The 72,089-nt window shown below is 37.8% G+C and overlaps 1 protein-coding gene across 1 annotated transcript; it reads right to left on the bottom strand.

Moving 5' to 3' along the window:
• Nucleotides 1-39,513: 39,513 nt before the first annotated feature.
• NR6A1 (nuclear receptor subfamily 6 group A member 1) lies at nt 39,514-60,673 on the bottom strand. The gene is made up of 9 exons (XM_053473501.1): nt 60,658-60,673; nt 51,380-51,610; nt 47,219-47,274; nt 45,624-45,781; nt 45,092-45,319; nt 43,437-43,691; nt 41,096-41,217; nt 39,938-40,090; nt 39,514-39,711 (listed from the first exon to the last, which is right to left on the bottom strand). The coding sequence occupies exons 1-9, from the start codon at nt 60,671-60,673 to the stop codon at nt 39,623-39,625; spliced, it is 1,308 nt and encodes a 435-aa protein (XP_053329476.1). The 3' UTR covers nt 39,514-39,622.
• Between the last annotated feature and the right edge of the window lie 11,416 nt (nt 60,674-72,089).

The following is a 72,089-nucleotide window of genomic DNA, read 5'->3' as shown; positions in this document are numbered from 1 at the left end:
AGTTGCTAGGCTGGCCCACCGGAAATCTCCCGGTAGGCCAGTCTTACATTAAGTCACATAGAATCAAGATAAAGATTTAAGAGGCTTTTTTCACTTTCTATGACAGGAAGTTGTCATTTACTAATTTTTTGAGTCACATGACAATTACATGTATGCGTCAATTATTTTTTGGGAGAGGGTGGGGTATTTTACAGTACTAGGAATAATGTTACTAAGGGTTAATTTAGTTTATAATGTTGAATTTAACACTATAAATATATTTGTACTTAAATTTGCCCTCTAGGTCAGCTCATTGCAATTTATTGTCTTTACCGATATACATTAGAATATCATTAATGGGTGTGCAAGTTTATAATGGTATTCATATGTATTTTGTTCCCATTTATCCTCCACGTTTTGCATATATCATAGGTGCATACATTTTGACATCATGTTTCTTTACTTTATTATTTCGCTCCTTTTGTTAAATGACTGCTTCTCTGTGATTAGAAGCTAATTTGTTCTGGCAGCCTTTGTAAGGTTGGAGGGTGAGGATGAGAGATAAAATCAGGATGGGATATGAATGGGAATATTAATTCCATCTTTTGTCATAACTCCTCTCGGATAAAAATACTCTCTTTAAAATAACTACACTAAAAATGTGTTTAGTTATGCTATAAATTCTGAATTTGACAGTTCCTTTCTGCAGCCGAGTTATTCACTAAACAAGCAACAATTTTTCTAATGAAATCTCATCTTATCACACCAACTTTCTCTTTAAGAAAATGCAGTTATGGTATTGTCATCTCTCTTTAAAAGGAGACATAATTCCAAAAAGCAATGCACATTTTATTTGGGTCAGTGCTGGATTATTAATCATAAATCCCTCTAAACTTATATACATATATGCATACACACAGCTACTTTTACATCATACACTTACATTTACATACACACACCACTCCAACACTTACACGTACATTCACACACACACCACTCCAACACTTACACGTACATTCACACACACATCTCCACTCCAACACTTACACATACATTCACACACACATCTCCACTCTAACGCCTTACAGTATAGAATAACATTTTCCATATTTATTGATTCTGCATAGTTTTTTAATAATTTGTTTAGACTTAACAAAGTTGAGTTTAATGATGTGTGGGTCAGCAGCCTTCTGTCTTAGCTCCTCCTTTTAAGTTTGCCAGTCCCAATCAATTGTTTTATACAGTAAAATCCATTACATGTTATCATTAGACATGCTCAACTATAAAATCTAGGATTTGGAAAAGCTCTACTTTAATCTATAAATAGGTTTGTTTCTAGCTGTTTTAGCTTTATTTCGTTGCTTGTTATTTCATGAAATATGATTTCCTTTTTTGAAAAGCTACTGCAATCTCTATGCGGGGTTGAATGAGTTCCAGTCGCAGCAGTTGCCTAAAACACATTTCTATGCTTCATTCCAATTCCTTAGAAAAAGCCCCACATAACACTCCAGGGGAAACGAGCAGCAGAACTGCAGAAAAGAGCAGTCAGAATGAGGGGAGAAGGTTGAGGATGGCAGAGAGGACATGATGGTATTACAAAGAGTAAAATGGGTAACTTAACTGGGTACAGAACTCAGCGATGGAAAGGAAGAAAGTGAAGGGCTGAAGAGCAAGAGAGTTATTGGGTTGATGTTCCACTCATGCTTGCCCTTTTTTGAGTTGATTCCAAAAAATATTTGTCTTTTCCAAGGAAATGACCATTGAACTACAATAGTTTGACTTGTCCCCGTAAACAATAAAGTATACCGAGCACTAACGCCTACACCTCATATTTCTGCTAGGGACTCAAGTCTTTCTCATCGTTGTTTTCTACCTCCAAATGTTTGTTGCTGTGTTACCAGCTTATTCCTTTACCCAAGGTTGGGTAGGCCCGGGCAGGACATGGAATTTTAATTTCCACCCAAGATGTTACTCTTAGACAATGGAGGACTAGTCTGTTATAAAATGCCATTTTATTTTTAATTAACCAAGAAATAAAGGCCTACACTTTCATCCTTCGGGGTTTGTAAGAGCCATAGAAATCCACCCCTGCATAAGGTCACTGAATCAGAAGGAAACATCTGTTAAGTAAGATATATGGCACACAGAGGATTGTCCTCAATAGCTGTCAGAGATGTAGCCCATGCACAAAATAAATATTTTTCTTATATCAATTGAACACAGTCACAACACACGCATAAGCAATTTGAAGCCAGGATTGATTGTGGCTGACTCCATGGCAGGTTTCATCACTTCTTCCACATACATGGGAGATTTATTTTATTTGCATTCAAGCATCGCTCCATTTTAGAATGAGTGCAATTACTTTTCAGCTTTTAACAGTGATCAAGACACCGGCAGCACTTTAATTAAAACGAAGAAGTTAAAAAGAATGAAAAAACTTTGTAGTAGAGCGAGACATAAAATAGGAAAGGCATAAGGGGAAAGTGTGCAGAGTTTGGTGAAAAATGTACATAGCATAAGTGGCAGTGTGTAGGATAAAATAAGCCTGTCTATACCAGCTGCTGCTATGAAATCCATTTTTAATAGATCATAAAAAGGGTTAAATAAATATGTATGCAGTTTATCAGATTTCAAGGCCCCAATACTCCCAGGTACCCCAGAATAGCACATTGTCAACATCTTTTGGATGAGCAGTGTTGGTGATTCTTGATGTCTGAAGTTAGAAAACAAAGGAGGTTCACTGCCGTTAATGGCTATCAATCCATTTCAAAGCAAGGGACGTTAAAAGATACAAAAGAGGCAAGTAAAATATCACCAATTAATAATATTTCAGGGAAACAAATGCCCCATATATTTTGTTTTTATTAGTATATTATTTATCTAGAACAATAAAAACATTCTAAAAAAAAAAGGCGTTGTGGGAATTCTACAAGGAATTTCACAATGAAGCAACATAGGCCTGTGTTGTTGTTGAGGCCTAAAATCCTAACACTGTCACAGGTAATCTACGATTATTATGATCATACAGTGTTCATCAAAATGCCATTGGTGAATTTGCGACTAAAGTAAAGCTGACCCCCCACATTCCTCATATGCATTAAACTATTACTCAACTTTAATCATTAAGGGAGATATCCCAAAATGTTTTTATTAATGGTGTCATATTAAAAATATTTTTTCTTTTTTTTTAAAACAGTTCTGGTTTTTGCATAATATAACGTTTTCATGCATGTTAGCACATGCATATGTGATTCAGCTCTGTTATACTAGCCCAATCTACTAGACAAACGCTTTTGGAAAACAATAGAATAGTTTGGTTTTATTCACCAAGATGGGTACTCTGACTAATGGAAGTCTATGGATTAACGGATTTATTCTTGCTATAAAGAATCAGCTCAGTGGGGTCTTTGAGCAGATAAAGTCATCCAAAATATCACATGATTGACAACAATTGTAGCCTTCAGGTCTCCACATAAAGGAAGTTTATTCTAAAAATAAAACTTGCTTATAGCACTGTATATAGCACTGGTTAAAAACAAAGACTCTAATGGTATCCAAGTATAAGGATAGAACTTGGAGCTATGGTAACATCTTGTGTTATGGCGATGGGCGAGCGTATACCTTTTGAGTTGGTCAAACATAGCCAATTGTTAAATTTACAAATAGAATGGAATTCTAATTAAAGTTAGCATTTTTGAGCCACATACAATAAACAAAGTTTGCTTTTCGGTTATTCTCTCATTAGTTAGTTACTCTACTGTAAATAATTTTCCTCTTTCTTTTTTCACCCTCTATTCTTATTAATAATACACTGTTTCATCAATAAATCACTAAATGTCTATTGGTAACTCCTTCACATTTTCTCGCCTTTAAGCATCCACTCAAATAAAGCGCAATGCTATTCCAGCTCAGTTGTTAATTAATAAAGAATAATTATCCCCTTTATTTCTAGTCACCTTTCCAGGAACTCAACTTCAGTCTGCACAAACCGCCACTACTTGTCTCCTTCACATCTATTCTCCACCATTCAGAACTGCATGTATGGATATACTGTAGATGACCCTGGGATGTTCTTCTCTCTTATTACTTGTGCCACATACTACATCTATAATCACACCTGTGTTTTATAAAAACACTTGAAAACCTACCCAATCAACTTCAAATATCAGGTTGTGGCCTGTGTCTGACCATCTTTACTGTTCTCTGTTGCCTCTTGGGTCAAATCATTTTCTTCATATAAAGCTGGCAGATCTTTTTTGGAAAGTAGCTCTGTCTATCTCTAAAATTTGGGAATACATTCCTATATTCCATCTGCTAGCAATACTGCTAGCAATATATGCAATATGAACAGAAGATGTAAGTGTGTAGTTATCTAAAGATCACGTTTTCTCTATCTTACTTCTATAAGTACAATAGGTATAAGAAAAGCCCCAAGGACATTTGATAAACTCTTGACTAGTTATCCAACATCACTTACCTGGTGTGGACAGTAGGGCTAGCCTCTGACATTGATCATACAGGAATCGGGACATCAGGTGTATGGTAGGTTGTAATTATCTCATTGGCCACCTACAAGCACAATAGTAGATACCATCTTACTATAACATTTATATATTACAGGCTTGTCAAAAGTTAGTCACCTGATTATTAGTTCAATTATTAAGGGCCTAACCCAGCTTATATCAGGGGTTTAAGAGTTAAAAATCTCCCCTAAATATACCTCCAATATTCACCCTTCAACTACTGCGTACTGTTATGTATATAGGTATACATATATGTGTGTACATATACATATTTATATATTGTTTTATTACATCTCTTTCATTTAGTGTGTGTATATATATATAAAAACCTTACAGGAAACTTGTGTTGCGTTTCCGACGCTCGCAGTGCAGAACATGAAGAATACATAGAAATTTGCTCACCCTATGGACAATAAATGTATCTCAATCTCCGATGATGTATACAGAGATAATTGAGGACAGATACATAGATGATAAACGGACATGTCAAAGAGAAAAACAATAGAATTCCCAATTATTATGCATATCATGTTCAAGTGTTGTATTTGTTAATTTTTTTGACAGACACTTGTAATAAGATGTATTCATATATAATAACAGAAAATATCACACACTTTATGCAAGCATGCATGACCATAACCTTGCTATCAAGCTGGACTTCTTTTCAACAAGAAGAAAAGCATGCAATTTGCATTGATCTGGGATGAACTGAAACCATCAGCAACAGTTAAGACTATCCTTGACTTGTGTTGTATATTTAAAAATGTACTTGCAGTTGTAAAGAAGGGGAACTGTTAAGCTTTAGTGGGCAATGACAGACTAAAACTGGAATGAGTATTCTGCTCCTGACATCATGTACCCGATTTTTCTAATTTATTTTGACCATGACTCTACCGTGTGATGCGATCACCTTTGATGATCCTGAACAAGCTATTAAAACACTCAGGTACCTGCAATTTTTTTGGTCTTGCTTTGTGCTGTTTTTTTCCCAGATCCTAGTTATGGAGAGTGCAGCACCTACTTCAATATTGGCAAAATAAATACAAATCAAAAGGTGAAACACTGGCAATCCATGAGGAGAGAGAAGGCAGACAATGCGTGACTAATAGTTAACAATTCCTTTACTTATTCTATAATTAAAAATTCAAAAAAATATAGAACAAAAAAGAAGATAAGTAGTACAAAAGAAGTCATACCAGCTACCAGAACCGAAGTCTGCTTTTTTCTTATTTTGTACTATTTATCTTCTTTTTTTGTTATATATTTTGGAATTTTAAAATACGTGATCAAAAATCCAAAGAAAGGAGTTATTAATGACCGTATTAGTCACGCGTCGTCTGACTTCTTTATCCTCGTGGAGTGCCAATGTTTTACCTTTTGATTTGCTTTATAGTTGGAGTGGATGCTCCACTCGAGCTTGAGCACCCGTGAGAGATTGTTTCATCCGCCATACAGCTAACTAACATATGGTCTGAGCTGAGGTTCAGCTTCTTCTATCCAAAGTAAACGAGTCCAAAACGAGACCTACTATAATCAGAACACCGCCGTATAACAAAAATGGAGCAATTAAAAATAAGTTGTATTTCAATAATGTTTTTTCCCAATTGTTAAACAGCTAGTACTGTATTTTACAGTTCAATTAAGCCTCAAAGTGGTATCTTTGGTGAAAATTGGTCTAAAGCAGAACATTTCTCTCCATTTATACCAAACATGCATTATGTCTTGCTCAATACTAGAATAAATCAAAAATATGTTGATTTTATAGTGGTTTTTTAGATGGCATCCATTCTTACTTTTATGTGCATTGATAAATGTGTTGCTTTTAAATATATGAATATATATATATATATATATATATATATATATATATATATATATATATATATATATATATATAATAAAAACATGCCGTATTGATAGCTGTATAGTATTAGTAAAACTTTCTTCAGTGCTACTCAACCTACCGTTAAAGAGTGTTTACTTATTCACTAAAGAAACAGTCTGAATGTGAGTTGAATGGTTCAGCTCCCCCATAACCATGCATCATTAAAGTTCTGCTTTAGTGAGCATCTCTTGCGTGAAGGACAGAACTGGCCTAGTATAATGCATAATACAGAGAGTGGTCTCAATAATTTAATTACGCATTATGCAGGGCTAGTTTAGACCTACCCTACAAATTTAGCCAAATTATGCTTAAATGCAAAGATATATAATCTCTTTGTGCCCGCGAGAAGAAGCCTCCCCCGTGTCTCTGCCCTTATTTTTCTTTCTCTCTTTTTTTGTTTGTATTTGCGTCTTTCCCAAGCTTTCTGAGCTCTGATGGTTTCATTTTTAACTCTCTCCTATAACATATGTAAGCCTCATTGTTTTATATATAGTATCATAGTAATTTATAGTATCATAGTAATATGATCAAATGAATTAATCAAATAAACAATTAATTATTATATTTATTTTGGGAAAAGTACTAAAACGAATGTTTATGAATCTATTATAATACATATGTGTGTGTGTGTGTGTATATATATGTATATATATATGTGTGTGTGTATGTGTATATGTATATGTGTATATATATATATATATATATATATATATATACATATGTATATATATATATATTTCAGAGATTTAGGGCTTTTTATTAATATATACTTGAATATTTATCAGCATTTTTTCCCTCAGAAAAACAGTCCTAAACAGAATGCTTTTTAAATAATTTCGAAACAAGACAGACATTACAATTTGTTATTTATATTGCAAAATGAAAAACAATATTAAGATGAAATATTGGTTATTGATAATTATTAAGGTTTTGCCCTTGTTACTCAGTTATTCCTATACTACCCAAAACTAAAAGATACTAATTGTATAAAAGTCTGACATGTACTGAGACAGCATTTACAATAGAAAGGCTACAGTTACAAATGTAAGATTTCTCTTAACTTATACTTTCAGAGTAAGCGCAAGTTGATTTTTTTTTTTTCTTTTAGGTGCAAAGTAAAATAAAGGAAAATTGAAATATATGTTAGATAAGCACATTTACTCACTCAGATGTGGCTCTCTTTGGGTAGGAGTTTAAAGTATTTCCAGCCAGAAGACGTTTGTTATCACTATTAAAATGAAACTCCCAAGCGTTGAACCTTGAAAATAATATTTTACTGCGATCGTCCCACCCTGCGGAAAAAAAATAAAATAAAAAAAATACTAAAATAAAAAAGCAAAAAAAGAGATTTTGGGACACACCTTATTTTTAATATATGTAACTTGCCTTAAGCTGCAGTCAATTGTAATAACAAAAGAGGGAAACTATTTAAATTACTAGTCTCATTGGCCTTTAGGAACACGTGATCACAAAATGTTAGTATTTAAATTATCTTACATGCAGGAAAAGACTCCCAATGTACCTCCCTCAACCAAATTAACCATCCCCACAGCTCATGCACACAGGACTCTATAAAGATTTCTTGAGGAAACGAGAACAACGAGAAGCCATTTTCATTCAATTACTAATTACTTCAAGTGAATGAAATAATATCATGTACAGTTCTGCACAGAATTCTGCACCGCACATCTTGAAATCTTTCTAAGAAAGGTGTAATAGCTACACAATTATTGAAATACATACATATATACAGTATCTCACAAAAGTGAGTACACCCCTCACATTTTTGTAAATATTTTATTATATCTTTTCATGTGACAACACTGAAGAACTCACACTCTGCTACAATGTAAAGTAGTGAGTGTACAGCCCGTGTAAGTGTAAATTTACTGTCCCCTCGAAATAACTCATAGCCACACAGCTATTAAAGTCTAAACCTTGGCAACAAAAGCGAGTATACCCCTAAGTGGAAATGTCCAAATTGGGCCCAAAGTATCAATATTTTGTGTGGCCACCATTATTTTCCAGCACTGCCTTAACCCTCTTGGGCATGGAGTTCACCAGAGCTTCACAGGTTGCCACTGGAGTCCTCTTCCACTCCTCCATGACAACATCACAGAGCTGGTGGATGTAAGAGAACTTGCGCTCCCCCACCTTCCGTTTGAGGATGTCCCACAGATGCTCAATAGGGTTTAGGTCTGGAGACATTCTTGGCCAGTACATCACCTTTAGGCTTAGCTTCTTTAGCAAGGCAGTAGTCGTCTTGGAGGTGTGTTTGGGGCCGTTATCATGTTAGAATCCTGCCCTGCGGCCCAGTCTTCGAAGGGAGGGGATCATGATCTGCTTCAGTATGTCACAGTACATGTTGCATTCATGGTTCCCTCAATGAACTGTAGCTCTCCAGTGCCGGCCGCACTCATGCAGGCCCAGACCGTGACACTCCCAACACCATGCTTGACTGTAGGCAAGACACACTTGTCTTTGTACTTCTCACCTGGTTGCCGCCACACACCCTTGACACCATCTGAACCAAATAAGTTTATCTTGGTCTCATCGGACCCCAGGACATGGTTCCAGTAATTTATGTCCTTAGTCTGCTTGTCTTCAGCAAACTGTTTGTGGGCTTTCTTGTGCATCATCTTTAGAAGAGGCTTCCTCCTGGGATGCCATGCAATTTGATGCAGTGTGCGTCGTATGGTCTCAGCACTGGCAGGCTGACCCCCCCATCCCTTCAACCTCTGCAGTAATGCTGGCAGCACTCATACGTCTATTTCCCTATTTCCACACAACCTCTGGATATGACGCTGAGCATGTGCGCTCAACTTCTTTGGTCGACCATGGCGAGGTCTGTTCATGAGGTGCCTTGTTGAACTTCCAGTGACCAGTATGAGAGAGTGTGAGAGCGATAACACCAAATTTAACACAACTGCTCCCCATTCACATCTGAAACCTTGTAACAATAACGCATGACATGACACCGAGGAGGGAAAATGGCTAATTGGGCCCAATTTGGACATTTCCACTTAGGGGTGTACTCCCTTTTGTTGCTAAGAAGTTCTTTTTATGTTTAAGTATATTCTCATCCAGATGCAGGGATGAAAGTTAAAATAAGTCTTTGTTATAGGTGTCATCACAATCTTGGATCCCATATGCATTCATCTAATTATTTTTGGTTGTTGCTGGCACAGATCTCCATACAGTAAGCTCCATTGTGGTGTCTCTTGGTCAACAGAATTTGATTACCATGTATTAGCTGGCTTTTCCTTGTTTACTTGTGGCTCAGTAACCAAGGCCCAGGGCCTGGCTTGGCCCTATCTTAGGTTGTGTCATTATTTTGCTCCGCTCATTCACCTCTAGTACTTTTAAGAAATGCCATTACAAGCCCTGCAGAGGACATAAAGTAGTTCATTGTACACATCTTTCTGTCAGATGTGGCATAGATCACAGCTCTTCCACTTGACCACCAGGCAACCCACCCAGTCATAAAAAAAATATAGAGGCTTGGATAAAGGAAGATTTATTCAAAATCATTATTATTATTATTGGTGATTGTATCTGGCTCTGTGACTTCATTATGTATGTATTTATTTTTGACATTTAGTCTACAAGATATAAATGACCACATTGTCTTTATTTTTCAGCCTATAATTGAAAAGTGGAAGCCATGTTGATTAAGATGAAAAATATTCATATTCAGCACGAACATTGGACTGAATTTTAGTAATTGTTCTGAATCTACCAGTTTACCCTTTCCCGCTTTACCTTCACATATCTGGCCTCAGGTATGCTTTTTTGTGTATTTGATAGCATCATAGCATGTGCTTAGGAACATGTTCTTTTTACATGTCCTCAGTATAGAGCCCTGCCCCTTTGAAATGTAATGGAGCTGCACTAACACGAATATATAGAACGTTTTTTTCTCTGCTACTGTAGATAGGTTTGCATACAGGGTTTTCTTTTCCTTGAAAATGCAAAAACTGGCAATTGAGTTTGGAAGATTCTAACAGGCTGGGTGGCCAGCAGGAAGTTAGGCCAAGGTGTGACGCAGCTGTGGTCAATCAAACTTTTAAAATCTTATTTGTGGAAGACATCTGTACTGGCTTTACAGAAATACAGCTACTTTTAGGAACAGAAGTTTCAAGTAAATAAAGTGGATACAGATAGAAAATGAAATATGGAGAGGTGTATGGTCACCATACCAACCATATGTTAGCTGTATAAGCATGATTTCTTAACCAAGTTTATACATGCTAGGGCACAATTTATATGTGGTGCTCAGCAACATGGAACAGTTAAATGTGCCCTGGAAAAAAATGCTGATATGGCAATGCTAAGACAGTGGGGAAGTGTATTGTCAGTACACCAGCAGCTGCAATATTGTATTTGAAGGGACCTGTGTTCAAATGTAAAGTTACATGTTTAACATGAAATGCTATTGTTAGCATTGGTTTTCAAATAATTATTTTTTTTTTTTGCATTAAATAAAATGTTGGAAAGAGTAACGTGTATCACTGAAGAAAAAAGCACCGTGTTTTATATTGTTGCATTTTATCTGCAGATCTAGAGGCTGCCATTGTTCGAATGTGTTCTTTTGATAACATTCCCCAATCAAAATCCACACGGTCCCTTTGCCCTTAGACTTCTAATAGTCAGAGGGTCTCTCTGGGTGAGCAAGTCAAGTGAGTGTACTGTTCTGTACTACAAGGCAATATGGTTACGGCACAGGCGGGGTTATGTATAAAAAAATATTCTGGTGCATTGGCAAAAAAATTTTCTTATCTCTATTGCAACCAAGGGAATGGTCCAATAATCAAGAAGATTTTTTTATTGGTTGCTCTAGTGATAATCCTCAAAGTGTTTGTTGAGTAGATCAGGCTAACCGAGTTAAAATCTAAAATAACAATCTAACATAAATACTTAAAACCTATTATCCTATTAGTAATAATAGTAACAAAAACCGTGGTGAAAACCATTCCCTTGCTTGCAAATGTCGTATATATGCGTGATGGGGAGGCATTTTCACGGCTGGTGATGTGATGTAAGTCGTGGGGAGAAAACTACATTTTAGGGCCGTTTTCATGAGAAAGCGAGGTATCTGAACAACAGCAACCTTCCACTTTTATCCCTAGGGTGATGGTGGCAACTTTCAGGAGGACCAGCCAAATAACCCAGTAATACAGTTTCCCAAAACACTTTAAAAGGGAAATATGTGAATCTATATGTAAAACACACAACATGTTTATGGTTTCTTGCTTCAGAAACTAGGAGCAGCCAAGGGGAAAATATTCTGTGAAATATGCTACAGTAATGCATTGTGGCTTTGTCAGAATACAGCCAGTTGACTCCATTAAAGAGTGGAAGTATTATCCTTAATGTCTAAAAGAAACATTGTGCCATTCGAATAAAATAAAGCATTGAAATTAGACATTGAAAGCACACAAGAGGGTGACTTTTGTAATATAATTTTTGACATTGATATTTGTGCTGATACATTTGTTTCCTTTTTTGCTGCTACAATGGAGGGAAGGATTGTGACACAATGTACCCGTTTCTAAATAAATATTAAAGCCCAGGCATTAGAATAACCTATCAATTCTTAGGATTATTGCAGTTGCATTCTCATTTGGAATGGTTATTTATTGTTGTTCTCAAGATTGATTTATTGAGAGGGGGTTGAAATAGCTATTAGTTAGACATGTTATTTAGGCCATTATTTGACCACTTGCAAGAAATGTCTTGGTCATGTTTCCAGTACATGAAAAAAAGCAGAATGTCACACGTAGTTCTAGCCACAAAGTAACCGTGATTAGGTGGCACATGTCATGTCTCCACGGGAGATGATTGGTGCAGCAGAAAGCTTATTGTGACTTTTGGTTTCTATGGAAACAAACAGTAGAATATTGTATGAAAGGTCCTCTCAGTGTTAGTGAGAAGAGCCTTGAAAAAATTCTCAGGTTACAGAAAGAAAGAAAAAAAGGGCAGCACAGACATCAGAACAGGGATGTATCTTCCTGCGGAACAGGCTCCAGCAACCAAATCTCACCCCAGTGGGTAAATCAATTGCAATCCCACTCTTCAGTCTGGGTACAGGAAAATTTTGGTGATGAGATTATAAAGCGCAAAACAGTGAGCTTAATAGGTAAATAGTTACGCACGGTAGTAGTACTGTGGTGTTTTCCACTGTACTGTCTCAACCCAATGATTTATCACTATCCCAGTAAAGAAGGTACAGACACCTTTGCAGCAACTGTCTTGAAAGCTGGAGGAGGTCAAAATAAAAAAAGCAATATGTGTACTTTTTGAGTGCCCAGGGGACAAAATGTTCCCCCTAACTAAGTGGTCATTAATTACATAAGTGGTCATTTTTTGGGGGTAATACTAAAGCTGAAATGTTGTTAGGGTTTGGGTCAGCAATGGCATGCCAAATTAATTTTATTCTACTATATTAGCAGCACTGGGTGGAGATGATAGATCTTTACATTTGTGACATACATTGATCAGCCATAACATTATGACCACCTGCCTAATTTTATGTAGGTCCCTCATTTGCCACCAAAACAGCCCTGACCCAACAAGGCAGGGACTTCACTGGACCTCTGAAGGTGTGCTGTGGTATCTGGCACCAAAACGTTAGTCCCGTCAGTTGTGAGGTGGGGCCTTCATGGATGCATCCTGGTGCCATGTGTTCTCCAGGTAAGTGACGTACACGCACCCGGCCTTCCACGTTGTGTCAAAGAAAACATGATACATCAGACCAGGCAACCTTCTTCCATTGCTCTGTATTTCAGTTCTTATGTTCACGTGCCCATTGTAGGCACTTTTGGCAGTGGACAGGGGTCAGCATGGTCACCCTGCCTGGTCTACGGTTAAGCAGCCCCGTATGTAACAAACTGTAATGCACTGTGCATTCCGACACCTTTCTATCAGAACCAACATTAAATGTTTCAACAATTTGAGCTACAGTAACTCATCTGTTGTATTTGATCACATGGGCCAGCCTTCACCCTGTGATGGACCCTGTAGAGACAGATGGTATCTGCTGGCAATAGTTCCGGCGATCTCCTATGGTCCCCTCGGTATACTCCAGACTTCCAGTAACCAAGTAGTTACACTCCACGATGAAGTGTCCCTTGTCCCAAAATCACAGACACGGCCTTAGGCTTGAACAAGTAAGAATCTGCTTTATTGTACACTAAACACCAACTTTATACATGAGACCATCTTGATAAGAACAGGGTGAACAATACATAAATACATTAGCTTAAACACTTTAACTGGCGACCAATCACAGTGCAGGGGGTGTGGTCATGGGCAGCCCACGTCCCTGTACCTTGTGACACACCCCATAGTTGCATATGAGCCTTGGCCGCCGGTTTATCTCTTTCCTTCTGTGGACCACTTTTGATAGGTACTGACCATTGCAAACTGGGAACACTCCAGAAGGACTGCAGTTTTGGAGATGCTCTGACCCAATTGTCTAGCCATCACAATTTGACTCTTGTTACTGAAATCCTTAAAGCTGTCCATTTTTCCTGCTTCTAACACATCAGCTTTTAGGAGAAATGTTATATAGTTAGGCTGAAAAAAGACATGCATAACAAAATCAAATAAGTGTAAAGTAAAGTGTAAAGGGACACTCTAAAGGTTACCCCAGGACCCAGTAGAAACCGGAGGTTGTGCCGGAAGTGACGTACCGGAAACCGGACGTGCTCTACCGGAAACCGGAATTGTCCTACCGGACAATTGTTAGGCACATTATAAATATGTAACCAGAGGATAAGGACAATACACTTGAAAAAGACATAAAGTCGAAACGCGTTGTGTTTTTCAATATACTTTTTCTATTTGGGGAAATATAGGTTTTTATACCTAGTTTTCCTTATTTTAATAATAAAAGAATCCAGAAGGAAAAGAACTGTGTGGATCCTTTTACTACCTGGAGTGGGTTCAGAAGGAAGGCATCCTTTCGTTTACACCCCAAGTGGGAGCTGTTTATATAGAGCCTGTTCACGGCTCTCTCTCATGGCTAAAAGAGAGGTCTAAACCACATTTTATGCAAGTATATATACAGTTTTACTCTAAGGTTGTGTATTGGGGCATGTGTGCTTACACCTTTATGTTTATTTTTATTTGAAAAAAGACATGCGTCTATCAAGTTCAGCCTTTCCCATCTGTTAATCTGTTAATTTTTTTGCTGTTGATCCAAAAGAAGGCAATAAAACCCAGTTGTGGATCTTTCCAATTTTGTACAAACTAGGGAAAACATTTCTTGTTGACCCCAGATCTCTCCTTGGATCAATAAGCTGTTTCCCCATAATTTAAAAATTATATCCCTGAATATTATGTTTTTGCAAGTATTCATCCAACTGTTGTTTAAATGTCTGTACAGACTCTGATAAAACTACCTCTGCAGGCAGAACATTCTACATTCCAATTCCACAAATATTCACTTGGTGCCTTATATATCTCATGCATTGACAGGTGCCATGATAACAAGATTATCAGTGTAATTCACTTCACCTGTCAGTGGTCATAATGTCATGGCTGATCGGTGTATATCCATAATATTTAAGCAATGTATTGTTTTGTATTTTTTAAGAAGATAAGATATGACACATATATGGATTGATTCACTGAACATATTTAAACATCTCACTTGAGATGGGACCCCAAAAAATCATAAAAGGAATGATCTCAACTCGTGCAAAGAAAAAGGATGGGAGATGGTATATGAAGAAAATAAAATACAGTTAGAGCATGGCTAACTGAAAACTACAAAAACTTTCCTCTATTATAAGACGACCTTGATTATAAGACAACCCCTCAAAATTTTAATATTAATTTAAGCTAAAAAAGAAAAAGCCTGAATATAAGACGACCCTATTAGGAAAAGTTTTACTAGTAAATATTAATTCATATGTAAACTATTTTTCATATTTAATAAATATGATTGAAAAATGCATATCTTGTTTTTATTTGCCAACCTGCCCCCCAGTTATGCACATTTGCCCTCAGACTTGCCACTCTGCCCCCCCTAGATATGCTTTATACCCCCCTAGACTTACCAATGCATCCCCATACTCATACTTGCTCATACTTGCCCCATTCTTGTCTGTGCGATGTGTGTAGACAACTGCTGGCGGGCACCTCTGCTTTGGCTTCTATGAAGTCGGAAGGTCATGTCACGCCAGCGCTCTGTTATAGAAGCCCGGTCAGAAGTGCTGGGTAGCAGCGGAGGTTGTCTGCGCACATTGCGCAGATGTCCACTGGCTGTCAGAGAGGAGAGTCCAAGTCCCCTGCAGCGCTGCAGAGGATCTGGATCTTAGTCTTATAGTCAGACCTCTATTTGAGGTCGGATTATAAGACGACCTCAAATATAAGACAAGGGGTATTTTTCAGAGCATTTCCTCTGGAAAAAACCTTGTGTATATGTATATGTCAGTCCTGCTCTTAGCTTCAGCTATATTTGTCTCAGTCTGCAGTCTCAACATATGTCCTTCTCTGTTCTGCGTATAGATTTAATGTTTAGTTTTAGTTTATTAGTAGTTCAGTGGGTTAGGACCCACCGAATATTGGAGTACTTTGGTGTAGTGGTGGGCTAAGCATTATATAGCCATAAGATGTGACTTAATCCTAGTTCTGCATTTATGTGTGTCTATCTTCTATGTGCCTTTTCCCTCTTTTCCCTGAATCATCCCTGAATCACAATCCCTTGTGTTCCTTGTTCCCTGTCCTTTGTGTCCTGTGCCTTGCATGTCTTGTCTGGCTATGTTTCTTGCTCGGTCTCCTTGTTCCTTGCTCTGTTCTCCTTAATCGCTCTGTCCACCTTGCTCGCTATGTTTCTGCTGTTACTCTGCTTAGCTTCCCTACTCTCAGCCTACAGCATCCTACTCATTTCTCTGTAGAGCTATGTCTCACGTAAAAAAGTAAACAGCCTGGTTCTTAAGGAGTTAATTAAATTCAGACCACAGTTGCCACAGTTGTAGAAACTCAAGCACCTAGCCATGTATTTATTATTATTTTTTGTTTTATATAGTGCCATCAAATTCCGTAGCGCTGTACAATGGGTAGACAGGACATAACAAGAAGTATATAACATAACAATTTCACTTACTGAAACAGGTGAGGGAGGGCCCTGCTCAAACAAGCTTACAATCTATAGGGAGTTAGGGTGTATTATACAATAAGTAAAAGTATCATTGTTAGGGATGGACCAGCCATACTAATATATGACTTGCAGGAGAGGGACTAGGAAAGCAAATCCAGTAGAGAGGAAGATGTTGAAGATGTGGGCTAGAGTAGGGACAAGAGTAGATGAAAGAGACTGGGTAAGATGGGAATGGTGCATGTCAAGGGGAAATGTGTTGGACAAAATGAAAGAAGAAGAGCATGTACAGGACATGTTCAGTGACAGCATGAATTGCTCAAATTCCCACAGACACATTTCAAACTCTTGTGGAAAGCCTTCCAATAATAATGGAGGTATTATAGCCACAAAATGGGGTGTCCACTCCATATTAATGCCTATGGTTTTGGAATAAGATTTCCAACAAGCTCATAAAGGTGTGATGGTAAGGTGCCCACATATTTATCCCATCCCATATTACTTCTTTGGGAAAACAAGCAGGAGGAACCCTTAAAATTTGAGGCAGCTTCCATTGTTGCCATATTGACCCACAACGCTCCTGGTTAAAGACCTCATCATGTCCTATTCTAAAAATTGAAAGTGTTTTCATGGATTTACTTGAAACAACATTGGCAGGGAAAGAACAGGTTGATTTGATGCTGATTTTGTTTGGTCATTTGACTTCCATGAAAGATCATTGTTTCCGTCAAAGGTCCTCTTGTCTTCTAGTAGAGGGAAATGATCCAATACCGTCCCTTTATGGGAATGTCACATTTTGTTTCTGTTGCAATTCCTGATACTTTTTGGCCTTGCCTTGTGCTGTAGAAATAAGGTGAAACAATACATTATCAAACGTTGTAGAATTAAAAGTTTTTTAACTTAAAGGAGAACTGTCATAAGTTTTCAGAATCAGTAAATTATTTTATTGAGTACCTATATGATTTTGTCAGTGCACTTGTTTAAGAGGTTTTTTTTTTAATGAAACCTTTCAATTATTAAGCAAACCTCTTCACGTATAAAAGTATATAACAACAAAAAATAACAAAACAAGAACAAGCCCATATCTGCTTATACAGGAGGGGTGGTATATATCTGTTCTGTAGGAATACTTATTATAGGCTAGTTTCTAAACATTCTCTTTAACCCATCATCGTATAGTTCAAATTCTTCCATTCTTATGAAACCTTATGATCAACAATACACTGTATCTATTCCATTTATTCCAACTTTCTTTAATTTTATATTCCATCTCTTTTCCATTTCCAATTGAAATGTAATTTGACTTTTAAAGATATTCCAAGTGAAGATGTGCTGATTTTTTCCAGGACATTTCCAGGTATTAATGAGTCATCGGATGTCTATTAATATTATCTAATTGACGCCATCCTAGGTTTAAAAGGCCGATCATGGGAGATATAGCCATTGTATTCATACATATCTCATTCAGAACAGAGGGGACCATTCCCCACATAATACAATCTGCTGCAATCCCACCAGAAATGTAAAAATGTTGCAATTTAGGAACTGCATCTTCAACTAATTCTGGTAGGGACTATTTATGTTGAAATTTAAACAATCCTTTTTTCATTTCTCAAAATATAAGGTCTTTCTCCTATTTTTAGTAGCTCTATTGGAAACCTCCTAATCTACTTTACTTGAGTCTGTAAACTGCTTACTTTTGTGGATTTTAGATTTTTTATTGAGAACTACATCTAATTCAACATTCCCTGTAGTATCATCTCTGATTAAAATCTCTTAAAGGTAGCTTTTTATCCTAAGATATTGAAATATTTTCTGGGATGGTAATAAGTATTCTAGGGAGATTTGTGTCTTTATTTTATCTTCAATCATGATATCAAGTATATTTTTAATGTTCTTTATGTCATCAGATCTAAAACAATACCTATATTCCACATGCGTCAATAATATCTCCTTATATTAGGAAACAATCCCTTTTCCAACTTCAGCTTTAACTAATATTCTATTATTCAGGTTTCTTCTCTTCTTAAATATATTTTGAAAAACACTTTTGTATTTCATTAAACGAGATTGTGGAAATTTTAGGGGGATTAGTCCAAACAAATAGTTCCACTTTGGCAATATATATACTCATTAATGATGTTAATACAGCCCTACCATGATACTTCTATATCAGACCATTCTTTGATCATTTTAGAAGTTTGAAAAAGTTTACAGCTACTAGTCTTTGTGGAGTGAAGGTTAACAACATACCTCAAGTATTCTATATTATCTTTCATAAAGAAAAAACTAAAATCCATTTAAAATTTTTCTTGATATTTATGATCTATATGTATCCCTAAGGTGTTAGACTTAGATATATTAGATAAGTCTGTAGTGTGTCCCTTTTTCTATTAATTATGTGGATTTGGTAGTGTATTTTAACCAAAGCACAAAGTATCACCTCCCATATTAAGCATCCAAAATTTGGTATAAAAACAGGACTATCATCAAGCAAGAAATCTTATCCAGTTGAGTATGAAGGGTATGTTTTATATTCTTGACCTGGTTAATTCTGAAAATAGAGGAAGCTTGAATGGAAAAAGAGTTTGTTGGGCTCATAATGTCTATACGTGCCAGTACACCTTTTTGTAGCCAGATAAAACTTTAAGCTCTACAAGGACAGGATCTCATTTTCTAATACATTCATACCTATTGTATCTGTAGAGTACTGTGCTTACTGTATGTCTGCACTTTGTATGCCTTTTTTTGTGCAAAAAAACAACTGCTGCCATCTTCCTAACAGCTGTCTTTAAAAGTCTGGTTATGAGTTTTTCCAGAAGAATACCCTTTATATAATTATATTTCTTTACCATCCAAATATTGCTAGCACTTAACAGATACTGAAGTGCTTCAACAGACTGAGACTAGCCAACTAGCATCACATGGAGAGCACGTAATTCAGAATAAGAAACTACAAAAAGAAACACTACAGAGCAATGTCATTCTTAAATGACAAAATGATGCAAGGTCACGATCAGATTTATTTTTTCTTACGTATGTTGAACACAGTTTTTGCTGTGAGATGTGACGGCTCTCGACAAAAGTAATGTAATGCTCAATTTCCTGCTATGCTAAAGGGGACAAACCAAGACATTTTGGACAATGCTGTGCTGTTTGGGGATGTCCCTATTCTATTCCAACATCTCCAATCTCCTTAACTTGCTCATTGACATGATGTTGGTTTGGGCCAAGTAAAACAAAATTTGCAAATCAGAGTAGCCCAGGGCTCCCATGACCTTTCAGGTGCCTTCAAAATATAGCTATGTTTCTCAGATGCCATTGGAATTCAGATTAAATTCTAAATCAATATTCATATTTAGCTTTCTTTCCGAGGTATGACTTAAGGCTCAGCAAAACATGAGATAAAATGCACAAGAGTGGAAACTATTATATGATTCCTGCCATTCAGTTTGATCCTCCCCACTGTGAAAATATTAAATAACAACAATATTATTCTTTTTGCCCATGATCTACAGGTCATGTTTCTGAATTACACATTGTGCTAACGTAACTGTGCTGAACACATTTTAACCCCTTAATGACAAAGCCTGTACATGTATGGGCTCAAAATGCTTTGTTTTCAATGGGTTTAGGGACCGCCCATTGTCCTTAAGGGGTTAAATATATTAACATTTAAAAGATCTATGGAGACAACTAGACATGACAAAATGTTTTTGATAATTTTAAATTTCATGGGAAGCATATCTGTTACTATATACGTGTATGAATAATCCTAACAAACACTCTAATATGTGATAAGTGTGGTCTACACCTTTGTTAGACCATAATGTCTTTAGATGATTGTGACACTTTTTAGAGGATCGACATTGAGAGAAGAATATGTTTACTAAAGCAAAGTTTGCAGAAGACTTACATTTTCAATTCACCAACTCCACAAGGCATCATGAAGAACCAATACCACTAAATCTCCCCTGTTTTGTTTTTTTTTTGTGTTAACTTTTTTGTCAAGTGGGGACACTGTTAGTAAAGGAGATTTGGTTACAAAATTATGTTTCATACCAAGGTCTCAAGGTGAAAGGTTAGTGTTTGAGCCTGAGGAATTGAATTTATTTTTCCTGGAGATGTAATTTATACCCCTTGCACTTTAAGGATCTGAAGTGACTTCTCCACATTGATCAGGACAGTGTCACCCGGCTCCTTGGTACATAACGCTTTGCTTGTTTGTTTAGGTTTAAATCAATACTGGCCACACAAAGAGGGTGGCTGCATAGACATGAATAATTACTGTATATTTGGGGAATAATCAGCCAATCTGTCTTTAGTGTTTTGAATGTAAATAGATTGCTTTGGTTCCATATTCAGAGAAATTAGCAAGCATGAGGTATGGCTTTGGTAAGCATAGGACCATTGCACAGAGCAACTCTGCCCTTTTTTGACCTTGAAAAGTGTATACATCTAAGCTTTCATGCACATCACATGGCAAGGTGCAAAACTAATTTTTGATTTGCCATTGTTTTAATGACTCCGTTCAGATATTATCACCCTTTATATCAGGAAACATCAATGTTTTATCCGAGCTTGGAAAAAAGCAACATTTCTATGTAAATAGATTTTTAATGATGTTGAAAAATTGGAAAGGTAAAAAAAAACGCATCAAGGTTGTATCCAGAAAGATTTTGAAGGTGTAACACATCCACCGTCTCGAGAGTTACCTATAGCCATTTCACTCATCCGAAATCTTACCCTATTTTTCCTATACTATTAAAACATATATTGCATAACAAGCATTGTTCTTCTAGTGTTTATAACTGAAATTACTGGTTTTAGCTGATAAATCAGCTCATGTTTTCTTTATTTAATTTTACAATGTTACCATTTTTATTGTATGTTTATATTTTTCATTAAGTACCGTGTAAATCTTATGCTTTTGCAAGATTTGCATTGTATTAATTGAAGGCTTTTTGAAATAAAGTATAAAAAGATTGAAGCCACAAACCAGGCTTAATCACCTTTTGTAATATTGTTCAAAATAACTTTACATATCATCACAGCTTTTCATAATGATGTATGTAACTGTTAAATAAAGGAATACAGGTGACGGCTGGTACCCTCGGGTCCATCCCCACCCCGACAAATGCACTGGCATGAATACTGTATATATACACACTTACTCAAACTCACACACTAAGACAAACATACACTAACATACAGGTACGCCTACTTAACATACACGTACATAGACATATTCATGCTCACATACACACAAACACACATACACCTTTGTGCTCACATACATGCGTATACACAAAAATCACATTGTGATTATAAGATACACTAAATGTGCTAAATGTTTAGGTGTATTTGAGCAGTTAGTACATGTTCATGTATCGAGAACAGACACAGAGACACAACATAGGCACCTTCTAATGATGCAACCAGGTAGAAATATATATATATATTTGGATATAAAACCCAACTAGGCTGAGTTTACTTGCTAGGTTAGTTGCTAGGCTTCTTCCATGGTTTCTTGGTGCTAATTCTGGATTATTGATTATTAATGTTTGACCTGGCTTGCCACTAGTACAGGAGTGTCCAACTTGCGGCCCTCCAGCTCCTGCAGGACTACATCTCCCATACTCCTCAACCAGCCCCTTAGCTGAGAGCATTATGGGAGATGTAGTCCTGCAGCAGCTGGAGGGCCGTGGGTTAGACACCCCTGCACTAGTATATAAACCCTTGCTTCCTGCCCTGATCCCAAAATTATCTGACTAAAAGTTTAGTTGTTCCCTTTTATTACATTGCCTTAGGAACTTTCCTGATATTTGTGCCTCAGACCCTCTGAATTTCGCCTGGTGCTCCATCAGTCCTGACCCTGGGATGCTTATGTTTCTGAGCCGTTACTAAGAGTATTATTTTAGTATTATTTTTGTATGCGATTAGTATGCGATTTTCATTTTAGGTAGAAGGCTGGATTTTAGAAAATTGAATTGAGCCATTTTGTTGAGTTAAGCAATGAAACATCTTGTAGTATGATAATGTAAGGTATTATCCAAGAATTCCAAAAAAGGGGGAATTTTTTCTTCTTCTGCCGGAAGCAATGCATCTAAGCTCTTATCTAGAACTCTCCAGATGTTTAGCACTGATGTCAACACAGCACACTTAACATTCAAGGATTCTGGCAGCGTTTAGTGTGTCTTTAACCTATTATATGACATTATAAAACTGTTAACTTAGGAGGTTTATCCCAAGTTGTTGTGTTTATTGTATTACAAGTGCTCATTTCCCTTGCTTTCTAAAATATATCTTCTGAACATCCTTACTTGCTCACCATCCTAATGTACTATTTTTGTCCAAAATGGTTTCTGATTTTAGAGGCCTTGAGCACTTTTTATGGAAGGGGCTTTTCCAGTTGCAACGGAAGATTGAAATTCCTGTTTTATTTGGGTTTCCCTTTTCTAAGCGGAAAAATATCTTCTAGAGTTCATGGCAATGCCACTGAACAAAATATATAGCTATAGATGTATAACCCTTTGAATGCCAACCACGTATGTAGTTGGAAGATAGTAAGTAAGTAGTAAGATGGTTTATAGTGCCAACCACACCACCAACCTCATGAAGGGATTTAAACATGCATGGGATAGGCATATGGCTATGTTGAATAAAAGGAAAGACCAACAACAGATTGAAGATTGAGTCAACAGGAACAATAGGCAGACTTGATGGGTTGAAATGTTCTGTCATCAAGCGTTGTGTTATGTATCTCATATGTGGTGGCACATCATGGTGATTCTGCGGCATAATTGAGACTACCAACCAGGGAAATCGTACTCTCTCTTTAGGTGGGACCTTCATACGTTTCACAGCTTATACTTTATGCAGACCTTTTGTACGTGCGCATAAATTGCAATACACTAAGTAACTTTATGAGATTGTGGATACTGCGCCATTGGTTTTATTTACCGGTATATTTTAGATAATAAAGAGGATTTTCTACTTATGATTGATTGTCACCTGTGTGTATGCTACACCGAATAAGGCGTTTCTTACCAATCAGACTGAAATTAATGTCCACAAAAAGGCCTGATTAATATCCATGTTTGTGAGTGGAATTCATTCTATATACACCACATTTTGCTCCATACTGTATTACACTATCTTTGTTTTTTTTTGTTTTTCCCCTTACGTATTTGCACCCCATGTGGAGGAGTACAGTATCTATGAATAGCTTAATTGAAAAAATACCGGTATATGATTTTTCCTAGATAAGGCGTAAGCTATTTATCAGATGGTCACCTAAACTATAACTAACTCAAATCTCTGAAAGATTTGCTAGCCTTCCAAAGTGGAAATTTGCCCAAAGTTAAGTCTACTTGTTAATATAAAAGAAGAGTGACTGAACAGTCAAGGAAAAAAAGTTATGCAAGATTTGTTGACTGATCACAGCATCAATCCTTCCATTTTGCCTATATATATATATATAGGCAAAATTCTTGTAGCATTTGAGTTCCTAGTCCTTGGCAGGGGCGTAACCAGAAACCACCGGGCCCTGATGCAAAAATTCACCCTGGGGCCCCAACTTCAACAGCTAGTCTGTACCTTCTTTTGCCCCTTGCCCCCCACTTCCAACATAACACATATGTAAATGCACAAATTACACACTTACTCATACTCGCTAACACACACTCCATCTCACCCCACTTACACATCCATGCTTACACACATACACACACACACACACAAAAGTACACATTCCATGCTCACACACACAAGTACACATCCACGCTCACAAACACACATAAGTACACATCTATGCTTGTGTGTGTATATATATATACACATAACACATATACATAGATCCCACCTCCTGCCCCCGCTCACCGCTCCTGCAGCTTTCCCTCTGGCTGTTCGTGCACACTGATGTGCTAATGCAGACCTCCGATCCTGCTCCCTTGCGATGTGCGCGGCAACTGATGCTGTGCTTCAGGTTTTGATGTCATATCCCGGTGCACAACACTGAAGCCACGCCCACCGCCTACCGCACTCACTGCACCGGAAGGACAGGACACAGAAGAAGAAGAGCCAAGAGGAAGACTGAAGAGGAGGAGGAAAAGTGACAGTGACAGAGGAAAGGTAGGAAAACATTCAGTGAGAGTGGATTAGTAAGTGTGTGAGAGTAATGGGTGTCATACTGTAGTTTATGCTAAATGTTTGTGAATGAGTGTGTGTGTGATAGCATGGATGTGTAAGTGTGTGTGTGGGGGGGGTAGCATGGCATAGGGGGGGCTGTAATCACATTCCTATCATGCCCAGGTTCCAGCATCTACTGGCTGCCTGGGCATGATAGGAGTGTGATTGCTGTTAGCAATATTGTTGATTCTTTTTTTGTCCAATTTTGGTGTGTTAACCCCACTTTTATTAAAAGTAAGTAACACACCAAAATCGGACAAAAAATTAAATAACAATATTAATATTTATATATAATTGCTAACAGCAATCATGCTCCTATCATGCCCAGGCAACCAGTACATGCTAGTACCTGGGCATGATAGGAGTGTGATTGCCGATATTGCCAGACACTGAAGTGGAAGGCCTACAGCACAACAGTTATGCTGTACCACCGTGAATGTTTGCCTCAGTATATAATAACAGTTATGCTGTACCACCGTGAATGTTTACCTCAGTATATAATGATAGCAGTTATGCTGTACCGCCGTCAATGTTTGCCTCAGTTTATATTGATAACAGTTATGCTGTACCACCTTCAATGTTTGCCTCAGTATATCATAACAGTTATGCTGTACCTCTGTTATGTTTGCCTAACAATAGAAGCTATGCAGTTTTAAAGTGTGTGTGGGGGGTGCCACATACAGGATCCGCCCCAGGTGCCATACTCTAGGTACGCCCCTGGTCCAAGAGCTGGCACAGTGAGTTTTAAAGCGGCCGTAAGACCACCTCTGCCAGCAACTTACCGTATTTGCTCGATTATAAGACGAGGTTTTTTCCAGAGCAAATGCTCTGAAAAATACCCCTCGTCTTATAATCGGGGTCGTCTTCTAATCAGACCCAAAAAAAATGGCTGGGGCCATGCTGCTTACCGGTCGCGAGCAGCGTCTCTTCCGTTAGAAGCAGGAGGACAGGAAGCTTGTAGCTTCCTCACAGAACTCTATCTCCCCCTCCCTCCTCTGGGGGCGGGGCCAGAGAAGTTGCTGGTACAGCCGGTCCCCTGCAGAAGTCTTCGAGTGAGAGATCTGCAGTTCAGGTAAGGGGGTGGGGGAGGGTTTTTGGGTAAGTATGTGTGATTAATGTGTGAAGTATGTGTGATTAATGGAATGAATGAGTATTTAAATGTTTGTGAATGTGTGTTTGTGTGTGATAGCATGGGTGTGTAAGGGGGGTGGGGGTTGTAGCATGGCATAGGGAGGCTGTAATCCCACTACTATCATCCCCAGGTTCCAGCATGTACTGGCTGCCTTGGCTTGATAGGAGTGTGATTGCTGTTAGCAGCAATCACACTCCTATCAAGCCAAGGCAGCCAGTACATGCTGGGTTAAAAGGCATATCATGGGGCTGAGTGGCATATAGGGGGTTAAAATGCATTTCTGGACCTCCAGAAATGCATTTTAACCCCCTATATGCCACTCAGCCCCATGATATGCATATATACCTCCAGAAATGCATTTTAACCCCCTATATGCCACTCAGCCCCATGATATGCCTTTTAACCCCCTATATGCCAGAGTGGCATATAGGGGTATAAGGCATATCATGGGGCAGAGTGGCAAATAGGGGGGTATAAAGCATTTCTGGGGGCAGAGTGGCATAACTGGGGGGGGCAGGTTGGCAAATAAAAGGAAATTTAAAAAATATATTTACATGAATTAATATTTACTGGTAAAACTTTTTTTCCTATAGGGTCGTCTTATATTCAGGCTTTTTGTTTTTTTCCTAAATTAATATTTTGATTTTGGGGGGTCGTCTTATAATCGGGGTCGTCTTATAATCGAGCAAATACGGTAATTTTTTGAAAGCGGCCAGCGCGCCTATTCCATGCCGGACTGGCCCACCTGGATACTGGGAAATTTTCTGGTGGACCAGCTGCTCCGTGGGCTAGGCAGCCGGCAGACCAACATTCAAAGCCGCCCCCGGCGCCTAATGAAATTAAAGCGGCCGGCATGCACGCACAGCGCCATCCAATGGCCGTGCCTCAGCTCTTTGCCCCACCCATTTTTAGAAGAGATATATATATATAAATATATACACCATATATAGGTTTTTTCAGTGGTATGATTTAATGGTGGAGATTATTAATGCCCCCCCAGTTTTGACTGTGGCATCTAATGTGCCCCCCCATATATTGTTTCTAGAGTCGCCACTGGTAACAATCCATAAAAAATAAAGCATATAGATATATAGTGTATTATTTACATGTATGATGTAAGGAATGTGATAGGATGCTGTCAGGATTCTTCAGCCAATCACATATATTTATGTTCATAGAGCTCTCTCTACAATCAATAATGTGGATCTTCTTTGAATTGTAGTGATACATACTACTACTACTACATACAAAGTGTTAATGTAGGTATTACATGTAAATCAGTAGCTTTGGGGCTGCCCTAGCCCTGACCTAGGGCAGCACCCCCAGTCCCCTCTACCTCAATAGTCTTCCTCTCTGTTACAATAATTTAAGAAATGGAGCGCCGACATGTGACATCATATCCATACCTGGATACTTTTGGGCTCCGGCTACCTGGAGCCTACCCTTGTGGGATGTGGCCTGGACTTCCTGCTGTAACTAGCCCATCATAGGCCGGCACACCGTAACTTGGTCCTCCCCGAGGACGATCTGCCTGCAGTTGCCGCCCTAGGCCTGGGCCTAGTCAGGCCAGGCTGGGATATGTCACTGGTGTGTGTGTATATATATATATATTTATATATAATATGTGTATACAAGAGAGCTGAGCTAGGATTTATGTCGTAAATAAAAAATAAATTTTTTTAACATAGAGGTAAAATTCTTGGCCTGGGTCTCTCCGTGATGGCACAGACAGGTGCCTGCAGGGTTCAATCAAGGAAAACATAGAAACCTAGAACCTGCCAGCAGATAAGGCCCATTCGGCCAATTATTCCTGCTGTAAACACTCAGACCTTAATCAGTAAGTGGGACCAATCAGAGCTGACACAATGCAATGATGTCCGCACACTGGGATGCAGTCTAGTCTTGTAACTGCGCAGTTTCAAAACTGGACTAAAGAGGCAGCAGCAGGATGAGGTCTGTGATCAGTTTGTCTCTGTCTGTCTCTCTGAAGTAATGAACCTGATTCCTGAACAAAGCATGAAACAGTCAGCCGGGTGAGGAGCGAGTTACTAATAAAACAAAATGTAAGGATTCTGTATGATCTGGTACAAGAGGAGCTCTATGGGGGTGACACCATGAATTACCGCACTGGGCGACACCAACCCTAGTGACGCCACTGTGCATACACTTTGGCTTTTAAAACAGCAGAGCATAGTTTATCTATAGTGAAATTGTAGTTTATCTACTCTAATGTTTATCTCTGTATTGACAGCTAAGAATACATAACCATCTGACATAGTCTCCCTAAATAAACATTCATCCACATATCCAAAGGGCAATAATTACGTGCGTGGTAGTTTGATTTATTACAACAATACAACTTGTGTGATAGAGCATGTAACCCCATGATCTCCTAACACAGATAACCACATCTTTGGCACATTAAGTGAGTTTCTGAAATTTGTTTTCCAGCAGCCTTGAGACGAAGCAAACTGCTCTCACATATCTAGTTCCACCAAGTTTATCTAACAAGGGTCCAGTCTCATAATTCTGGCACGTTCTTGGCGTGTGCCTGAACGGAGTGTGGTCCCTCTTTTTTGCTCATAACACTAGTTATCTGTCCATCTGCTGTCATTTATCCACAAGTCCCTGACCTCAGAGACCCTCCCTGATAAGACCATGAAACACAATAAAGTTAATAGTATATTAAGTGATCATAGCCTTGATGCTTGCGACTCTTTGCGTGTTGAATTTGTTCTTCCAAATCGTCCAGCTGTACTTTTCATTCCCTTAAATTCAAAATATATTTTCAAGGAAACAAATAGGTCCATTTTACCACCTAGGAGTTTTGACATAATAGTGGTACTGAAATTTTATAGACCGGCCGCTCTGTGAGTGTGAAACACATTTCCTCTAAGAAGTGATTAAGTTTTTTGTTTCTGTAATATGAAGAAATAAGATGATGGTTGTATCTCAATTATTTAATATATTTACACATGACTGCAACAGAAATAACAGAAGTAATCACCTAAAAACATAATCCCACATCATCATAAACCTCATCCAACATCATCATAAAATCCAAAAATAATAACAAGCTTTTAGCGAGACCTGTTGGAATCTGCGAGTGAACCCAGCAATACCGCTTTACCTGAAAAGGGTCTCTCTCTCTCAGGAAGGGTTGACAATATTTGGCTTGGAGGGTATGTCTCATTAAGTGGCATAACACACTTAAGACACAATACACTCACCTGGACCTGTCTAGCACAAAAATCCCAAAGAAGAAGGTCATAGAAAACCTGTGAAGGATCCGAGTAGGACAGTGGGAAGTCCAGGAGACCATACCAACCCCCTATTCCTCCCTGCCAGGCCTCCTTTGCGCTCGCTTTGCTCAAAATGCGAGCGCTTCCTATATTTCTGCAGGAAAAAAACCTCATAAATGGACCTCCTTACCACCACAATATGAATACCATCTCTCACATCTTTATTGCCCCCCTCAAAAAGAGTATACTGCTTTTTAGGCATTGACTGAGACAGTATTGTTACAATATGTTTCAACGAGATGGTGACACACACACCCACTTTAAGCATCACCTCTACCTCAACCGTGTCCAATTCTATACCATAATATACCAACAGAGTTCCTGCAAAGGAACGTGTTCTTGTGGAACAAGCTACTCACCACCTAGTAGATACATAACTATACCATTTGGATGCCATCAACTTTATTATTTCTTTGGAACAAGGGAGGGAAATAATGTTATGTATTGCACAATGGACGCACATTTCTAGTTTATAAGTTAACTTTTTATTTGTAACTAAATAACTAATATTTACAAAGGGGGAAAACATCAGCCAGAAGGAGTGTGCATGTAACACAATAAGCAGTTATTGCACCAGAACAGTAATCGATAAATAATGTTTATTTGGCCACCTGCTCGATACAAGTTGCCACACGTCATCTGTATTCTTCTGGTAGCTAAACACTAAAGGAAAGGATATGTTGCACAACCAGCAAAAAAGTATGTGGAAGATGCCATCGCCCCATATCTTCGATGCAATCCATAATATAATCCGTTTACAAATAACTAAAATTAGATGCCAGGATCTCATATCCAAGTCATAGAAAATAGGATTGCTGAAAACTATGCTGAAATAAAATACAAATGAGGATCCTTAATAGTTTTGCTCTATAAGCCTTATTTTGCCCACTCCTGCTCTAAAGAATCTGTTCTTTATTGGCACTGCTGCTGTGCATATAATCCTTTCACTTATGTGAGATGTATATATGTTTACATACCCATTGTTTATATAATGTGTACGTAGAGAGAGCCTTGTGTGTATATGAGACAGAAAAAGGGGAACCAATAAATACAAAATCCAATGCGTTACCTTTTTGTATAGAGACCTATAAGAATAATACATTGAAGTTCGACTTACTAGAATATACCCTACATCCCAACATTTTAGGTGGTCAGATAGGGAAATATTTTTGCTTTAGGTGGTGGGTCTATGGTCGGGGCTGATTGTATTGTAAATGCTCTAATTAGAACAGAGTGCAAACATGAATGTGAGAAATGACCTACCTTTATTTAAAGTCTTTTATTTAAAATGTGGGCACCGGGCAAATAATTCTCTTAAAATTAAAAATTGGACCCAAATTTCTTTCAAACCAAATGGACAGGGAACAAAGTTTGTTGCACGAAAATGGAAACGGGCCAAAAACGAACTGAAAAAGTTGTCCGAATTGTTTTTGGCCCGATTGCACATGTCTACTAAATACTATTGTTCTCACTTTGCACTGTATCTTATTCTACTAATTACCTATTCTAGTTATCTGTTATCAAGTGGAAAATTGTCCTATTTTAAAGTGAATCAACATTCTAAAGCGGAATAGACTATAAAACTACCTAAAACAACAGTGACAAATAACTAGAAATAGGAGACAAAAAAAAATTAAGGGGCAAATACTTAGTATACTGTTTTTCTTAGGATAAGATCCTTCCACTAACCCCCTTGCGCACGCTCTGCCTCTCAATTCATATGTCGGCAGGTAGAAGCATGTCGGATTTTTAGCATGTGTGTTCAGTGGTGTATTTTGCTCTACAAATATACTAGAAAATGTGAAAAAGGATATAAATTCAGATTTTTAGGGCGTTATCTTTCCTGTATTTTCTATGCATAATGGCAGGTTTTGACTAGATCTTAGGGTTGAGCACCCCACCTACCACGTGGATGCTTCATTAATGGTGTTCATCGAGGGCTTTGAATTGCAGAAGAGTCTCAGCGGGTCAAAAGGCAGTGGAGTCCCACTGATTCAGCTTCATGGTCAATACAACCATGTTAGGATTAGACAAGCTCACCCAAATTGGAGTACTTTCACGTAGTGGCGGGCTAAGCAATATATGGCCATATAGTGTGATGGAATCCCCAACATTAATGCCTCGGGTGTTTTTGCTGAGTGTGCGCTGATTCCTTTCTTTGTTGTGTATATTCAGGTCTAGGCAACATATCTGTGGTTGTGCCAGATGCTACTATAGCAATATTTATGGTACCAAAAGATAGTGTTTGGTGGGTCCTGGTGAGAGTGGCGAGGTCGGGGGTCTTGATTATTTTACACTGCACTTGGCTCCCTAGGATAAAAGAAGTAATAGATGTGTTCTATTGTTTCATATCCCTTGCATTTATGGCCAGATGGAAGTCTTTATTATATAAGGATGGAGACATTGGCAGATTTGGGCAAATTTTGTAAATAAATGCTTTAGTTATGTATATCTAGGTGGCCAGGCAAACCATTTGGGGCGATTTTTGTTTCAGACCTATAATTAATACACACAGTTTAAAACTGAAAGAGGTAGAAGTAGACGTTACATCTTCACATTGTTATTGCTACATTTCCCGAGCATAAAAGGCAACATGAAGGACACCCTCCAAACACCGCAAATCATCACAGTACCAGAGGCATGATTGGGCCAAATATCCCCTATTTCATGTACAACCCCCTTATAACAAAAACAGGCTCTTAAGAATGTATTTTTAACCTAACAAAGCAATGTCGCCCGTGACCACTTAAATCATGCTAGCATATTCACGGCCAGCTGACAAATGGAAGGTAGGTTCAGAGGTTGAATTGTGGATTGAGTACAACCTACAAATGAAAGGAAAAAAACACAATAGTATTCAGGACTTGAAACTGTATAAATGTTTTATGCAGATACCATTCTACTTTTCAGTAAAATGTTAACAAACAGCCACAAATAATTTTGCATTCTTAAACTATTTAAAACTGAGAATAATGAAACAATTCGGGGTGTGAGCTTATTTGAGCTGATAGGATAATGGAGATCTGTCACTCTCCATGGATCCTGCGGTACATTTACAGTTCTCTGCAACAAATAAACACAATCAAAAATGAGGGGAGTGCACTTAAAACAATCAGAAAATCAGAAAAAAAGTCTAATCAAAATTTGCAGTCAGTAGACATATTTGTGAGGCTATAATAAATTGAAATACGAGCTAACTGTATTTAAGCAGATTGGTTTAGTGTAAAGTTCTGTACTGATCTAAAAACCAGCGTACTGTATATAGGATTATTTCAGTCTGACAAACTATGTCCCTTTTCACCTGCAATGTCCCTCTTGCAGGACATACATTTATTCGGGAAACATAAGGCATTTTTGGTACTATCTTTATATGTTTGGTTCATCATTTAGAATGAAAAAATACTTTGGGGGTGAAATATTTTACAGCATTAACTGTTCTAAATTGGCACATCTAGTGCAAATGAGAAATAACAGAAACCCCTAGTAGTATCTTGTGATTTTTTTTGGGGGGGCCATACATTTTAGCCCCAATTTTAGCCCCAGATGGCAAAGGGAAGGCCAGGCCTCTTTAACAGCCTGATCTTCTGTGCATGGTCAGGGATTTAGCCGATGGTTACAGTGCCAGGACGTTGTTCTACACCTTCTCACATTAAGGGGTTAAAATGCTTGCTTTGATGATATCATCTTTCACCACATTACAGAAATTGCTATTCATGCATTCTGCAAATTGTGTTAATTCTTGATTGTCGAAAGCTTAAATTTTAGCCAAAAACGACATAGCTTTGTGTATCATGTAAGCCATATTTAATATTACCGCGTCCAGCATAGTTGGCTTTATGTCTACCATTGGCAAAGTGCATGAATAACTGAATTGTAAAAGAAAATGTCTCCCAAAAAAGATATTGCCTTTGTGAATGAACCGCTAAGTAAACAGTTTAGTACTAGTACCCAGGTACATTTCTTTCATTTGAGGTTGTTTTTTCTTCAGGTGATTCTTGGAAGACTCGATGCGGAAGGGCACTTTATGCACAATGCATGCGACATTCCGGGTAGAAAATGTCAAAACACTTTCTAACGTGTGAAAATAGAAATAACGAAGCAAGGATGCTACAGAGTAGAACAATTCACATTTATTGATTTAAATCTCTAACACATACTAGACATGCTCTTAAAGACATTGGTCACATTTCCAAAGGTAGCGGAATTACAGAGATACATAAAGCTGAAGTGGAATTTGTGCCGAGTGAAGACAGAAAAGGGAAGGATATATAAGACAGTCACCGTGTTTTAACCCTTGCAATGCTTAGATGAGTGGTCGTCAAACTGCATTGAACCCTAGTGGAGGGATCAAGGCTATCCGCTGAACACTTATCTAGCACCTAGAGGTTTAAAGGGTAGGGTCCAATAATACATGAATTAAGACATTCATACAAATTTAGACAAAACATTATTTTTAATGACAAAGGCAGTAGTGGTGAAATCTAGAACAATTGGAAAAGAAATGAGTAATTTGATTTGCTGTGCGTATAATGTCTAACACAATGCTTCTAAAGACAATATACTATCTCTTTACTATTGGTTCAGAGTCCTTGTAGGTCACAAACGTGGCACATATGCCATTGTCAGAGATAGACGGTGTTAGCTGTTTGTTACCATGGCAATTAAAGAAAATCTGAAAAATCTGCTTTACTGCTCTCTGATTATAGGTGGGCACCCATAGTTTATGGTTATAAAATGAGGTAGTTACTAGTTATCCGCACCTTACACCTACTTGTAACAAGCCCATAGGCCCTTTTGAGGTAGTTTGTAATATTCTTATACTCACAATATGCAGCTTAGAGTTAAAGCCTCAGCAGAGAAAACTTACATCAACTTAATATATGCAATTATATATTAATGGATTTTTTTTCTTAATAACTTATTCTGGTTATTAATACATAGCATGTAACATTTCTACAGTGTCCTGATGGAACTTTACATGCAGTGACATCATCAACAAATGTGGCAAAAAAAAAAACTAATGTGACCTACAGCTGAGGAAAAAAATATCTTTATGATTAGGTAGTTGTTATTTTTCCCCTCTTTTAATATTACAGGGGCCAGATCTGCAGGATGCCCCCTAGAGGCGAAATAGTGAAAAAGGTTGCAGAAGCACACAAGTTTAGGCACAATAACAAGACATTAGGTTTCAGAGGACATCACCCGGCACAAGGTTATTTTCAACTGTCCTAAATGGAAATATTTCGCTTACAGACATAACCGATCAGCGTACCCGTATTGTTATTAAATTTTTGTTTTTAATAAAAATGCAAAATCGGCCAGTCTGTTGGCGAGGTGTAGGGGGGGGGGGTGAGGATCAGGAACACCATAGACTCTGAGAGCTGAATTGTGCAGTAGCTGGAGGCCAGCCAGGAATTCTCAGAGTTAAATACTGATTTGGTATGGCATTGATGGTGTTAAATGACACGATGACATGATATAGACATTATTAAAAACATATAAAAAAAAACGTACAATTATTATAAAAATTCAGTGGATTTAATGCAGGCTGAACTGCTAAATCTGTTGAATGATAAGACATTGGGGTTATGTACAGAGTAACTCGGGTGCAAGGGGTAACACTGAGCGAAGAGTAGGAACACCGCATTGGTTGCTATGGTAACTGTATGACAATTTCTACCCAAACTAGCTTCACATGCATTACCCCGTGTGTCGATGCTTGATTTTAAAACTGCCAAACCCTGTATACTGTCATATTCCACTGTGTGTTATTGTTTACGGTCAGAAATGGGGTTAACAAAGTCACCAAAAAACCCTCGGTGCCACCGTTTAAATTTCACATTAATACAAATAATGAAAATGATTGATCTGTTAAGTGTATTGAATCTATTTAGGTTTGCCTTTTTTTTTTGCCTTTAACTGGAGCATCCCTATTAAAACAAATTATAATTTGAAATACAAAAACACTCTCCCTACAACAAAGCAATCATATAATATTTTAAACAATTCACAACAGATCCGAAAGCAAAATATAAAAGCAATTTTCAAGTTTAAAATTAAAAAAAAAAATTTTTAGTGTTTAACGACAGACAAAAATCAGGACGCACCACATATTAAGAGTCTAAAATGTCATTTTAGGATGTTGAACCAAGGCAAGTGGAAATGGAGTATAGGCTCCTATGCCTGTTAACCGTGAGCATTAGTTTGCACGAATGGTTCATATTTGGAATGAACGAGCAAAAAAAAGATTCTACTTCTTGTTTTACTGCCAGAAGGGTCTGCAACAAATTTATCAGCTAGTGATTTTTTAACAATACATGTCTTTATATTCTGTATTAACAAATAGCAATGCATTAAACAATGGTCACACTGATAAAAAAAAAAAAATCTAAGTAGTTTGATGCAACGTCCATGTGCTTCAATAACAATTAATCCTGTTAACATAATAACCTACAAACATACTGAAAATATTCCACTAGGCCAACTAAGTAGGCAGTTAAAGAACCACATTCATTCACAGTTCATAAGCATTCTAAATATGTATGCAAAGAAGCTTACACTCCGGACCATAAATCTCCCTCTTTATTTGGTCCTACGTAAAACTACACATTTATAGATTTCTCTCAATTCTCCAAAGCCACAATAGACAGGAACACTTTCAAAAGAAGTGAATTAGTGAGCTTTAACCACATAGCTGTGAATAGGGAATCCCTCTACGGTGGGCAATGCGGCTACTCCAAAATAGTACATTTTTACAACATAATCAGAGAAAATAATAGATATTGACCTAAACTCGCTAATCTAAACCTACATTATGACATAATCATCATACCTGAGTTTGCAATCAAAACATATTCTCTTTTACCCTGTTTAGAAAGTCTCAAGGACTTGTGCAGAATAGGAGGTGAGGTGAAGTCAAGTTAAACCGCGTCTGCTGCGTGGTACGCATGAGACGTGGCACGGCCAGCCACATCAACGCTCTTTTGCACATTTTACATTTGTATAAGCAGTAAGAAGCCTTAATGATGCCTAATGATGTAGGCATTGGCAAGGTACAGACCGTTGTGATCCCAATTAACCCCTTAATGACAAAGCCTGTACATGTACGGGCTCAAAATGCATTGTTTTCAATGGGTTTTGGGACCGCCCATCGTCCTTAAGGGGATAATTGGTGGATTTCAAAGAATATCAATAGGACAGGATGAGCTGCTTCAAATGGGTAAACACTTGGGCGTCCCAGAGCTGGGAAACTGGAAGTCAAAACGGAGCATATTTAATAAAAGCCTATGTTTTGAAAAATAACGTTTTCACCCAGCTTATGGTAGGAACGCTTAAACATTACAGGAACGCTGTAACATTCAAACTACCCCTTTGACACTATCCTTTTTCATAAACCTAAACCCAAAAGATGGAGTAAGTACGTTTTTGTAATGAATCACCTGCAGTATGCAAGGTTGGCAGTTCATCAGAATAGCAGGTTGCGCTGATACACATCGGCATCAACCTGATACCCCGTAACCTGGCTGCATCATTTGTCCTTACAGATGAATAGCAGGAATTACAAAGGCAATCTATCAAGAAAGGACAGGGCAGATTTCCCTGGACCTATTTAATATTCTTAGCCAGCATCCATTGCAACGGTTACGGCGTGTCATATCTCATGAATACCTTGGTTGGTGCAACCAGACTGCATTTACTTGTGACGGAGGAGTTTATTCACTAAAGTGGGGAGTTTGCTGGGGGAATTCACTATGCCTTATGAAAAGTAAACCCAATGAGCTACCCCTGCTTAAAAGGCCAGGTTGGCTCTGCATTTAAACAGAGTTCGATCACTCCCGGCCCCTGCTGGATACTCTGCCTAGAAATTACAGTTTTGATAACATTTGTTATAGGGCTAATCAAGCAAACTCCTTATTTAGTGAATAAACCCCACAGCCCTGCAGGATTCTGCACTGTAGCTCCAAGGCAGTCGTCGCTTGCATCGGCGGGCTTTAAGTTGCAACAGAGGATAAAAATGCTGAGAAAACGGCCAATTAACTCCAAATCGGTTTTCTGCTAAGAATTTAAATAATAAAAAAAAAATCTCAGGCTATGTATTAAATATACAACAGTATTTGGCTTTGGAAAGTCTAGACTGATGCAAATGATATTTAAAACAAAATTTAGCAATTTATTTACCAAACAAAATCCCTACAAAAATATTACACAAAACCAGTGTTTGTTATTTACAGCGTGAAGGTGAAAACATTCTAATAATAGCAATTGTAACGCAGGAATAGGAAGGAAGAAAAAAAAATCCCTAAAAACATTAAGAGCTATAAAGTAACAAAACTACACATATGTGTATAATATATATCCACTGAAAAGGTTTTGTATTTAAGGATAATATGTTCGTCTGACTTTGTGTTGAAACAAACTGCATTTAAAAAGTGGTCAAAATAAGGTCGGAGATGAACCTTTTATTTTTAAAACTTCCGCTTTCTTTTCACAGAATTCAGCTTGGATTCTGTATGCTCCGTGACACGAGGTCAACGAAGATGCAGCGCATATTAAATAGTTACTGCGAGCCTCTGATCGGTGTGTGATGTCATAGGGATTAACAGGATGCTGCTGTCGGACAGGAAACATCAGCTTCCTGTTTGAGGTCCGAGAAGACAGCTGCTTAATATAAACGGTTTTAAAAATACAGCTTTACCTTGATGATCTCTCAAAGCGAGATTGGTAATGCTTCTTTTAATGGGAATAAAATACTTCTGCATGCAGGGCTAAGGAGCGAAAAAACTATGAAAGCGTTTTTGTTGTCCTTTCTGAAAATATTACTGTTTATGCTGGATTATTTCCCAGTGAGGCATGCGTCAGGCTCTCTAAATTCAAATTCCTGCACATGCTGTTAAAAGTGATTTTAAGTGTCAATCTATCTAGTGCTTACATACAGTATTCAAGGTTAGGCGATGTCCCTGAGTGTTTATCAGAACATCAAGGTTATAAGTGACAGGCCATCTGTCTCTTGATAATCAGAACTGACATAGCAGAGGTGTATCAAATTAAACCCGGTTTTAAGGGAAAAGAGTAGGGTTTATAACAAAACATGCAATATCTGTATTTTTTTTTTTTTAAAGTCATTTTAATTGCTTGAGAGGCAATTACACACAGACTTCTCAATGAGATGCTTAATATAGAACTACAACAACAACAAAAAAAACATATAGTACATTTTTTAATTGGATTCCAGAAAAACGTTTCCTACCACAGCACTGCTTTTTGGCAAAGGTTTCTCAAACATTTCATTTCCGCAGCGATGTGCTTTTTTTTTTATACTTACAGTACTAACGATACTGATGATTCTGGAGAACAGCAGCGGACTATTACACGGAACATAGGCTAGAGCAGGGGTTCTCAAACTGCGGCCCTCCAGCTGCTGCAGGACTACATCTCCCATAATGCTCCTTCAGCTAAGGAGCTGGCTGAGGAGTATGGGAGATGTAGTCCTGCAGCAGCTGGAGGGCCGCAGTTTGAGAACCCCTGGGCTAGAGGGTAACCACGGTTTTTAACTTTTTACTCACAGGTAGAAAGTTAATCATTATTAGGGTCCCCATCAAGTCATGAAAGCTACGGTATAGTAAATTTAAAAAAAAGTACAATGGTTAAAAATGGTAGTACTTTTTAGTTCAGTAAACATCTTATATGAAGGGAATTTGATGCTAGCGTTAACCCTTTGGGTGTGATCCATAAGGATACTCCAAGGCCTGGTCATAAACGTAAGCAATGATGTGATAAGGGTATGATTCGTTTTGTAAATAACGATGAAAACATCCAATGCTTCCTTTTCCTGCGTTACAACTTTTTTTCCTTCAATAACACACTCTTTGAAAATAAAATTATTTAATTTTGACAACGTATTGTAAAGAAGCCACTAAAACAACGGTGGCACTACGCCTCCGATGCTTCCAAAGCCAGACACTGAAAAGTCCTTCATTACGATAACACAAAATAATCAATAGCAGCATCACAACGGTTAATCTCAGCATTTTTTTTGTATTGTTGTTTACAGTCCAAAACATAAAAATATCTATAACAAAATATAAAATGAGGTAGTTTTATTTCCCCCCCAACACTAAATCTCAGCCCAATCCCAAACCAAATAATACTAGATCTACAAAAAAAAATACAAAAATGGCAACACTGCAATATTCCACCCCTCCCATAAAAAAAAGACTTAAAAGGTCTGTAAACAGCAACAAAATGCAAGAACTGCATTTACGTTTGTGCACCCGTGTTGAAGATAATACATTCAACTCTGTCAGGAAATAAATAGATAAGAAAAAGAGGTTTTTTTGTTTAGTTTTTTACAAAAATCTTATTATTTTTTTTTCTTTCTTTCGTCTGATCCCATCACGGGTTTCACATTGTCTCTCTTTTTTTTTTTTTTTTTGCTTTTCAGCTGACCCAGAAGCAGTCTTTCCCTTCTGTGGTTACCAGTCAACGTGACCTTGCTTTAAAGCTTCACTCTTTGCTCAGGCTTGTTTTGCACGAGTGTAGAAAGGCTTTGAAAAGCAGGGGTAGTTGTTCAAGGGGCACATTCACCAGCTTCCCTGAAAGAGGAAAAAAAAACGTCAACCTTTTGCTTGTGGTTTGGAATATGGCAGGGTAATATTAAAAAATGTTCAGCTACCGTATATCAGGACAATACCTGTTAAGGAGCCATGTTTGAAACCAGGAAGCCCCACCTGTTAACCCCAATAATATAGACTTGGGCGGAAGGTAGTTCAATAGCCAGAATAAAATTCCATGTAGAATATTTCGGATTGTGAGCCTTACCAGCGATGTAGCGAACCTCCGGCAGACACATCATCAAGTCCGGGAATCTGTTGGGCTGGTGCGGGTACCGATACTCTGTGAAGTCTTGGCACACATACCAGTACCGCTTGTTCAGCTGCTCCAGTTGGGAAACACTGCTTAGACCCTGGATATCTGGTGGACGATATTGACATCATTAAAGTCAATTTATCAGAACGATATGAGCATCGGTAAAAGAAAGAAAACCGTGAAAAAGGGAAGCATTTTATATAATCACTAATGGGAATTTTGGGTAAATCAGGAGTTAGTTTGAGAGTCTTTGGTTGAGCATTCCTCCTTCCAGACTTCATTTATCGTTATAAAGGGCCAACACCACAAGGTTCCCCTGTTTAAAGGACTGAGTTGGCCCGCAGAATGCATATTTAAACTGGGGAGATTTTTCAAGATCTCTTGCCTCCTAACCTGCTTGGACGTTTAATGTGGTTGACCCTTCACAACGCAGTGACTTCAAGGAGTTGAAATGTGCAGTATAATGATTACACCCCAAAACACAGCATATTGATTGTGTGCAGATGGCAAACTAAGGTAGAGGGCAGACAGTGTTTTTTTTGTATGTTTCTTTAAATACAAATTCAGTTTTGCACATAACGTGTTTTTATGTGTTCTATTATACAAAAAAGACACTTCCCTTTGTTGGCATTACATTTCTTTATAAATCTTAGCAATATAGGGGTGAAAATACATTTTTGGTAAGGTAACTTGCAAAATGCCTTAATAAAAACAGATTATAGGTGAAATATATATATTTATTTATATATATTTATAAATGTCGTACACTGGATGGCCGCTGCATTTATCTACGGGCGTCAACAGCCGTAGATAAAGTGGGAACAGCTGGTGATCCGTCACAAAATCCTTATCTGGATAGGAATAATCTATCACTGTGGCTCTAACCTGCTGTATTTGTTAGATGGCCTGTGTTCTGGCCTTGGTGTCTGTATTTAAAAGCTATTAAAATTAATTTAATAAATGTTAGCCCATTCTATCCTCGCTTTGTATTTTTTTTCCAATCCAATATAAGCTTAATTTAAATGAAATGTAATTCTAAATATATATTTTTTGATGCTCTCCTGTTTTGATATTGTGAAAGCTGTAGTGTTATAACAATGTTTAAAGCACCTTGATTCAGGAAGTTGATGGCTTTCATGCAAACGTATTCTTCATTGCTGACTTTCAGTTGACTAAACTTGCGGTAAAGGTATATAAGCCGCTCCATTACTTCCATGCCTTCCTCGCTGAACCTGGAACAACAACACATTTTATTAGTTGGGAGCTCTACCTAGTAGAACAATGTACCGTCCAAAACTACATTTTATGCCAAAAAAGCTCCGCCGTAGGTTTTGAAAACAAAAGTTTGACAAAAGAAGTTAAACTGAGGAATGAGAAATGAATTTTAATAAAATTAGTCAACAGATTTTGTCAATCTGATGTAAGACCAACAAAGTAGATTTTACATCCTTAGCACCATTAGCCACCAATATCACAGGCCATATATGCCCCGAAAAAAATAACTACTATACTTTTTCCCCCGAAAAAGGCCAAAAAGTCACAATGTGTGTATAAAACCAAAAATGCGTTCCACGTAAGACTCCACTAGGGTATGTTAAGCAAGTAAGCCTTAGTAGATCTGTCATTTCGCTATTCACTCTTAAGGTGAAGATGTTTTTTGTTCACTTTCTATGGCTGGCAACAAGTTATGGATGCCGGTATCACATGACAATTAAGTGTTCCCAGCTGAAAACACAAATTAGACAGGTTTATTTTAAGGAATTATTTCTGGAAAAGGTTTGGTCATTCAACAGTACTAGGAATGACGTCTCTAATGCTGCCTTTAGTTATTAAAGTGTTACATTAAGCGTCTTTGAGTTGCTCACCTGCTTAGCTTTCTCCCTGAAAGTTGCTAAAGGTAGTAAACCCCTCTTCCAGCACAATAATATAAGGTGTGCTGAATGTATTTTACATTTGTAAGCAAGATATGGCAGGTGCAGCAGATCCAGAACATGCACGTGCCACACAGCCTATGCCAAGGCTGGACTTTATCCAAGACAGTTGCCAGAATTCTGGATCTAATCAGAACACCAGGCTTCCCATTCCGCTACTTTTCATGAAAAATCCTCTCCCGTAAGGAGTGAAAGTTATAGTAAGAAGATATTCAGCCCTTTTCTCTTGGTTCGTTCGAAACATAGAGGAGAACAGGTACGCAAGAGTGGGAACGAGCCAGATCCTTCGCATTAAAAGAGTCATTGAACCCCTATAGCAACACACTCTTCACCAGTCAATAACACTGACTTTGAGTTTACAAACTCTTGCCGTTGGTTGATGTATGGTTTGGTGTTGCCAAATCCATGCCAAATCATGTACATGATTGTGTCTTTTGAATATGTGAATGAGTACCATGAAAATGTAATGAATCTTTACAAAAAAAAAAAAAAGAACAATCAGTTCTTGGACTATTTGAATAGCGAGCCGGGACATTCAGTTTTTGCAACAAATAATGTTGTGTTGGTTGCAAATGGAATAAATCCTGTTTGAGATGTAGGAGTCGGCGGATCCACAGCTAACGAGGCTCAGACGACTTGTGGGTGTAGAAGCTCGTTAGCGGACTGGCCCGAGTTGGAGAAAGGCTGGTGCAGCTGTGCATGAACACACAGCCAGTTCTAAATCACACTGCAGACCAACATCCGATAAAGGAACACAATTCATAAATCACCTTTCACATTACAGCAGATAAGGGACAGGCCGGTATTTCTATCAAAGGCCCCGGCTCTTGCCTGTTAATTAATGGTTAAGTTGTCAGGGATCATTGTTGCAAAATTATTTTACAGTAATGTGACACTTGAACTTTAGCGGTGCGGTAGGGGTAAGAGGGAGGGTAACATGGCACGGCTGTTCTCAGAGCGTTTGCCATTTAACTCCCCGATTTCTGAGTAGATTTAACACGTGGCAAAAGGATATTCCACTTTTAGATATAGGAATTTCTAAAAAAAACACAGCAATAAAAAAAAAGAAAAACAAAAAAATGCAGGGCTTCATAACACTGTTTTGGCGGGGGGTATTAACCCTTTTTATGTTTCATCCCTCCTAAGGTAGTCCTTATCGATTGAGGACACTTGGGGGGATTCAATGGAAAGAAAACTCTATGGATTCCCCCAGTGTCAGAAGAGATACTGATGTTTGGAAAAGTAGGAAGAAGGTGAGGCAACTTTTCAAATATGTATCTCAACTTACCGACCCAGAGCTTGGCTTCTGGCATAGGACACAAGTGGGCATGGTTTGATCAGCCCAGCAGATGTCTTCCATAATTTACCATGATATCCTCTCACCGACTTTTGGGGAGACACTGGGGACATGGTATATGCTGCTGGATTCTATACGGTTATTGCACTATATATATCATGATGGTTCCATTGTATTGTTATATATATATATATATATATATATAATCTTAATCCCAACTAACCTGTGCAACTCGTCCTCCGAAGGAGAGTATTTGGAGGTAACGTCAGCCAAGTCCCCGAAGATCTGCTTGCTATACGTAGTGAGTGAAGATAACAGTATGAGCTCCTGCCAAGTAGTGCTGAGCAGGCAAGTATAATCCTTTATGGACAGATCGCAGAAAAATGGCAGCTTTTTCACCCATGTGATCTGCCGAAACAGCAGCTCATCTGCAAGTCGGCACAGCAGGGCAAACAGTTCAGACTGGGTCACTTTGTACCTGTAAGGAAAATACATTAACATGTCAAAAAATGCCAATATTTAAGATTAAAAAAAACTTTCATAAAAAGAAATGTATTCTTGTACATTTTTGTACTGTATCCGACAGCATCTTACAGAAAAACAATCTTAAACTCCCTAATACTACATGCACTTCGTATCCGTTATTTATGACCTATAGCTAACAACATCATGTGTAGCAAATTTTAACAAAAACATTCTCTTGGCCCATGTACTTCTAGTGGACATTGTGGAATAATGTCTAATATTTTAAAGATAACTGACTGCAGTGACACCATGTGGAGAAGGTTTCAGCTAAATCGTGTTTTTTTTCACCAGTTATTTAAATCATAAAAATATAGAGTTGTTTTAGTGTTTGGTGTGGTTCCTTTAAAACCAAAAAAACATCTTCGGGGTGTTCCTTTACAAAATTTAAAGTTTAGACATTTAACTTTTTGGGGTATTATGCCTATTAAGATAAATGTATATTTTGTATTGTTAACCTGATCTTAAGCAGTGATTTTTTTTTCATTCTTTTACATTTTTGTTTTTATTAATCAAATAGTGTTTTTCCCATTCCGATTCTCTTCTTCATATACCGTTATTAGACTTACGCATTCGGATTAGTAAGATATTTAAAATAAGACTTTCACAAAACGAGGAGGGACCCCCAACAAAAAAAAAAAATTTCAACCAGATAGCTACCAATTTTTGCTATCTGCATTTCTGTTGCTTTCGCTACCTTCACGCTCTCACTCTCTCATTCACTCTCTCAAGCTCGGTGTCAATGTCTCCCTACCTTCGCAGACTGCTTCAGTGTCCCATCTCCTTTTCCAATCGGAGGAATGGGAGAGAGGCTGTCCCTGTGGTGCGCACGATGGCTCTGCCCTTTTGCCAAAGTAATTCAGGGGGCCGGAATACCGCAAACGGATTCACGGAGAAAGAGAAGTGTTTCTGCACCTCTTTTTCCCCGTGAATCCGTCTGCAATATTCAGGCTTCGAGCGAGAGAGAGAGCGAGTGTGTGTGTGTGTGTGTGTGAATGAGAGTGTGAGGGAGCATGATGTGAATAACAACAAATTTCATTTCTGAACAGAAAAGGCCCTCAGAACTTTGTACAAACTGAAAGGACAGGAAACAAAATATATTTTGTCCGAAAACGAATGGACCGAAAATTAAACAAAAAAAAAATGTTTGAAATGTTTTTGGTCCAGTTATAAAATAATAAAGTTGAATGCAGTTAATCACCAAATAATGTAATTATTATATTTTAATTTATACACGATATTCATATAATTATGTTTTATTCATAGATTTCATTAAACTGAGAACGTTATCACCGTAAAACAATGATAATTGGATATGGTAGACAGCAAAGAAACTGAAATAAAGGACAAACGTACCCATCTTCAATTAACATTGGTGTGTTGAGTGGTTCCATGTCCTCGGCTGACAGCAGCTGGTTGATGAGGGTTAGTGACTGTGGGTCTAAACTTCGAGTTTGCGATGGGATCAGACCCGAATGGGCAGAATAACTGAAGAGATGAGGTAGGTACTGGTAGTGTGTAGAGCTTGGGGTCCCCAAATATTGGTCCCGAAGAGCGCTATATCCATTTAATTCCATCGATCTACTGCAAGGGGACAGGGAAAAAATGGAACATTCAATAAAAGCAACCAATATACACCCAACACGTTTAAGTTTATGTCTACAATAAGTGGCCCAAACCACCAGTAGCTAGATCAGGTTTAAAGGGGGAGTCATGTCTATTTTGTATGGGTCAGTAAAGGAAAGGCATTGGGAGCTTAAATTAATTTATAAAAAAAAAAAAAAAAATGAATGCGCCTTAATCATCAAAAAAACCTTAAACAGAAATTTTTTTCCAGCAGATAGCAATAAATATTGAGATGTCCTCTGTGACAGCCTATGAACCCCACCTGGATGAGGGTGTAGATACTGGGGAGGGCTGATTACTCTCAGAAACTCCATTCCCTGGAGAGCTATGGTCACTGTCCCCATTGTTACTCCATGATGTGTTGGCTTCCTCTTCAAATTCCTGGCCAGACATTATTCGTTCAATCTCCTCATCTGAGATCTGTTAAAAAAATTATTATTCCAAACGGTCATATATACATTTTTCTGATCACTGTCGTTATTTTAGATACGGTATTTAAAACTAAAGCACCGTTAGGTAGCAGCAAAGTCAGTGGCAAAAAGTACCTGCTTATTACTTTCTAGTGCTGACAGACTCTCTACAAGAAGGAATCCCCAATATACTGTATACGATGAAGGTGTTTTTGTAATACAAGTGTATCGCTTGCAATTTGCTTCCTATCATACGTCTTTATTAAGTAGCCTATTACTATTAATTACTATTTACAGTAAACTGGAGATGCAAAGAATATATATATATCTTTCTGCTTGGGCAGTGCTGTATTCAGTATATAGATTATCATTGACAAAACCTGGTTTGATCTCATTATGCTTCCTTTATCTGCAGACCATTGATGTCAGTTGTGTAATAATTTTGTCGTCAATTTGGGTGGCTTTCCCTGCTCAAGCCACATATTGGACGGATTCTTTATGGAAATGCTAATTACGTTTCTCCGTAGACTTTCATTAGTCAGCGTATCAGGCTGGGTGTTTACCAATGAGCTACTCTGTTTTATTTTATTGAAAACATGTTTTTAAGCTGATACTAGTAAACAATTTCCTATTTAAGGATAGCGGTGGGATGCATTGTAAAACCCCGTGTACAAGTCCTAATATATCACAACAACCAAAGTCTTTTGGAACATTTTATATATATGAATAAAAATAAAAGTATAAGGAGTCAGCAAGCTAGAAGTGTTTAAAAATAAAAAAACACCAATTTTTTGGGAAAATTTATATTTCCTCTCATACTAATAATTTGGTGCCACTTCCACCTTAAGGAGGGCTAGGGAGCAGAGATTGCAAACCGAAACACAGAATGCAGGGTAAAGCTCCTGATAATTTCAAAGAAAATGAAGAAAATATGTTGTGTGCTCCAATTTACAAGTTAATCTAACATATAGAGTTATATATATATAATATATAAAATATATATATATATAAAAAATGAGCACTATGTATAATATTATTGTCTATTGATACCAGAATATAGTTCTAAATTGAAGGAAATTACATAGCATCACAATACATTAATATCATTATTATACTGTTGTATTCAGTAGTTCCACAAGAGGGAGCTAGAGGACTGTGTGAATTCCGCAAGGTACGTATCAGAGACGTTTGCAACACACTTAACCACTTCTGAGAACGCAGGGGTATTCTCTATGGTGACTGCTCTAAATGTAGTACTGTATAAATATGCCCCCTTGTTCTCAAATGTTTATTTAAATAGATTGTAAGCTCCTTTGAACATAGCCATCCTTACTTTTTTCTGAAGTGCAAATTGTTATGTTATGCACTACTTTGTACTGTTTACCGATTGAACAGTGCTGCAGAATATGAGGGTGCTATATACATCAATAAATAATAACGTTCTCACCTGCACAGGTCCAATGCTCTTGTTTCTGCCCCCAGGCATCCCATCTTCTCTGATTGCTTGGGGGAAAAAAACAAACTAAATCAGACCAACATGTCGGAATTTCTGGTATCAAAGTAGTATAAAGAAATCATAACAGCTACATATAAGCAACATGCTAAGTGTCTGAGTTGCTTAAAACTAATTATGTGCTGGAATGGTTAGAAGGGCGAGAGGTAGTTTACATTATTGAGAAAAACTTTGTATTCTGGAAGGGGGGAAATCCCACATCATGACAAAGTACGCAGAGTTACTTGCCCTTCTGAACAAAGTGTTAAACTGCTTAATACTAATCTGCCACCTCTGCTGTGACGCAATGTCCCTCTACATATCAAAGCCACAATATGCTACAGTCATAAATTGTAGTGGCACCTCGCGCCTTCCTGCCTTGTGACCTTGGTGAATACAGTACAAATATGGCAACTGGGCATATGGTTTTGGAGGCTCCCGGAGCTCTGGTAATATCTGGTAAAGCTGTGTCACTCAAAAGGTCGAGACACGACCCTCGGGATGCTTCAACGGTCACCAATTAATAATGGTTGGGCGCAGAACCATTTTAAAACTAACGTGCTGTCATGTCATTGCCGTTTAACATGATGGCACATGAGGTTCAACTACTAATTGACCTAAACTGACAAAGGAGTCGTTACTAAAATCCATACTCTTGTATGAAATTATTTTCTGTATTAATCTCTACTATGTGTCCTCCATTAAACATTTCATAACATTTCTGCCATGTATGTGAATCCTCAGGAGACCGTTTAAGACCTCCCTCTGATCTTTGGAACTGCTCAAGTAGGATTGATACAAGAACTTCGGCTTCTGTTAAAAAAAAAAAAAAAAAAAAAACACACTTTTTTTTTTTCTTAAGGAATGTCTTTTTTTTCCTCCACCACAATTAAACAAAGGGAGAGGTTTGTTTGTCCACAGCTTCTCCTGGGGATTAATCTTTGAAGTATCTGATTGCAGTTCAAAAGCCTGTTTACCGCTTGTCAATCCTGAGGGAGGATACCCCTTCATTTCAATTGTAATGAAAACAGGCGGCTATTGTACAAATCAAACTAATCACTATCTGATGTAAGACTGCAGATTCCCATGGCTTTCAATGATACAGTAAACCTAAATTCAAGGTGCTCCCTGGTGGACCCTGGGTGGAGGTCAGATATTCTCTGAATGTCCATGTGCTGTGTATCGGAGTCAATAAGTTTCCTAAATTCTATGGTACTGGATTCCATAGAAATCAAACATTGACTGAATGTTTCTCAATCCGGGGGGGGGGGGATTGGGGGGCTGTGACTTAGCCTATAATGCCTACAAAATGCTTGCTGTGCCAACAGCTGCATCAAATTGGAGTTTATTCACTAAATCGGATGTTTAGAGGAACGTTGCAGGTTCAACCAACCATGCATTATGCACACCAGCTGTGCCAACTTTGGGACTAAATCCATGTTACTTAGAGCCACTAACAACACAGAACCATCCCTGTGCCAATGCCAGTGAGCACCTCCTGCAACAAGAAGCTTGGTTGGGTCTGTATAATGTCGCATCTCCAACTACGCAGGTTTTCTGGTGATCTCATCGTTTCTTGCAGGTGAAACTTACCATGGAAGGCCCTTCCTAATGCCAAGTAGCATCAAAGCCCCCTGTGTGGCTGCTCATCTTTGGAAAGGTAAAGCATGGCTCTTAGATATAAGATGCACCAGAATACCCACTAAGGTAGACTTGGGTTTCACAATGTACTCTACGTAATTTGGTACTGACATCTTCCCCAAATTCTATTCCAAAACCAAAATATCCTTTAAGTATTCTAAAAAAGTCTAGAGAATGTTCCAACATTCTGGATCTATTAAAATAACTGTTTCCAAAGAATGATCTGGTGTGTTTTCTATGTCATGTTCACTTACATTTGTGGAGCTATCACATCGAGGTTTGCATTCCAAGCCTCCCCCAAGTTATATTATTGTAGTGGTCACTATGTGTAGAGAAGTCTCTTCTATAAAGCCCAGGCAGCTGATCTGATCAACCCTATCAATCGCTCAATTTGTGAAACTGGGTGTCAGGAGAAAGTAAAGGTTCAAATCACAGTAGCTTTGTCCACTGCGTGCCAAACACAAATGCATAACGCTCCAGGAGAACCGTTCATGAGCAGGCATGGCAACTTAGAACCTGTTAAGGCCACAGATGAGACATCTTAGCCACCTAGCTTTTGTTTGGCTTATTTGTACACAGTAGAGACATACTAGTACAGCAGGTCAATTATACAGGCGGAGGTCATCTTACATGGAGATCATTATGGATTTCTTAAACTGGGAAGCATCTAATGCACAGGAAAATCCCATTAGTACAAAGTAATTATCATGTATCACTAACATGTAGATGACATATACCATTCCTGATATCACTAACATGTGGATGACCTGTACCATTCCTAATATCACTAACATGTAGATGACATGTACCATTCCTGATATCACTAACATGTAGATGACATGTACCATTCCTGATATCACTAACATGTACATGACATGTACCATTCTCGATATCACTAACATGTGCATGACATATACCATTCTCGATATCACTAACATGAACATGACATATACCATTCCTGATATCACTAACATGTAGATGACCTGTACCATTCCTGATATCACTAACATGTACATGACAGGTACCATTCCTGATATCACTAGCATGTAGATGACATGTACCATTCCTGATATCACTAACATGTAGATGACATGTACCATTCCTGATATCACTAACATGTACATGACATGTACCATTCTCGATATCACTAACATGTGCATGACATATACCATTCTCGATATCACTAACATGAACATGACATATACCATTCCTGATATCACTAACATGTAGATGACCTGTACCATTCCTGATATCACTAACATGTAGATGACCTGTACCATTCCTGATATCACTAACATGTACATGACATGTACCATTCCTGATATCACTAGCATGTAGATGACATGTACCATTCCTGATATCACTAACATGTACATGACATATACCATTCCTGATATTTTGATAGCAAAGATCACTGTTATCTCCATCCCTCTTCCAATCAAACTTAGTGCTCAACATAGTTATTTTTTTCACTTAAGATAATCTCCAAAACTCTAAAAACAAATATATTTAAGGCCACACGCCCCCATCAACCAATTCTCAATTATATGCCTTACAAGCTTGCTGTGGTCACAGCGATCACATCAATAATTGGATTATTGATTAGAACCCAGCAATTTCTATTAATCTATCCATTGTCACCACCGATGGGGTACAGAGTATTAGCACTCTGAGACGTTCCCTCAATAATATGTTGGAATCTCAGGAGTGCAGACAACTCAAATGCTCTGAAAATTCAACATTCACCACCTGGCCTGTAAGAGCTGAGTTCTCATTGAGTACAGTGCTGCAATATATATATTATTATTATATAAATATATAATATTATTATATAAATAAGTAAAAACAAGTTCAATAAGGTAGAAATCATCAACATGACTCACAGCAAATCTCAAACAACTGATTTGTTGTGAGCTTCCCACAAACAGAGGAATTTACATAAGAACGTCATTGCTACTATATTTTATATATTTGCTATGAAATGGAATAAATGTGATATGAAAAATATTAATAGATGATAACTTAGTGTACTTACAAAATATGTAAAAAAAAAAAAAAAAATGCTTTAAGTAATTATATTATATAACTGAAATAAGGAAGCATTACTATATACACACTATATTACAATATAATGTACTAAGTTATATATTTTATGCTTTGTATGAATATTTATATGTATGCATGTAATTGTGTACGTTTTCATAATAAAAAAAAAAAAATAAAAAAAAATAAAAAAAAAAGAACGTCATTGCTACGTGACTTATCAAAGTAACTGGTGACCCTGGCAAGTTGGTACTTTAAACTCATTATTGAATGACAAAAACGTAGACCCGTGCTAGAAATAATAGTCAATGACCATCACGGTACCACTGTAAGCCCTTAGCCTTGAATTATTCATCCATAACATGACCATCTTACCAGTTCTCATTTCCACTTCCATACATATCTATCATATGCGCACCACTTTGTCTTTACCTTTCCTATTCATCCCCATCTGAAGGCACTTGAGGAGTCGGCAGTACTGGCAGCGGTTCCTCTGCTTGCGTGACATAACGCAATTCTTGTCCCGGCTGCATCGGTACACTCTCTTGTTGCAGATGCTGCGCTTAAAGAATCCTTTGCAGCCCTCGCAGGAGATGATGCCATAATGCAGGCCCGTGGCTCGGTCGCCACAGATAAGGCACGCTCTCTGATCAACACGGTCATCTGGGAAAACATAAAAATAAACGGTATTTACAACCATTGAATCTGTGAGAATGGCATCACACATAGGTTGAGAAAAAAAAAACTACAATAATAAAAAAAAAAAAAAAAAAAAACTAGAATAGATTGTTATAAAACGCCTCAACTGGAGTTTCTCGAGTGATTATTTAAAGAAGTCCCTGGAGTGCCGGTAACCATCTTTGGATGTTATATATATATATATATATATATATATATATATATATATATTTATTATTATTATTATTATTTTTATTTTATTTTTTTATTATTATTTTGTGTTTTTTTTTTGTTTGTTTTTTTTTAAGTGTTTTATACTTATACTATACTTTTGAATAACGAATAAATAAATATATATCCCCTGCTCAAATTTATTCCAAAACAAAAAGGGGAATTTACTGGGAAGATACACCCTGCTGCGAGATCCAGCACAGAGATCCGTTAAGGAGAGTCACTTTAACTGACTGAATGTGAAGCATGATTTCAGATTAAACGCAGATCCAAGATAATGAGGCTACATCTAGGTTAACGAAGTAGAAGACTTCAGTCATCATTCTGGCATTATCCTCTCTCTGCCTGACATGCCTGTCCCTGAAAATGACGGCATGCCAAGTGGGATTGTGCTCATAAAGTCGGCAGCCTAATTCTGTCGCAGTGGGAATGTTACAATCAGATGATTCCAAATCTCACATGACAGCTCTTTTAGCTCCCGGCCATACAATTTACATTCTCTGTTTTATCTAGAGAAGGGTAAAAAAAAAGCCCGTCCCTGCGTGTTTTAACCTTCCGAGGGACAGATTCATATGCAGTCTATTGCATAGCTCTGGTTTTCTACCATTCCGGCATGGGAAGAGTTAACCATTTCTAGTTGGACCTCGGAAAAGCAGAAACGCCTGCGCCAGTAAGAATGGTTTGGGGCAAATCTTAATATTTCCACACTAATTACATATTCACAAAGCTGGAATATTGTACTGCTGGCGTAGTGGATTTATGGAAAGGACTCCAGTTCGAGCACCGGGGATGTCTAGAACAGTCGAAAGGCTATTTGGAACAAAAAAAAAATATTTCTATTAAAGCTCAGCTCTTTTTTATCGCTATGCATTATCAAGGGTGAATCGCAGTAAGTCTCTCCCGCAAGAAGGACGGACCCTGTATAATGCATTGCTTTACCAGCGAGACAGTTGTTAGAAATCTTCCACATTTCTCTCTTGCCGGACAAGCACACTGGGGTTTGCCCTTGATAATAAGTAATAGAAATGTTTAACTCTTCTGCAAACTCTTTAGTTAATACTCCACATTACGATATGAAACCGCTGTGAATCCAACCTTATTTGCGGCAAACACCAGCTGCAAGCAAACAACAAGCTGTAGCCATTGAGTAAACATTTTAATCTGCCGTATTCCATGTTGACCCATGGGAACCACCTGTGCCGACAATCTTGAGTCATTATTAGAGGGAGAAGAAACACAACACATGACGATTTACAAACCATGCGCGCACTATTCATTTTTGCCAATACCGGTATTCACACCAATGTATAAATTTTAGCCAGAAATGTTTCGCACCTTTTATCGGTATACCAAAAAATTCATTCTGAAATATAAATTCTGACTTCCAATAGAATAAATCATTAAGGTTTTGAGGGGGATTTAGATAGGGTACATGAATTATAATAATTAGGGTACATGAATTATAAGAATTAGGGTACATGAATTATAATTACGATACTTGTTTGTCAAACGTATCCATAGTTTTTGAAACGCATGCCTCATTGAACACTTCCAACATATAGAGTACCTTTTCCAATAGAATTAACAAAAAACACACAAAACAAAAGCATTCTGTTTTGTTGACATTTTTATTTTACTTAGGAAGGGAAGAAAGGATTTTAGGAATTCCTTTCAAGGCGTAGATATGTCACAAAGCTGTCATCGGGCGCTATTTGTATCAAGGGAGGAGGAGGCACTTGACAATGCTAAGGAATCAATGGGCTAACATTCCCGGGGCCACGCTATTCACAGTTACTGTACGGATGGGGACAGCCCGGCCACCATAAAGCATGAATAGCACTAAGGAGTCAGCAACACAGGGTTAATCACTTTTTTTTCCTCGGTCCCAGAACAAACTGTGAATGGGATATACATAGTAGAACATTTTTTGTGGAGATAAAAAGTGCACCTTTTGTTTTGAATTTAAGGGGGGAGAGAACAATGTAAATATCTTCTCAAAATTAAATATATATATATATATATATATGCTCACAGGGAAACAAAAGAAAGGACGAAAGAAAAATATACATTTGTTGTGCAAAAAATGTATGTTTTTCTACTGAGTTTTTTTTCTAATTGGGGTATCTTGTGGTCATTGTCTGCGTTATTTCAGACTTGACAAAGCTAGTTTCATCGAATGAGTTTCTGAACAATAAGGTATTACCCTACATAACAGTGTCCTCATCTTACATCCACACATGCATATTTACACAACAACACCTGCATTACTAGCACAAATGGACAATATATATATATATATATATATATATATATATCTTCCTCTGTCTCAAATTGGTTTAGGGACTCCTAATTCCAGGTACTGAATCCCCACCGCTAATAAGGACAGTAAGAACAAAGTGTCACATTTCTGTAAGCCTCATCTAGGTATCCAGCATATAACATGCTTTCATTCTACAGATAGAACCTCCTCACCTCTTTCTTTACAGTAAATTGGATTTTCTTGAAGATGTAAGATTGGTATGCAAGTCCAATTAAACTGATATTATTTACGGCCTCTCAGGGAGGTTGCTTGAGGTTGTCCGGGGCAGGAATGCCGGAGCAGATCACTAAAAAAGGGACTCAATCAGTTGGAACATCTGATTAGGACAGTCCTCAATTCCTGCTAACTACTTTGTAGCTATACATTTTCTAAAGTGACACAATAAACCACAAAAAATATGTAGGTTTGGGATTAACAGTAATATGAATTTTTTTTTAGGGATTTGTCTCCATTTTTCTCTAGTCTTATCGGTGGATGTTTGCATCAAGAGCTGGACCAATGCATGCCCCTACGTGGACGGAGGAACCTCGCCAATTTATTCCGACAAGTCAGGCAGCTGAACTTTGTGACAAGAAGCAAAAAGGCATAGAGATTCGGATTTTTACGAGACCCTGTAGGAATTCTAGCTGACCCTATTAAGGGTTCCCAAGGCCCTACTGATTTCCACACTCTCTCTTCTCTCTGCATATTAATAGGGTCTCCTTGTGTTATTTATATAAGAGAGTTCGTGGTCGAAGGGGAACTGTGTTACCATTGACCTCTCTATAGCCCTTTTTTTACTTTTGTATGTAAACTACCCCCTTTAACCTTGAAGTCTGGGGCTGTATGTTTACATATCTAAAAGAAACGTAACTCTATGGCCGTCAGAGGCTTGCAAAACAGGTTATCTCTGCGTATTGAGGGCTAATCTTGAAATAAGGATTCCTAGGAATCAATATGTTTGATGTCTTCCAAAACAATATGCAGGACAGGCCCGATGCCTCTTGGGTATGACTCTCACATAAAGCGGTGGAATCTCGTTCAAAAACAGAATGCTAGATAACTTGTTACACACAAAATCTCAGATATGTTGGGTCTTGCATTTTGAAAGAAAATGTTCTTCCCAGTAACGTTCAAAACACTGGTACGCAGGACCAACGTCTGCCAGCGGCAGGAGATACCCCGTGCAGGGCTATACCCATAGCTATGTATGGATCTGACACAGTCGGGAAGTCATTTCTACAGAGCGTCCTATAAGAGAGGACACTGATAATGGCCCAAACTGGTAAACTAATCTAAATTTTGGGCCAGATTGTTCCAGTTTTGTCATATGGCACCAAGCGTTTACCAACCTTTATGACATATCATTATACTCCATAGGCTTGTCTCAGCCTCAAATACATCAATAATTCAAGCAACTGGGTACTGGATTATGTGACAAGAAATAAAATAAAAACATTTTCTCACAAATCAAGTATCTCAAACAAATAACATTACCTTGTAATTATATTTATATACACACACACACATACTACAAAGTATACTTATAGTTATATAACAAGTTTATAACTTTTTATATATATATCATGTCCAGGCACCAAGACCATGAAAGACATTTCATTTAGAAACATTTACAGGATATTCATCTTGTGATATAGGGTAAAAAATGATATCCCCTAGATGCAATTTACTTGAATTTTGATAGCATTGCTTGAAAGTCTGCAGATGAGCTCAAACAGTATTCATATAACTGGGTTGTCACTCAAAACATTGCTGGCTGCCCGACATCCAAAACTGATAAGCTTTAGTAACTTGGTAGTGCTTAAGAAACGTAAAAATATTGTGTAGTCGCGGCTTGCCTCGCCGATCGCTGAGAGGAGGATACATGTTAGACGTTTAAAAGCCAGCTGATCACGCAACAATGGCTGACAAACCCCCCCCACACACACATTTAGAACTGTACCAGGAACATGTGGTGACCACAAGCTGGGGTTTATATATATATTTGTAGAGCTTGCTAACCCACTGAAGCACAAGTGCTAAAGCAAACACAGTTGCCGTGTGTGAAAATCACAAAGCTGGCAACTCAACCTCATCTTGAACCCTGTAGAATTTTATTGCCTCTCCCTCTGTAAACCCTCCCCCCATCGCACATTAAAGGGGGACATTGTTTCCAAAGGTCATGGTAGGGTTCCATCCACGTTCTCATACAATATATATTCTGGAGTGACATCAGCGGTATAAATACGCACATTTTGTGTCCATGGCTTAAACGAGTCCGTACCTTTAATTACCCAGAAAACCTTTCTGCGCCGCGATTAGTAAATAAGCCTATTCAGATTACAAAAACCTGCAGGGCGAAACTAGGCAGAAGTATCAAGAGTAGAAGCAAAGCCTACAATGTGATTGCTTATTAAAGGGTTAAAAGAAAGATTAATATATTGTAATATACAGCTACACGGAATATGAGAGCGCTATATAAAACAATAAATAATAATAATTAGATAATGGGATTCACTCATTACACGATGATGTCGTTGGGGGATGTTGACCTGCAAATATTAACTCACTGACAATGGTAGCCAACCCCGGTATGCTTCTCCCACAGGGAGGTGGCTGCCCTAAACCCTGCATAATGCATAGCTTAATGAGATTTCTAGATTACTATGTTTTAGGTGGGACTACTGTTAAGAAAAACTGAAAAAAAACTGCATTTTCTGCATTTTAGGCATTGCCTAGAATTAACTAATTGAGTAGCCATTTAAGGTATTCTTGTATTGTGCATTTAAGGAGATAAAATAAAATTTATCAAGTTTAAAGTTCAATATTATTATTATTATCATACTATATTTATAAAGCTCCGACAGATTCCGCAGCGCTGTACAAGATGGAAATTTTACAAGTAAAATCTGATCTATAAAAAGATAGGCTTTTGATTGCATTACTTTTTGAGACAATTATAATAGGGAAAATAAAGTGTTTACCCCAAAAAAGGAATGTGCAATCAGAAATTTGTTTGGCCAGAATGCAAACATATCAGGAGCAGGTTTTCAGTTTAACACCGTATGTGCCAAGTCCAGGAACATTCTGTTGTGTGCTATAATTATTACATCATGTGTCAAGCTTTGCCTACGAATAGGTCATTATAAGTATGGCCCATTGTTCCAGTAACCTTGCGTTAAGAGTGTTAGCCTTGTTTTGTGAGGATTATCTTATCTCCATATTCACTCTCTTCGACCCTTTGCACAATACCCTGCAAAACAGCAGAGAACGCCACTTCCTGCACTCCTAGGAACTCCACTATCACATACACAGGCCTGTGAGAAGTCAACGGCCTTATCATACATTAAATCAAAAATTGTTCCTCCCGGACCTGAATTATTTTCTCTCTCTTAGGTTCCTCGCATGGCGAAGGTGCTGAAGACATTTTTCAGTTATTACATAAAGATGGTGTCTTCTTCTGATCTTCCGATACCCATCAGCAGTATTTGGCTCTGTTTAACTGCTACAAAGAGTTGGAGATCCTTGGTCATACCTTATAGACTCATAGGCAAATTTTAAGTAGCTAGTCACTGGCTAGATATATAGTAGACCCAAACATAATAAATACACCGAGTTACTGGATCCAAATCATTGTGGTAAAGAGAATTAGATCGACTGAATATTTACACTGTGTACAAGGGTTGGTTGGTTGGTTATCATGCATAAACTGGAGATACTGTAACATTTTTAGATTACTGCCAATAATAAATCCCTATGACACCCAATTCCTACCAGTTGAAGTAGGTGGGTTAAGTGGAAGAACACGGTCAAGTGGTCCGAATGCGACTCCGGAACCACCTTCTTTTAACCCTGGAAAATGATTACACCCAATTAAAAGGTAAACATAAAGGGCTTGAAGGGGTCTTGTCACTTATTGATCCTTTACAGATGCTGAAATCAACCCAACCCCCTTCAACACACACTGTGCTGCACCCAACCCAACCCCCCAGCAGCGTGGACTTCCTGCACCGTCACCCCTGTGCTGAAAGACTGGATTTTGCTGCTTTGCTGAATTTGGCAATGGTGTGACCGCTCCCTTCAGATAAAGTCATTAGGTAGTTAGCTAAAACAAAAAAAGAGGGGGAGGGTTTGGGGAAAAGTCTTGATAAAATGGGCTTTTGAATGTGTGGCACATTAGGAGTCATTTCAATCTTTTTTTCTTTGTTAAGAAAAATACAATTTTGACACAGGGGTTGGAAACATTACTTAACGCGGAACCATAATGGGTACAAACCCAGGCGCAAAACAAATAAAACATGGGGTTTCATCGCTGATCTTGCTCCAAAGCAACTGATTGTAAAAACAGGATTTTAATGGAAGTTAGTACAGTGGAAACTAAGTACAGTGTTTATTACATTATAGATATACATCTATGATTTCATGAATGTACATTATATATATATATATATATATATATATATATATATATATATATATATATGTGTGTGTGTGTGTGTGTGTGTGTGTGTGTGTGCGCATCTACCTCTCAAATTAAATACTCTGCTACTCATTGGCGGTTGCCCACTCGCATAGTATAGAAAGCAGTCTTAAATTCACCTTTATGTACAGTCATCATAACAACAACCAACATTGAGATTTCATTTACGTAGTTGTTATTTGTATATATGTTAAATGAAAGTACTGACCTCCCATGTATCTCTTTTCAGTAAATGTGACAAGTAGCAGAACAACGTATATATTTCTTTGCAACAGCACATTTCCAACAATTGTTCTAACATTTATGTAACCTTAATAGCCACTGTATCTGGTTTATTAAATTAAGTTTTATTTGCATTAATTGTAACATCTCCCTTACAGCAGATATAAAATCCAGGAGTGGTGAATCCTAAAAATTCTGGCATGAACTTGCTAAGGAGGAGCAATGCTTCTATAAAGCCTGACATTCCAGACCAGAACATATTGACAGTAATTATCTAAAAGTGTAGACAGCAAAACTTAGTACAGAACTATATATATGTTTACATGCATATATATGCGAGTGTGTGTGTAGGTATGTATGTCTAAACACAACACCTGTCTGTAGTTAAATGTGACATTGGGAAATGACGTGAGCAGCAGATGTAGGCAGGCCTGACGGATGGGAATACCTCTAACCTGTTTTTGCTAATAGATCTATATGGACAGAACAATTCCTGTCTTCTAAGACAAATTGCTAACAAATTGTACAATGGAACAGGTTTCATTTTAAGTTCAAAATATGCCGCTGGGCTATCACTGCCTACATTTGCCCCAACGACTGCCCACTGGCAGCTCTGACCAACGGGGGCTTATGTGACTTGTGGGTCGCTCTTTTGGATATGGCCATGATTGACAATGCAGAAAGCCAGCCGCAGGGAACCTCTGCTTTGCTTATCTCCAATTTACAGCACAGGGTTCCAGATTAGAAAACAGATATACAGATAAAGGTTCTTCTTATTCAGAATATATATAAATACAGAGATAAACCTCACAGCGATGGCCCTGATTTGTAGCGGCCCTCATATGACCCAGCATGACCTTCTCTATTGCGTTGAAATACATTGTCCTAACCCTAAAGAGTAACAATGAACTGATTATTAATTTTCACATTAATAGTATGGACCTATGATTAGATGGCCTGGATCTGACATCAAATTCTGCGTCTATTTTAATTAATTTAGGTAATTACAATACACATCACACTTCCAACACAACTTTACTTTCTTGTACATGTAGAGAAATAACGTGGCAACAATATCAGTGACGTGTATGGATGTTCACGGCCTTTCCTGCTTGAAAGACATCCTACTAAATTTATACATTGCTAATACCGTCGCTTGGTTTCAAGGTTAAGTGTAAATTGTATTGTTCTAGCAACCGTAATTTACGTTGATCCGTTATCTTTAAACAGGGCAGGATTAAAGCGGTGAAGATGTCATGTAAATGAGATATTTGCATCAGCATAGGGCATTCTGTGGGGTAATTGTGAAATAAAACAAAAGGAACCGTCAAGTGCAACTGCATTTGTTTCGGGAACTAAATAACATCTCAGGAACTGGAAACATCTGGCAACTTAAACAGGAGTTTTGACATTTTGCCGCATGACTCTAATTTCAACCGTTCAATTGGGATATTAAGTGGGCTCACGCTGTACGCGCATTTACCAGACTGCTAGAATGCTATAATACACATGGATTAGCTTTGCCAGCTCCTGTATTAAAATGTAGCCCAAGAAAATAATTTTTTTTTTAAAAAAAAAAAAGGTAAAAAAATACAAAACGCAGATACAAGTACAGCAAAATGTATCAATACCATATATGTACATATACATATCCATATACACACACACACACATTACAAATGTTATCACACAAACATTTGTTCTGTTTGTATTCAGGTTATAAGAACAAACCAGTAGAAGCCAAGAGTCACAATCGCGTTATTCCGTTCTGGGTGATGGGGTATATCAGCGGGTACATACCTTCCCATGTATCCATCTGTTGCCTGTACGTGTGTGCTCGGGTGCAGCCATGGAGCTGGGCAGGTTACCATGCACCCCGCAGCATGATGGGGACTCTCCTGTTGCTGGAGCTGCCTGATCTAGTCTGAGGGCTGGAAAGGACAGGGACCCTCTCTCTCCCAGGTCAGTTTACGATCTGGTCATGTGACCACACAGTTCAAGCCCTAAGGTCAGCAGTGGCCTGGGGAGGGGGGGTTTATTGCCCTGTGGTTATCTAAGTGGAACTGATCACCCTCATTCTCCCTGGATTACTATAGTTCATGTCCGAGAGCCTAAACTTCTAACCCCATCTCCTAACAATATAAATACGTATGAAATATAATCATATAATAAAAATATAAAATATATATTTATAAACACAATCATGCTACATTCCTTACAAAGCACACATCAAATGAATACATGAGTTTTCTCATTTTATATAGAGAATATGTTACTTTAGATAGACATATACAGAATAAACCTGTATTATCTATAACTATCTCTTATCACTGCAGATATTTTATTTATGTTATTTTGGTTACTGTTACTAAGGGTATAATAAATAAAAAAAATTCCTAGTACGGAAGTAGATTTAACGTCTAGGACATAATAATAAGAATCGGGCTCTTATAAAGTAAGGATGAGTGACGTGTTGGTGTACAGTCCTTCACATTCCAGATCACAAACATGTTTCAGGCCTTTGTTTTCACCGCTCCTGGAATTCCTTAGTGATTAATCACAGGCACCAAGATTCTCATTAGCATAACAGTTTACTGGACACTATCATTACAGGCCCTTATTAACGAACCTACAGGAATTACAGGCATCCATGCCAAAGGACCCACGGCTTAGGCCGCCATAATCCAACGCTCCGTCCGCACATTACCTTCCATAACGAAGAATTTTCATGCACTCGGAGAAACGCCGGCCGAACGATCCTACCTGGCCATCCTTACAAGTCTACAATCTCTGGACATCATGCAGACCAGATAGGCAGATTGGGTGCTTATGCTGATGAGTAGTGAGCTCAGAGATAAGGAGCTTTTGGCATTTACATGGAAAGGGCTCTGCTGGAGGCTGAGGAGGGTCCTGAGATCAAGAGCATTCAGTCACAGGGGTAATAAATACACCCCTGCCAAAAGTTCATCAAGTTCTATAGTGTAAAACAAAACAAATGTCATGTATCTTGACCAGGTCAACTTTTCATCAGTTTGGTGAAAAGAAAATGTGTTTATACTACTTTTATCATGACTTATAGTACAAAAGGAACCAGACATCTGTGTTACTGAATTCCCAGAAAAGAGCTAAACACAGCTCTAATCACTCATATTGGATACGGATTTTTTGGAAATGTAACTCTTTCACTGCCAGAGATTTCTCATAAGGCCCCTTCACAGTTTGGACAATGCAAATGGACCCTTTAATGTAATCGCCTATTGTGACAGAGAAAAAAAAAAAAGAAAAAGAGTAGGACAGGAATTTGCGTATCTATAACAAAAAGCCATTATGCAAATGAACCAATTGTTGTGTGTTTGTGTTTGCGTGTTTACTGTTTGCATCAGTTGCTAGTGTCCCGGGTTAACGCTTCAAGTTCATCTCACAAACCCACTTAGGTTCCATGAAAATGTCAGAAATAACCAGTGATCCTGACATTTTGATTTCTTCGGTACAAGTAGATCTAAAATCGAAAAAGAAGGCGGCTCAAGAACTAGTGAACGCTCTATCTCAGAACAAGAACATTAAATACTGGCATATACCTTGATTTTATTCAAATGAACCTCTCATAAGACTTATAATTACTCGTATACACTAAATTAAAAAAAATAAGATTGTTGCTTTTTTAAGCAAGTCAGTGGGGGGGACACCATTTCCTTTGCACTGCAGACTTCCTGAGTAGGAAGTGAAGACTGCAGTGGAAAAGATAAAAAACAAACAAATATATAACAAAACAAAAAAATATATAACACGAAAAACTCTGTAAAGGAAGGTAGATGCAAGCATAAAAATAAATAAATTAAATAAAAAATATTTGGGCCTGGCCAGTCTGGTCTCAATTTTGCGCATTAATAAACGCATTCCTATTTTTCCAGAAGTCCCCATTGTCACTGTACACATTACGTTCTCTGGTTGCTTGACTGCTGGTAACATAAAAAGTCATAAATATATAACTAAGCTTGGAGAGAGTGTAAGCTTTCAAGCAGGGTCCTCTTTCCCTCATCTGTAGTTTAGTCGTAATTTCAATTCTAGTTTTGTCACATCCCTTGGATGTAGGTATTGTAAGACGTGCTGTGTAATTTGTTGTCGCTATATCATAAAAGAGAATATTCAAGTAGAACAGGTTTCCAACGATTACCCATACTCCCAAACTCGGGCGGCATTTGTTTCCTCATTTAGAACTTAGGTATTGACAACTAATGTCAGGCTTACAGTTACTACAATAGGGGGGGATTAGGCTTTAACAGGAGCCACTGGATTTGCAAACACTATTCATCCTCTAGATGAAGTTGTCATAATATGGTGGCAGGGCTATATATTCACTGATGTCCCCGAAAAAGCTTTTCCAACATAAACGTCAGAAATGCATGATAGCAGATGTTTGGATTTTGTTTTTTTCTTTGTGACATCATTATGATGCAATTATGTTATGCAATCATGAAGGCATTATTTGAAGATCTTGTTTTGAGGTCCGTGACATCATCATACATTTTTGAGTGTGGGTGGTCGTGTTGTACAGCACTATGGAATATGATGGAGCTATGCAAAACAAATGATAAATAATACTGTACTTAGAGGAATCGTGAATGGAAATTTCCCAGAATGCCAATTGGGACAATGTCACAAGATGTGGATTTTAGCAATCAGCATAGATCCACATGGACCATTTCATGGACAGCTGACCTGAAGGACCCACCTGCTCCTCCATGTCTGGGAGAAGAAGCAGCTCTGTGTTCTCATGCATTCAACTTTTTGATAACTTAAAGTGGAAAAGAGTGAAAATATTGCCCCTATTAACTGAAAACATGAGTCTAACATCTAGTTACCTTGTAAAAATAGTCTAAAACAGGCATTATGGATGGAGAACACTGGGCAGCTTGAAGCCCTACATCATTTCATATATGCACATTGGACAAAAAGGTTAAAGGAGAAGAGGGTTGTCACATAGACTTATGAGAGGTGATCAGCCACAAGCAGCTGTCTGTATACAATTAAAGAGTGAAGGGGTCAGGTGGGCTCTATGGAGCACATTCTATTTTTATGCAAGAGATATAAACACTAGCGTTTGGTCTGACTGGCCATGTTTGCCCACGTGAGATTACAGCTGTTAAGTGTGACAGGACCTGATATAACTACAGAAGCTAAACTAAACCGGCAAGAGGTTGGAAAGGGGAATTACACCATAATCTGTTTTACAGGCAGGATCATATTTATCAAGAGAAATTCTGGGGCAAAGTGCTATATCTGGAAAAAAACATCAGAGCAGCCAAGTGAACGTTCATGGAGATTGCGTAACAGTTAGTTCTTTTATTGACTCAGTCTTTATTAATGTGGCTGCTTGTGTTCTTTTGCATCATTGTAAGCCTTTTGTGTGGTCAACATATGCAGAACCAGACCAAAGACATTTTTATTCCAGCACGGTACACAAACACATCAAAAAAAAAACTAAATCACACCTCCCGCGTGTTTTTTTTAAGGAAATCAGACTGTATGTATTGGCGACTGACACTCCATGTATAACTGATTTAATAAATACATTTTTTAACTTATTATTTTTTCTCTAAATGACTTGGAAAAGAAACGTGTTTACTATGACATCATCACGCTTTAGAACATTCTACATTTAATTTAAAAAGATAGATGCTAGAAGATAATCATGAAATATCGGCGATAGAAAAGGGAAAATGTGGGGTGATGAAGATGAGATATATAAAAATATCCTACTGTCTAAAATGAGTTTTTTAGGGATTAAGAGAGTCTTCAATATATGTATTCTGCATAATCAAACATCATCTTGGTTGTGAAACATATCCAGCAGAACAGGCGCAGAGGTTCATGGTGGCCCCATTTTGGTATTCTGGTACCCCGTTGACGACTAATACTAACCACATTACTTTTTTGCTAGTAAAGGAAACTGGAATTAGGTTAGTAATGTCTTATCCCTGGTGGTCCAGTTGATTCCTAAGGAGGATCACCTCCCCTCCCCCATTAAGCTCTCCTAATGATTTAGGGCTCCTGGGGATTTCTCTCCCTCTTAAGGAATGATCATAGAAAACTAATTGGATTGCTTTATCCTATATAACACCAAAATAATGTCAAATCTTTAATACACAATTACATATTTGGGGGAAAAAAACACAAAAAAAAGCTTGCAATCGGTATCGCATACCACCCAACAGGCAAAGGGTTAAAGCATTTAACCCCTGCTTTAATCCTGAATATTCAGACCATTCAATTATTTGATGCATTTTTATCCTAATGTCCTTTATTCAAATGCATAAGTTCTTACTGTGCACAGATCCCCTTTGTGGTGTCTGTGTGCGCTTGGGAGGCATCTGGATTAGAATGACAGAGACAAAGTGCGTTTTAGAATCTGAAATGGATTCATGCAGATTCTACTCTCCTTTAAAACAAAAGGCACTGGGAGAAAATAACTTCTTTGCCTACGCCATGGCATGTGAAGGTAAGCGATTTTAAATTTAGATGTAGCCCCCAAATGGTACGAAAAATACTTTGCGAAGTTAGTTTACGGATTTTACTTTATCAAAGTTCTTATGTTTGAAGCCGTTTCGTTTTTTCAATTATAGGAATTCCTGGATTGGCTACAGTTTAGTAAATTTGGGTAGATTACGAAGCCATTAATCTTGTCATTCATGTTTATCTCTGGACGCACAAAACCAGTATTATTTTTCAAATAGCATATATCAAATAATCTAGATATGTGTTTTATAAACCTTTATTTATCATAAATTGAAAAATAAGAAATTTTCTGAAAAAAGCAATTATTGCTATAAAATCAAATAAATAATCAACATCTGTACTTGATACATAAAAAGTTGATACAACTATTAAAGTGTAGAACTAAACTATTCGTGCCTTTAACTGCTAATGTTTTTGCTAATGTACCACATGTCATTTTTACCAGTTTAACCGTTTCCTGAAAATATTCTAACTCTTAGCCAGGACATGGTTAACCAAAGGATGGAGATTTGGGATCCATTAGTGTAATAACAACCCCCTTTCCCTGCAGAGGGAGAACAGTATTATTATTATTATCTTTTATTTATATAGCACCAACAGTTTACGCAGCGCTTCATACAATACATAAATTCAAGGGGAATGACAAGACGAGAATTGACAGAATAAGACAAAGCGATACATTAGGTGGAGAGAGCCCGGCTCGCAAGCTTACAATCTAGTGATGTGTTGGACTCTGCTAATCCTTTATTTATCTCACAGATTGCTTGTAAGGTCACATGAACTGGTACCGGGAGTTTAATGTATAGGTTTAATGTATGCAGTAACCCATCCCTTTAAGGAGAAACCGCCTCTGCCCCCACTCTTGAGTTACTCATCCAGCAAAGCTCTTTGGTTAATCAGGACATCTTTACTGTACTTCTCGCCCCAGGGCAATTACACGATTCACAAACTAGAGACCTAAGCTCACTAGGGAAAGCTGAAAAGTAGCCAGGCCAAATTCTGAAGCATTTCATTAACCCATCTATTGGTCAGCAAGAGTCTGTGTGACAAAAGGAGAACAATATCATACGGTATCAATGCTTTCAAACATGATGACGTGCAGCATTGCTCTTAATGTCTTAATGCTGTAGACACAATCACATAAGAAGAACCAGATCTGATTTTTAACAAGGTCACCACAGGCTCAGAACCTGGTTGATTTTAAGGACAATCTAGCAAGGATTGTAGTTTTAAGTGTTTATCGTTGCAGCCCAGGAAGAGGTTTGTGTGTACTCCTTATCACGCTTCAGAACATGAGATAGAGCGAGTGGGGGACATATTACTAAGCATTGCTGAATGATTGCCTGTGGGACTAAAACTAATCATCGACGTGCCTTCTATTAGCCCATAAAACACATTAGAAATGAGTGGATCTCCCTGGCAGGCTGGTACATTGCTTGCAGGATAAAAGTATCAGGAACATGTAATACGTATAGCTTGGAGGAGAGAAAAGACAGAGGAGACGTGATAGAAACATTTAAATATATAAAGGGATTTAACGTACAGAAGGGACATTTATTTCAAAGCATGAGAAATGTTATAACAAGAGGTGATGATTTAATTACATGTAATATAAGAAAATGTTACTTAGAAGGTAGTAGATTAGTGGAACATAGTCATCAGAGATGGTAGAGGCTGGTACAGTAAATTAATTTAAACTAAATTGAGACCAGGAATTTAAGGTCAAATTCTATGCGTCTATTCATATTTGATGGTGATAAGGCTATGGATGCACACCTCTGCTCTGTACATAACTGAAACCAGCGCCTTCTTATTCAATGAGCAAGAGAGACATTTGCTCAGAAGGAATCATTAAAGATTGCCCCTTTGTCAGACTAGTTTCTAGGGAGAATGAAGGATGCACCTAATTGTTATTCCAGCCAGAGGGAGCCAGAACGCTGCATCTTTCAAAGCCTGTAAGTCACCTTTGTTAATATGTCATATCCTTTCATACTTTCACTAGGTATTGTATGCAATAACTAAAAGAAAAAGGCAAAGTGTGAAATGAAAGAACAAACGATTTAAACTCAAACATTTATCATTCACAGAAAAAGTAATAAGCATTGTATGGCCACTGATTTATTGTTTGATGCAAAGCAATGGTAATTAAAGCAAGCTTTAGTTTCAGACTGAGAACAAAACTTGAGAAACTCTGCTTCTTAAATAGTTTTCATTGTGTTTTGATCAATATTGTTTTTTCTCCATACTCAAAAGCCTAATGCTGTATTTATGGGGTTCTCTAGTTGACTTTTGCACAACCAAATTAAAGTTCCATGATGTGCCACCAGAGGGCAGCATTTACCACACTGCTTGCTCCACTAAAGACAATATCCTATTTATTGCTCTTTACAATAGATTCATAAACATTTGGGTAGGGTCTGAGAACCCAGGTATTACTAGTGTTATTATTATTATTTTATATATACACATATATATACATACATATATATATATATATAGTGTTGTCATACTTTGAACATACATCCGAGTGATGTAAGATTTCCATCTAGGATTATAAACTTGTGAGCAGGGCCCTCTTTACCTAATTTATTAGTTTGTTTTACCTAGTCTGTCAATTCTAGTTTTCTCATACCCTTGGAATATAGGAATTATAAAGAAGCTCTGTGTAAATGGTTGGAGATAGAGATGAGAGATGAGAGATGAAGATAGAGATGGAGATGGAGATAGATAGAGATAGAGATGATAGAGATAGAGATGATAGAGATAGAGATAGAGATAGAGAGACTGAAAGGTCATTGTTAAACTAAAATATAAAAAGACTTTAAGATAATATCTGAGCTGTTTTTATCATAGTTGAGGCTTTAACATGGAGACACCATTTGAACATCCCAACATGTAAGCCGGTTCTCAGTTCTCAATTATTTGTGGCATTTGCTATTGTAAAATATACATATATACCGTATTTGCTCGATTATAAGACAAGGTTCTTTTCAGAGCAAATAAAAAAATAAAAATAACCCTCGTCTTATAATCGAGGTCATCTTATAATCAGACCTCAAATAGAGGTCAGGCTATGAGACTAAGATCCAGATCCCCTGAAGCGCTGCAGGGGACCTAGATCCTCCCTGTCTGGTAACCTCAGCTGCTGCTGGCACTTCCACCAGGGCTTCTATCACTGAGCGCCGGCGAAACCGCGAGCAGCAGCAGAGGTTGCCTTTTAACCCCCTATATGCCAGAGTGGCATATAGGGGGTATAAGGAATTTCTGGAGGCAGAGTGGCATTTAGGGGGTTAAAAGGCATATCATGGGGCAGAGTAGCATATAGGAGGGTATACGGCATAACTGGGGGGGCAGGTTGGCAAATAAAAGGAAATAAAAACAATATATTTTTTTCTCAATCATAGCTTCTATTAAATATGAAAAAATAGTTTACATGAATTAATATCTAGTAAAACTTTTTTCCCTATAGGGTCGTCTTATAGTCAGGCTTTTCCTTTTTTTCCTAAATTAATATTCAGAATTTGGGGGGTCGTCTCATAATCGTTGGCTATTTTGAGGAGCAGCCAAAGATTGGAACATTTCTTAAGGTTCAATTAAAGGATTGCTACAAGCATTTAGCAGCGAGGGTTGTGTTGAAGTCCTTTCCTGCTGTAGCATGGTTCCTTCCTGCCAACCTCCTGTTGGAAAATGGCTGATGTAGAAATCCCAAAATTGCAACAAGCTGTCGTAAGCTAATTGAATTTGCACGAGGCTGGCAACAGTTTCCTCTGGCGGTGAATTGCAGAACAATCGCAGCTTTTTAAAGGTGGGAGAGGGGTAGACGTGAGGGTTACACAAAAATCTTGGGACCATATTTAGTCTGCTGATCTCCCATATAGAATCACATATCTCCAGCACGCCATATGAATTAAATGTGCAAATCCACATGAACACGCACGCTCATTCACACACACACACACACACACACACACACACACACTACAAAAATGCTTGCCATTCAGTACAGGCTGCACTAAATGGCTCATTTAACATATCATGTTAGCACACACCAGTGCATACAATAACATCTTCCACCCAGGCCTACCTCCGCAAGCGAACCACATGGGTTATTTAAAGGGAATATGGGTTAGAGGTTAAAAGCCTCTGATGTTGCTTTTTCAAGAAACCAGATATTTAGAATTTCCATGCATATTTGTGTGTATATATATTTGATATTATATATTATATAATATATATATATTATATGAATTTAAATATATACACATTCATAGAGACATATTATTACAATATATTTTAACCTATGGAGCTCATTATGAAAAAAAACATGCTGTAGCATACGTTAAATAAATATACAAAACCAGTTAATGAGTTGGGAACCTTGATGAATCATTTAAGTGAAATAAACAATGTACAGTCTGTTCTATCAGTTTTTTTTTTTCCATTATTGGGATTTTTAACCAACCTCCTCCTGTGAGTTGCAATACTTTTGGAGATCAAGGAACAACCCAGAAGCAGGCATTTGGTGTGATTTTGAGAGGTATGATTTTGAAATGTTCATATGATGAAATGCAGGGCCCTCATTACGTAACGTATCTGTTTGTCTTAAGCGTCTGCCAATTCTAGTTTTGTAATAACTTTAGAATATATGTATTGTAGGAAGCACTGCAGAAATTGCTTAAGCTGTATAAATAAAACAATAGAACAATAAATAATAATAATAAATATAATAATATTATTTATATATGTTACAAGTTTTATATGATATCTGGAACTCATTCCAGACATAAAAAATGAATATATATATATATATAAATATAAATATATATATATATATAATCAAATAACAGATGGAATAAGTATCTTGTGATAATACCTTTTTTATTGGACTAACAGAATTTTGGAATGACAAGCTTCTCAAGTCTAAAACATTTCTCAATTTCAATTTCAAGAGAACTGTTTTAGACTTGAGAAAGGGAGAAGAGCTCCCGAAAGCTTGTCATTCCAAAATTCTGTTAGTCCAATAAAAAAGGTAATATCACAAGATACTTATTCCATCTGTTATTTGATATTGACACCACTGGACTAATGGCGCTATATAAATCAGTTGTAATAAAAATGCGTTCTCAGATTGAATGGACCCGACTCTCTTAGTGTGCATACAGTTCTCCGAAAGCTTTCTACCCTGCTGCAGCAAAAGGGGATAGGTGGTATGCATATAATCAAATTAGAATAGAAACATTAAAAAAAAAAATACTTTGAAGTAACAAATATTGTTTTAATTTAAAAATGACTTGTGTTTTGTGTATGTAAAGTGTATCACACGCTGCATGTAATGTGTATCACGCGACGTATGTAACATTGTAACGTGTATCACACAATGTCAGGCAGTCCTACATACCCTTTATGACAAATCTATCTGATTCTGGGTTTCTTATTGAATTTGTATTTTCCCAAGTTTTCAACATATTTTCAATATTTTTTAATGGAGCGAGACATTTCAGAAAATAAATAATTTTTGCTTTTCCTTGCTAGACTTACAATAAATTATTAACACCCAAAAGTTTCCTCACAATTTAATGACTTGATCACTTTGTGCGATGCGTCTTGATGTTTTTTGTTTTTTTTAAACAATTGCGAAATATACGGTTTCAAAACAAAGCTGTGGGGGGAGGGGAGAAAATCTACACATGTAACATGATCCTTGTTTAAATACCAGCATATCTGCATGTCTGGGGGATTTCATTTGTAAAAACAGTCTTTGCTTTGGATGTGGTCTGTCCGATACCGAGAGAGAGAGAAAGGATTTAACGGCAAAGAGAAAGGAGTGAAAATAAGCAGATGCTTTTATGAGGCAAAGATACAGACTTAGATGGGGAAACAACTCTTTACCATGGGTTTTCCCACAGGGGCTCTGGGCTGTCTTATCTAAAATGTAATCATCTGTTTGGCCCTTAACTTTGCTTAAAAAGGTCTTAGACAGCTTCAATAGAGACGATCCACCACGGGCTGCACTGATATTCTCTTTGATATTCCACGTCTGTTTGGTGACGTAGAATAGAAAACATTTTCTATGCAAATTCATAGAAAATGCAGAACATTAAGAAATGGTCCACACATAGTGGAGAAAGTGGCTATAGAAGTAGTAGCCATGTAGCTTTGACTTCAAGGATTTACGCTTTGGGAGAGATTGCTAGTTTCGTACTTCACAATGATGTCTGACAGTTCAAAAGTAAGTATTCTCTTTAGAGGATCCCCATAAACCAGGTCATAAACTAGTGTGACAAAGCGGAGATCTGCTCGAGTTTTTGGGGAGACAATCGACCTTAGAAGAGTCTCTTAAAGTATGTGGAGTCAGCTTTGCAAAGGTGGAGCTTCCGCTTCTTCTGTTGATGGCCTCATTAGCAAATCTCTACGTTATTATAGTTTCCGATCCCTCGGTTATTCTTCATTGCATTGGCCCCCTACACTTCACTGAATGATAAGGTCTTTGCATTGCGGCAAACAACTGCTGCACTGACGCTTCTTCTAAAATAGTCTCCGTGAATAAAATGCTTGGATCATTAGTATATTTCTCATAGTCGCTACACAGAAAGGTTGCCTAATCAACTAAATGGAGGACTTCCCCCTCATCACCCTAAAATCCTGCCAGAAACAATAAACACAATTCACATATGCCGGGTTGTTACAGGCTTTCGCTTCAGTTCCATTGCTCATCT

This window comes from Spea bombifrons, chromosome 8 (assembly GCF_027358695.1).
Source record: "Spea bombifrons isolate aSpeBom1 chromosome 8, aSpeBom1.2.pri, whole genome shotgun sequence".
NCBI lineage: Eukaryota > Metazoa > Chordata > Amphibia > Anura > Pelobatidae > Spea > Spea bombifrons.
Note: the sequence above shows the minus strand (reverse complement) of the source record. Positions and strands in the feature narration are given on the sequence as shown.

Coding starts and splice junctions, on each gene's coding strand:
- NR6A1 (XM_053473501.1), bottom strand. Junction 47,275..51,379: donor GATGGGGATGAATAGGAAAG/GTAAAGACAAAG, acceptor TTTTCCCCCAAG/CAATCAGAGAAGATGGGATG. Junction 41,218..43,436: donor TCGGAGGACGAGTTGCACAG/GTTAGTTGGGAT, acceptor TTGTTGTTCCAG/GTTCAGCGAGGAAGGCATGG.